We start from the raw sequence: 72,089 nt of genomic DNA on the forward strand, positions 1-72,089 counted from the left end.
TCCCACTTGAGGGAGGGGTGGAGCAACAGTCACCTACTGCACCTGGCCATTCCCTTTTCAAAGCTTCCTACATACCTTCTCCTTGCAGGGGCGGCTTTAGGCCTATTCCACCAATTCCCCCGAATTGGGCCCCGCGCCTAAGAGGGCCCCGCGCCCAGTGAGAATCCCTTCCCTGGCTAGAGGTGCCTTTTTAATTTGTATTCACCTGAAGGTGCTTCGGGTCTTCAGCTTCAGCGGCGGGTCCTTCGCTTGCTCTGGGTCTTCGGCGGCGGGTCCTTCAGTGCCGCCAAAGACCTGAAGCGAGTGAAGGACCCACCGCCGAAGTGCCACTGAAGACCCAGAGCACTGCCCAGTGAGTACAAGCCCCACATGTTTTTTTTAACATTTGGGGTTTTTTTGGGTTTTTTTAAGTCATCCCTGCCGGGGCCCCGTCAAAACTGTTCGAATTGGGCCCTGCACTTCCTAAAGCCGGCCCTGACCCCTTGTGCTCCCCAGGAATCTCAGGGCCCACTTGCCTCTCAGCTGCTGCATCTAACTCCTACCACTTTACATCCTTCCTGCTCATCTTCCCCATGATCCCAGCTCTGCTGCCCACCTGATTTCCCTACTCTTCCTGAATACTCAAAACCAATAGATCCAGGAGGGAAAGGGTTAAGGTGGCTGGAGCACGCTCCCCTCCTCCTGTAGGATAATGGGGCCCCTTCCTTTTCCCTGGAGTAGGTTTCTTGACGTCAAGCCCATGAATATTGTACGAAGCTTCAGGATTGTAAGTGCAGCGAATCCTCCTCGGGCAGAGAAAGCCAGGGCTCTGTGCTGGGGGTGGAAGCCATTGCAGCAGCTTTGGGGAAGGAAGGAAGGAAGGAAGGAAGATCTCTCGCAGAGAAGAGGCTCTGGGCTGCCTGCGTGTGGCACAAGGGATTGCTGCAAGGGGGGAAGCTTCACGCTGTGCTTTCCAGAGGTGCCTCTGGGGCATGTGACAGCCACACAAGGCACCGGAGCGGGAGGAGAGGAAGCCTGCTTCGAAGCACTCATCCCCATCCCTAAAAGAAGAGCCCAGCCCCTTAGCCAGCATGTCTGCAAAGGAGAGGCAAAAAGGCAAAGTGACCAAGGACAGCGTCACTCTATTGCCCTGCTTTTATTTTGTGGAGGTGAGTGAAGAACCTGAGCTTGTGTTCTTTCAGCTTTAGCATAATGCAGATCGTTAGAGGCATTTTAGGAACAACTTTGTTCTCTGCCAGCATGCTCCTTTCACTGGCGTTTGCTCTGGTTAGTGCCTTCCTCACTGCCTAGGTGAATATATAGAGAATAGCACTACAGAGAGCTTTACACGTTGTTCTATTTGTGTATTGTGCATGTGAGAGTATGTCAGTGTATCTCATTCCTCTGTGAGTGTGTGTTATGTCAACCTGTGTCTGTGTTCTGGGTCTGATTTGTATGTGGCTGTGGATTTCAGTAGGGGTAAAATTAAGCTTTGCCTGTAATATATTTGCATGGAGTTCACGTCTGGTTCTGAAACTGGGTCTACATCATCTGAGCTGTTATCCACGGTGGGGTGGGGAGAGGGATGTTCTTTACATCTCGGGAAAGAGGGAGTTCATTTTGATAATCTTTCAGAACCATTTCATGTAAAATATGTAGGTGATGCTTTGCATAATAAAATCAGTACCAGAAATCCATCAGTATTCTGAAGAGCTGGTTTGAGATTAAACTCTTCCTTGCAAAATACAGGCTGGTGCTTTTATGGGAATTATTTCTGAGAGTGTCATTTTGCAAATGGACTGGCAGCTAAATGAAACCATGTCACAGACATAGGATCATCTCAACAGGAAGACATGTTTCAGAGAGGAGGTTATATGCAAACACATATTGCATGTATTATGTCCAGGAAAGAAAAGTCATGCCATAGAAGGAATGTCTAAAAAATGAATATGGTTTAAAGTTTTTAATAATCAGTATTGTGTTTTTATCAGGCCCCAGTAACATGCCTGGACTGTAAGAGAGAGCTAGGTAACGACACACGCTTTGTATCTTGAAACAGTGAAAGAGTTTCTCAGTAAATTTTGTAATGAAAGATTGAAACATGTCGTGGCTGCTCTGTTGATGCCAGGTGAAGTTACACTTCCACAGGCACTCACTGCTCCAGAACTGGTCTATTGCTTAGAGGATTTTAGCCTCTTTTCACAGCACTCCATTCATTAGTAAGTACAAGAGCAAACATGGTTTCAGCTTCAGGAAATGAGTTTGTCATTTCTCTGTTTGTTAACCGAATAGTAAGCGAACACAGCTTGCTTCTGCCCTAACAGTAGGGCAGTTACTGAGTCACTCCACCTCTGTGCCTTAGTTTCCCCATCTGTACCACAAGGATGGTGGTACTTGCCTCATGGAGGTGTGCTGAAGATAATGCACTAAAAGAACTTTGAAGGTTTTGCTTAAATATACTGGGAGATAGGAGGATACAGTGTGAGAGGGGCTTGTAAATGGTAGCAGGCTGTCTCTTTTCCACCTAAATTCCCTATTAGTTGCCTAGGACAAGGAAGATGAATCATATTAAAAATAATATTGGACAGGTGCAACAGTGGGGCACCTCCTGCTGGTCGTCTCAGGAATTAGCTCTCCAGCCTCCAGAGCACCCTCTCCAGGCCGATGTCCCACTGCCGCCTGGCCCCCCATGTGCCTCTTGGACACCAGATGACCCTTCCTTTCTCTGGGAGCAGCCTCCAGGCAGTACCCCCACAGTTCCTGTGGGTCTCCCCACTCAAGGGAACCCCTACCCACACCTCAGTATTTGGCTACTGCCAGTCACCATCAAGCTCCCACTCATTGGGGCAGACTACAGCATCTCAGCCATTCATCACAGGCAAGGGGAGTTTGGACCTGCTGCCTCGGCCTACCCATGGGCTGCCCTCTGCAACCCCAGTACCCAATTGGCTTTAGACTAGGCCACAGCCTGGGGTTTTCCAGGCCAGAGCTCCCCAGCTCCCCCCCAGGTACCTTCTCAACTCCCTAGCAGCCAGGCCCATCTCCCTCTACAAACAGAGAGAATATATCTGTGTGCCTGGCTCAAAGCCTTTTTATAGGGGCCGGCTGTGGTCTGTTTGGGGCGTGGCTCCCAGCTGTGCCTACTTCCCCAATCAGCCTGGGAGCTGCTTGCCCCAGCCACAGTCCTCTGCTGGACTGTTCTAAGCCCCTCAGGGCAGGAGCCGTTAATTACCCCGCTACAATGGGATACTTTTAAGAGAATGTTAGATACTAACTATTGTGGAAGTGAACCCATTGATGGAAGGCTCCTTCTGGGCCACATAATTCCTCTGGTATTCTTGTCAGAGGAAAGAGGTCATGGGTAGAGAAGCCACACAGGTGGGGGCCTCTCTATCCTCCTCACACTGGAGCAGAGGGCTCTATGCTATCTGAGGCCATCCCATCACTGAGAAGGGCTTAGGGGGCAGACAAGGGAAGGAGCCACTTCTATACTGATGCATATCTAGTAACCAGCCCCCCCCCCCCCATGCACACAGGGAGAGTAGCAGCCACTCTATGGTTTGCCCCCACATTGTGGTGGGATGATTTATTTGAAAGTAGTGCTTAGCCCAAGAACAGTGGTCACACTTAAAATCAGTTTTGCCTGAGATAACAGTACCTCAGGATTTAGTATAGACTCAAGGAGCTCAGTCTATTTAGCTTAACAAAGAGAAGGCGACTTGATCACAGTCTATAAATACCAACATGGGGAATACACATTTGACAATGGGCTCTTCAAACTAGCAGATGAAGGTTTAACACAATCCAATGGCTGGAAATTGAAGCTAGAGACACATTCAGAGTGGAAATAAGGTGTACATTTTTAATGGTGAGAGTAATTAACCATTAGAACAATTTACCAATTATTCATCACTGGCAGTTTTAAAATCAGGATTGGATGTTTTTCTAAAAGATCTGCTCTAGGAATTATTTTGTGGAAGTTCCTTGCCCTGTATTATACAAGACATCAGAGTAGATATTCACAATGGTCTCTTCTGGCCTTGGAATCTATTTGCAGTATTCCTTAGAAACTCCCTGCACTTTGTATAGTGAATACTGCAAACCACACTAAAGAGGCTGCAGCTCTTATGACTAAGTCACTGGACTGGAACTCAGGAGATAAGGGTCCAGTTCCCAGCTCTACTGCTCACTCTTTGTAAGACTTTGGGTAAGTCACTTAATCTCCCTGAATCTCAGTTCCCCAGCTGCAAAGTGGGGATATCCCTTCTTCCAGCTGTCTGTCTGTCTTTTCTATTTAGGCTGCAATTCTCTGGGGCAAGACATGTTTTTCATTATGTGTCTATACAGCACCTAGCACAATGGAGATGTGATCTCAGTTGGGGCCTCTAATGTAGGCACTACTATAATACAAATAATAATCTATCCACTGACCTAGAGAAAATGGCTACTGCTGATGGTTATCCAAGACAACAGACAAGTTTTTAAGTATGACCATTGTGCTTGGGTTTTATGTAGGATTAGAAAATTTCACCCACTGTGCACAGACACTTTGGGAAATGCTGTCAGGTGACAAACTGCATTACTGCAGAATGTCACATGTCCTTAATAGTTAGAGCAGCAAAGAATCCTGTGGCACCTTATAGACTAACAGACGTTAATAGTTAGGATTTCTTTGTTGTAGTTGTTTTTAAACTCATTATTAAATTCCATTTTCTATTGATCCACCTCCATTGGGCCAAAGCAGGACTCTCTCCCCTTGTTATGTACATTCCATTAGTGTCAGTAGGAGTTACATATGTTTATAGAGAAGAGAGGAGACCCCACACTTTGCTTGTTTGTAGCAAAGGACAAGGCAAATAGATTTTGTATGTATTTCTGTGCACCAGCCTCATCAGTGGTGGGCCACAGGAATATGACCAGCTTGGGGATTGAGTTTAATAGTCACTGTAGAAAAGCAAGGGAATCTTGCATGCTCTACTATTGCTGTGGCAGAGGCAGAGTGGAGAGGTTTTTAAGCATATCCATGTTCTGCAGAAATTGGCTTTCTGTGTACCAAATGAAGTGGGCTTCAGCCCTCATCTGTTGTAAGGAAAGTTGTCAGGATACAGACCCTTACCCGTAGAGAGGGGAACTAAAAATGAAAGCCTTGGGATTCCAGGACAAGCTGTGAGGATCCTTCCACCTGCCCATGTCTAACACCTGGGAGCATTGAGGACGTTCACATCTAGATTTGAATTTTATGGTTGGCCCCAGTCCATATATTGTTCAAAACCAAAACTCCAAGTCTGAACAGATACAATATTTAGGGAAATTTGGATCCAAATCCAGAGATTCAAACTTTGCAACTGGGGCCCAACTCCAGTTCCCCTAAAGATTTAGGGATGAAGCTATTGTCCTCCTCTTCTATTTCTCTCCTTTTCTCCTGCAGCCATGACAGATATATTTGATGAGACAGTAGGCCAAATTCTGCTTTCAGTTACACTTGTGTAAATCAAGAGTAAATCCAGTAGACTTAATTTACACCTGTGAAAAAGTGGACTGAGTACAGAGTATCCAGTATTCAAATTAGAAAATTGTTATGGTTGCCCCCCTCTTCCAACTCTTCTGTTCAGTTTCTAGTGGTAAGACATATAGTTATGATTTACCGACATATACCCAGCTCTAATCTGACCCCTGAGACTCTGCTCCTGGAACTTTATAGTACAGAATAATACTGATATTAATGAAACAACCACCTGACAGTCCCTGCGGTGGCATTAGCAGGAGGAGGAAAATGGCTTAAACATTTTTGAATTGTGATTGGTTAAAGAAGAACTGTATGAGACTGGCTCACCTCTCATATAGATGTGTTTAAATCAGGAATAGCTCAATTGAAGTCAATAGAGTTACCAGTGTAAGGGACAAGAGAGACAGGCCCTGTGAGGTTAACTGGCATTAGTACACAATGTGGATGTTTTTTGCATACCATAGGCAACATCATCATCCAAATAAGCGTAAACATGAATATAGGAGACCAGATTTAAGTAAACCAGCCACCTCTGAAATGTACACAATTTGGGATTTTCCAAATGTGTTTAATAGCAAAAAGGTTTTAATTCAGTAGGTTAATGATGAAAAATGGGCTTTTTCAATCTCTCCCCTTTATACATCTGGCCTTTTTGTATAGTTCCTTCCCATTCCATTCTGCCCTACCCTCAGGTCAGGCTTACCCTCCCCCAGCCCGTTCTTAGTTGCAAGTCCCAATCCACTGCTCCTTGTGGCTAAGCAACAATTAGTTTAATTTTGTATTTTGAGAAAGAGACATGAGGAGCTGCCTTCTCACCTGTGCAATTCAATAACGAAATGTCAATCAGAAAATGCTGGAGGATCAGGGCCGCAGGGAGAAGGCAGATCTATCACTAATAATATCAGCAACATAATGGGAAACTGTAGACAGGCATTATTTCCCCAAACACTGGAGGAAAGGGAGGGGCCGAGAAAAGTATCCAGAGAACAGGAGAAAATGGAAAACCAAAATCATACAATATAGAAGCGTCCATAATACATAAGCTGGGAAGGAAAAGAGGTCTTATGGTCACTGATGTAACCTAAACATGCATAGCACTTTACAGAGCAAATTAAAACAAACAAACAGATTTTCTTCCTTCTAAGGGATTTATCCTGCAAACTCTCACTATGGGGAGCAGTACTTACTATCCTGAAGTCAAGTACTACTCAGCGGAATGAGCACTATTATGGCCAGTAGTATCTGTTTGCAGAATTGAGCCCTAAAATGAAACAAAAACAGGCAGAGACTACAATTAAGGGAGGGGATGAGGAAGTGGTAGAGAGAAGAAGAGGACAATGAATCCAATCCTGCAGATGCTTACTACTAGGCATAGTATTTACTACCATGATTCCAACAAGACTACTCATGTTAGTAACCGATACTCGTGATTATAAGGATTCGTAACAATGGACCAAATATGATTATATAGTAACTTAGTAAGCTAGGCTGCATTTCTATTGATAGTTCCAATCTAAAAAAAAATTGCAGGCCTGATTCTGATCTCATATACAGCAGTGTCAATCAATAGTAACTCAAGAAAACACAGTGAAGTTACATTCAACATAAAAACAATGTGAGATCAGGCCCTATCTAGCTTAATTTAGTAGAGCTACAGGGCCACATTGCCCTCTCACTTACACCAATTTTACATTAGTGGCTTCAGTGGAGTTATTCCTGATTTACAGAGATGTAGATAAATGGAGAAGCAGGCCCGTGGGTTAGAAGCTGTAGAAATGAGGAGAAGGAAATCAACAGACATACAGAAAAGAATTAGAGCAGCAGGCATGGTGGATGTGGCCTAGGCTGAAAGACTAGGGAAGTAGAAAACCTACAAAAAAATTAATGAAACTTTATTAAACACAGCATAAAACATTTCATGACTTTTTGCAGTTTTCACTATTTGTGAAATAGAGCCTTGATGGATTAGTATGTCTCTCATAAAAATGTTTAAAAACATATTATAATGACAGTAAGAGTCCTACACTTTGCAGAAGCACATATCACATGATCTGATCTGGAGATGTGCATCACTACTCACCTGAAGTGCATATTAATCAGTGCACTTCCACACAAACTGGTCTTTTTAAATTATGTTTGTACATTTCACAGTTGTATAGAATACGTAAATAATCTGAGCCTCTTTTTTAAAAACTAAGGGAGAGAGGACTACTCATGGAAGCTCAATTTGCATCTGTTTAAATAGAAGGCTATGTCCATAGTGAAAGATCTACCGGCATCAGGAAAATATTATGACTTGAAATATTGGGCTAGTCTACACTGGCAACAGCGCTTTAACGTGGCTTGTGTAGTCACGGCAGAGGGCTGGGAGAGAGCTCTCCCAATGCTCTAAAAAACCCACCTCCATGAGGGGCGTAGCTACCAGTGCTGCAAGCGCGGCTCCCAGTGCTGGTGCACTGTCTATACTGGTGTGTTACCGCACTGAAACTTGATGCGCTCAGGGGGGGTGTTTTTTCACACCCCTGAGCCAGAAAGTTGCAGTGCTGTAAAGTGCCAGACAAGCCCATTGTCTGTGACCATTCCTGGAAAGAGATCTGCCCTTTGCTTTGTTGATCTTCCCTCGTTAGCATATTCAGAGTACATCCTCGGTACATTCAAGGACAATAGCCAGAAGGGTTATTGCCTCACATTTTAAGTATGAATCTGGAAAACTTCCAGGGTTATATACCTCCTGTTCCCCAGAGGATGAGGATGTCTGCAGATGTAGCATGGACAAATACATTTATTCATAGTGACAGGAATACTCTGTTTCAAGGAAAAATCTGTGCATGATTTTTCTTCACTCATTAGCCAAACATCGAAAAATATCTGGGGTGAAATCCTGGAGCCTGGGAGTTTTACCATATACTTATATGAAGACAGGATTTTACCCCTGGCCTTTTGTCTGCAGGGTTAGCATGTACAAACAGAAAAGGCCTAATTTTCTCTCACTTACATATGTATAAATATAGAGTAACCCCACTGAAGTCAATGGAGTTACACCAATGTATAATGGGTATAAGGGATCAGAGAATCAGGTTCAGTAGATGAAATCCTGGCCCCGCTGAATTCAATGGAGTCAAGATTTCATCCATTTTCAGGTATGCTGAAATACAGAAGGCTAGCTCCTGAACTCCTGTAAGTAGACTTAAATGCCAGCTGAAGAATTGGCCTATAAACTTTGTGTTACTGTGGATTTATTGGCAGAATATCGCATACACCCAGTTACTTGTCTGTGGGTTTGCTGAGAAGTGAATGCTGCTCAGAGAGACTATCTACAGAGTTAAGTTTTGTTCCTTACCTTTTCATGTGATATGTAAGGTGGTAATGGGGTTTCTTTTGGCAGTATTTCCTCAAGCAGACAGCATGTGACCCAATCAATCACCCTTATAATGTGGATCACCTCTTTGAGAACTGATAATCCATCCACTTTTATTGGCTACCAGACAGGCTAGAAAGCCAGTGGTAGGAGGTACCTTAGAAAACACAAGAGATCTATTATATTATTGTCGCAGTCAGTTCTGTAAAGTGGTGGGTTTCCTCGGCTCCAGTTGAAATAAATGTGTGTTGAGGGTGTTCAGTGTATCTCAGGACCAGACACTTAGTTCCCATTTATTTCTAACTTATACTGACAAGGGTAGATTCGAAATGTCAGATGTGGACGCACATCACCAAGTATCTCAAAAATTCCACTTCTCAGTCATTTCTGGATTTTTTAGGTATGTAGACATGCATGACACACATCCACATTAAAATTATATGTTTAGGACTCTACAAGCTTTTTGGAGGCTTGCGTTCCAGGATATGCATTGCCTACGGGAATTTAGTGATTTGAATGGGAGTTTTACCTGTATAAGGAATTATAGGATAATCTCCTCAATTTCAGGGAAAGGGCAATTGCTGTATGCTAATTAAAGAGTTGAGAAAGAGTCAGAGACTACACCAACATCTGTTGGAGGCACAATGGAGGACTTTCCTCCCTAAACTTAAATGCAGTGAAAAAACATCTTTAATTTAAAAAATGAAAAATAAAATAAAATAAAAAAATTAAAAAGCAACCTGAAACACTGATGAGCTGCACACAATCATTTTGATGATTTGATCCTATGAAGGGGAATTTCCACTTTCATTACAATAAAGATCATATGTCTAGCCCTTTACCTTGTGAAGATAGCAGCATCAGTTTACTATTCCTAAGCTAACCATGTGAGCAACTGTGAGGGGTGAAATGGACAAGCACCTGGGCCATGCAGTAGCAGGAGGCTGGGGAGAGGCATCCTAATGACTCACTCTCCTCACACACATACCGTTTTATGTGAAAGGTGTCAGCTCAATCTGGTGTGTACCTGAAAGAAGTTCTAAGGTTACGTCTATACTACCCGCCCGGGTCGGCGGGTAGCGTTCGACTTCTCGGAGTTCGATATATTGTGTCTCATCTAGACGCGATATATCAAACTCCGAACGCGCTCCCGTCGACTCCAGAACTCCACCACTGCGAACGGCGGTAGCGGAGTCGACGGGGGAGCCGCGGACTTCGATCCCGCGGCATCTGGACGGGTGAGTAGTTCGAACTACGCATAGCTGAACTTGCGTACCTTAGTTCAACACCCCCCCCCCCCAGTGTAGACCAGGCCTAAGACCCACTGAAATCTTTTGGCTGGCCCTGAAGTGTGGTCATGGTGCACAGGAGTCAGTTTTGTTTGGGGGAATTATGTTCAAGACCTGGCCAAAGCATGCTAAGGAGAGCTCTGCTTATTAATAAAGGTGAGGAGGAGACCAAAAGCTAATAATACTTCTGTCCTTCTACATACCATGTGTTTAGAATAGCTGGCAATAAACCCACATGGAAAAATAGTATAGGAACACTTGTTTTCATCTTTAATTGACTATATTTTAAAAGTATGATCCTGCTCCCATAAAGAGCCAATCTTGCAATAATATCCATGTGGGTGGACCCCTGAGCCCACATGAAACAATGTTGCATGATCAGGGCCTAACTCAGTAATAAAACTTCCACTGGTTTTAAATGGGAGTAGAATCACCAGTAATTTGTGGTGGCTGCAGCTCTTACATCAGTCAGAGGTCATGTGTCGTCCCCCCCACGAGGCACTCTCAGTTTGGGAGGAGACATCCCTGTGTATGATTTAAAATGACAGCTTATAATCAAAGCTGTCATTGTAAATGTATTCTGAGGAATGGATACTGCTCTCACTGTGTGAGTTCAGAATCAGGCCCCGTATCTGCAAGCAAGCACTCATGCATACAAGTATTAAAGAGAGTTGTTACATTGTATTCACAGGGTATTTTAAAAAGTATACAACATATCTGCCTTCATCGTGTGTCATTAACAATGGGCATAAAACAATAACAAATAAAACCCCACAAATCTCAAGACACCAAATGTAAATACTGTACTAGAATCAACACACATACAGTCTGCAATGTTTTCATTGACATCCTTTTTTAAAAAATGAATTTATGTTCATCTCAGGTTGTATAATGTTTTTAACATACATATTCAGGTATATTTAGAAGTACAGTAAAAACCTAGGGTGAAATCATGGCCCCACTGAGACCAATGGGAGTTTTGACATTGAGTTCAATGGAGCCAAGATTTCAGCTCTAGTCTTCACAATAAAATCACATGGCACATCATTCATAAATGATTGGGGGTGGGGGGTGGAATATTGTATTTCATTTTCATCCTAGGGAGAAGAATGAAAAAGGAATCAGACATGAAAGATGCTATTCACTTTGCTTAATGAATCACTGGAAGGCACTTGGACACCAGGGTGATGTCTCCCTATTGGAACTTGATAGGATAAAAGAGGATTGCCCTCCTCCAACTCTGTCCTCCTGTATTCCATAAAGCACAAACTACAACCTAATTACAGCTAGGCATGTGGAACACTGTGATCACTACTACTGACTAGCTCAGAACAATGCACTTCCTACTATGTTTGTTACCCAGTCTACCCAAATCCCCGCTGGTTTGCTTATTTGTCTGTCTCACCCATCTGTTATGTCTTGTCATTTAGATTGTAATCTCACCGGAGCTGTGGCCATCTGTCTGTTCTGTGTTTGTACAGCACCTAGCACAATGGAGTTCTGGTTCATGACTGGGGCTCCTAGACCTGTGATAAATACAAATAACTAAATATTTACAGAGCCTAGCACATTGTTGTGGCCTCTCGTGATGCTGCAATATATGGTATTAAATAAATTAATAAACAACATTGTCCTTTGGCCTAATCAGTTAGCCAGTATTCAGGGCCTTGCTGGATTGGTTCTACTAGTCAGATATTTCTTTGGTGCAAACTTGTTTCTTTGTGTAGAATGTACCCACAGTCCTGTTTCCCTGATCACAGTAAGAAGGAAAAGCAGGAGGCAGAGGAGGCAGTTTCTTTGCTCACAATTTCAAAGCCTGTCTTTTCCAGCCTGTACTCTGCACAAAAGAAAGCTCTCTGTTGGCTTCCTCCTAGGGCAATGCTCACATGGTTCCTCTTGCTATCTGCTCACTTTCCCATTCTTTTCACACACTCAGGGCAGGTTTACACTTAAAACTCTGCAGTAGCACAGCTGTAGCACTTCAGTGAAGCTATTACTATGCTGATGGCAGAGCTTCTCCCATCAGTGTAGTTAATCCATGTCCATGAAAAGTGGTAGCCATGTCAATGGGAGAAGCCCTCCTATCAACACAGCGTTCTCTGCACCAGGGGTGGGTCAGTATAACTGCATGGCTCAGGGATGTGGATTTTTCACACCTCTGAGAAATTTATACCTGTCAAGGTTTCCTCCCCCACTCTGAACTTTAGAGTACAAATGTGGGGACCTGCATGTACCCTTCTAAGCTTAATTTATAGCTTAGATCTGATAGCGCTGCCACCAACCAAAAATATAGTGTTTTGGTACACTTTCCCCCAAACCTTCCCTGTGGAACCCAAGACCCAAATCCCTTAGATCTTAGCACAAGGAGAAATTAACCATCCCCCCTCTTTCCCCCCCCCCCACCAACTCCTGGTGAGTCCAGACCCAACTCCTTGGATCTTAAAACAAAGAAAATCAATCAGGTTCTTAAAAAGAAAGCTTTTAATTAAAGAAAGAAAAAGTAAAATTTATCTCTGTAAAATCAGGATGGAAAAATGTATTACAGGGCACTTCAATTTATATAGCCGGAGAAATCCCCCCTAGCCTCAGGTTCAAAGTTACAGCAAACAGAGGTAAAAATCCTTCCAGCAAAAGAAACATTTACAGGTTGAGAAAACAAACATAAGACTAACACGCCTTCCTGGCTGGGTACTTACAAATTTAAAACATGAGACTGATTCAGAGAGGTTTGGAGAGCCTGGGTTGACGTCTGGTCCCTCTGAGTCCCTGAGAACAAACAAACCCCAAACAAAGAACACAAAACAAAAACTTCCCTCCACCAAGATTTGAAAGTATCTTGTCCCCTTATTGGTCCTCTGGTCAGGTGTTAGCCAGGTTTACTTAACCCTTTCTTAACCCTTTACGGGTAAAAGAGACATTAACCCTTAACTATCTGTTTATGACAATACCGATGTAAGTTTATATGTAAACTTGGCCTCAGACAGATGCAATCAAATCAATGCCCCAGCCCCTGCACTTGCAGTCAGGCTCCAGGCAAACCACTCTGGCCACATGGCTCAGCTTTTACTCAGGCATTGTCTTTGATGGTTTCTTCTGTGAAATGAAGAGGCTAACTGCTCCCTCATTTAGCCTTGATAGAAGGCGGCTAACACATCCACCAGCTTCATAGCCTATAGATCTAAGACATGCCTGCCGGCAGCCCCACACACGCTCCAGCACAACAACAATAATATAAATAAGATAATAGCAAATACTTTACGATCATGAAGAGAGGCATAGGTTACAAATAACAGGTGTAGAGTACAGCATGTTATGAAGGAGCACAAAGATTGCATAGATACATCATACAAAGTATTATTGATACATAGAGGATCAACTTTCTGCTGGGGTCTCTGGAACTACTGCACTGAAGCCAATGGAGCTGCACCCCTTTACACCAGCTGAGCCCACAGGGTTTACTATTTCATGCAGGTCTTTGCTAGGTGAGTTGTTGTAAAGACATGAACCAGAGTTGACCATCAAGGTGTTTAGTTGTTTAGTCAGGGAATTTATGATTTTTGTGTTCCCTGAGCATCAGCAAAATACTGCCATACTGGGGTGACCAGATTGCATTTTCTTTGGCAGAATAAAAGGCTTTTCCAACTGGAAACGTGTTTTTTATTTGTGTCTTTCCTTTTGTTTAAGAAAACATATTTTGGCCCTAAAGGTCTTGACAGTGTCATTTTATGAAACAGTCAATATTTGCTTGCTAGTGACTCAGAGCAAACATCACTTGCAGAGAAAATGAAGCTTTGATTTGGAAAATTCTCCAAGGGGAAGGTAAACCTTGTTTTTTTTCCTGAGGGCTGGACAGCATGGGTTATCATCTGGCAACGCTTCAGTTCTGTCACTTTGTTGATGTTTGGCCTCAGTGACTGAGAAGTTGTAACTTTCAGGATTGCAGCAAGGTGTGCATCAGATAGTTGTGTTCGGTATTTTGACTTGTTTATATTCATTGTGGAAAAAAGTGATGCTGCCTCCATGGTTGATTCTGCCCGGCAACTAGTGATGGTATCTCTGTCCCTCTCCCCTAGCCAATGGGAGCTGCGGTGGGCGATGCCTGCAGCCAACATTGCCGGCAGCATGTCTGCATGTGTCTCTCCTCCGTGGGCTGCAGTGGGGAGGTTCTCAGGCCACACATGGCCCGCGGGCTGGGACTTTGAGACCCCTGCTCTAAATCATTAATGAAAATATTGATTAGTACCAGATCCAGGACTGACCCCTGTGGGACTCCCACTTGACTAGACATTCCCCACCCCAGTTTGACAGCAAACCATTGATAACTGCTCTTTGAGTATGGCAACAAAGGCATATGCAGTACAGAGTGGCTGGTGCCTGGTTTTTCCCCCTCCCATGCACTTGAAACTATGAATGTATGAGTACAAAAATCTCTTGGAGGGGTTTCCACCAGATCTGGGACCCCTTCTGCAAGGTTTGGGTCTTGCTGACTAATTAGAGCTCCTTTGCTTTGACTACACCATGCAACACAAAGGAGCATTTGGTCTTTATTCTTCTCCTGAAAGTATTTGTATATATGTTTATTTCTTGTTAAGCTTTTTGGGGAATGGCATGATAGGGCTAGGCCCCCTGCAATATAAATAATAATAATCATAGTAATGAATAATACAACTCTTTGGCTTAAGAAAGCCTCTTAACTAGAGTGGGGAGAGGATGTTGTTTCTTTTTCATGAAAATTTGACAAAAAATGGGCAACATTTGAAGTTTTGTAACCAGCTCTTCTCCTAACTGGGCTGATTATGATCCTGATACAAAGTCCTTTGAAACCAATTGGAATCTTTCCATTGACTTCACTAGGTTTGGATCAGATATTCTATTTTCAGGCATAAATTATAATCCAGAGCGGAGGTTAAAAGTCAGAAATTTCTTAATCGACTGAGCATGTCAGAATATGAAGACTCATTAGCCCAGGTCTTTACTTTTTTTATTCCAATTAGAAATAAGAAAAAGAATTTCTATTTTGTAATTAAAACAATGCACATTATTACCAGCTAATTATGTCTGTCATGTTCAGGGTATCAAAAGCTAATGCCTGTAATTACAACGCTAATGCTGCCCTAAGCAGAATACTCAATAAATATTCATATTTTTAAACAGCCAGTTAGAATTATTTAGAATATTGAACAAACACTTATATTGTCTTTGCCTTTTTGAAGATGCATTTTATATTTAGGTTGATAAAAAAGATATGAGAACAAGACGTCCTATGGGACCTGACATACAGTATATTGCAAACTGTCTATAAAGTATTTGTTAGTATTGCTGAGGAATTATTGTAGGGGTTATTAGGCCTTTGTAGTTATTGTTTTCTTTTGGGGGGTGGGGATGGTTATGTTCTGAAAGAATATGGTAATTCTAGAAGTGAAAAGCACAATGGAGTCCTATCCTTTGTTGGGATTCCTAAGCACCACCGTTAAATGTGGGTGTTTCCTGGATTTTGTAATTAGCAATAATAAAATTGCAGTTAGCATATGCAGATCCCTTTGAAAATGATCTGTATGCACATTAACGCATTATACTACATCACTATATCAAATATGACATATTTAATAATAGCTGAATCTCACTATATAAATGCAATTATATAGGTGGGAAACAGTCAGATAGGAAATATGGACTTGTGGGTAACATACTGCCTTAAAACTCAAGAAATCTGAGTCCACTCCAGTGTGACCTGGAACAAATCACAATCTCTTTGTGCCTCAGCTCCCCATCTGTAAGAAGTAGGATAATTATTCCTTTGCCTGCCTTGTTGATTTAGCTCTTGGAGGCCACTGTCTCTAATTATGTGATTTGTACAGCACCTAGCACAATGCGGCCCTGATCTCGGTTGATGCCCCTAGGTACTACTGTAATGCATATTAAATAATGATTTTGGTGTCAGATTTTACAATTGCCTAAACCATGATGCGTGGTGTCAGTGAAATCACACTGTGTGGGGGCATAGGTGTTGGTATTTTGCCCTGATGGATTGGTGCAGAGCTGCACTGGCCCGGTGGAGCTAAGGTAGGATTGTGCCACTCTCCCTCTCTGAGTTTTCCAGTGGTCGGGGACAACACGTACGCTGTACCCTTCCATTGAATGGACCTCTCCCAACCTCCCCCAAGCTGAGGCACAAAAAGGACTATGTGACTTGCTCCAGGTCACACAGGAGTGGAACCCACCTGAACAGCTCTGGGTGAGTGCATTGGGGAGGATAAGGGGATACACCACTATAAGCCTTCCTCCTCCCATGGCATCTGGAGATATTTGTGCACCGAGAAGCAGTCTCAATAATCCCCTGAGCACAGGGCCTGTGACTGTCCCTTACAGCTGCTGGGGGAGAAAAAAGGGTGAAAGCTCCTTGTTCCTTGCACATCCATGCAATCATACTGAGTTACTACAAATGCAGGACTGCCACTGAAAACAAAGGGAGTTCTCTGGAGTGCCCAGTGTGAGATGGGAATTAAACAATTCAGCTAACTAAAAAACTTTGCTACTTCCAATGATGGCAGAAATGACAAAATTCAGTTTGCATGCATTTATTCTTTATTTAAGTAAATCTAATGGATTTCTTGTGTTATTTTCAAGACACTCTTGGGAATGCCACTCTTTGCTTTATTCAGGATGTCAATTCACATTCCTTTCCTATGCAATCACAATCAGCCTAAAAAATGAAATTATAACACAATCAACCCGACCACTGAGAACAGGGCATTCCTTAGACTACCTTCAGTGCATTTTTCATAGCAATACTTTTGAAGACAAGCTAAACTCTGCAGCTCTTTGTACTGTGTAGCACTTCAAAGCAAAGCTGCTATTTTCAAAAACCAAGCCCCATTATAAACCCTGTTTCAGTGGAGTCCAGATAACAACCACCCTACACCTAAAATTACATTTTATTTTTAAAAAACCTGGACTAAAAAACACATTTTAAAGTTTGGAAATGGCCAATTAATGGATCCAGCCAGTTCCCCACTGCCCTTTACAAACATTATCATTCATTATCTTGTCACCTGACATACATTGCGCTCCCAGTCTTCACTCTGTTTTACTCTAGAATGGAAATAAGTAGAATGTATCATTTTGATTTTATCTGTTTTTATGAAATGTGCAAGGAAGATTTCAAAAGCAGCATAATCCAGTGGAACATTAAGTTCTGAAGGAAAACTGTACATTTTCTCAGTGTGATGTGTTGGCATAGAAGAATATTTCCTGCAAGGGAAATAGAATAATTCATGTTTGGTGTTATGAAATACCTTTACTGTATGGTGCTGTAGGTATATGCAAGTCTATGTGGACCTTGTAAGTTTGTATTTTTAGCTATATTAAGAAGTGGAGAAAAAGCAAACATAACAGCCATCTTCGAAATAAGAAGGAAGAGTAATGCTAGCAATTACTGTTCCATCAGTCATATTTACCTTCACTGTCTCAGGATATATCACCTCCCTGTGTCACCAAGGTTCATTACATCCCAAGGGGTTTCAGCCTAAGGGAAGGCAGGCAGCATGCTTCTACTGTGGCCCTTCTCACTGGGTGATGCTGGGGAAATGCAGATTTAAGTTCTGTTGAGCACTCAGTGAGGACCTCATCAATGGAAACTGACAAGCAAGGGGATGCACTGCAGTGAGTCATCATATGCTGCTGTGCCCCAGCCAAGCTGCATCCCCCACCCACCACTGGTCACTTTGTGGACTGTACTGGCCCTTGCATGCACTGTCGTAGAAAGGTGCTTTTGCCTGCTTGTCATTCCCACAGCTTCCCTGGTACACTGTCTGCCAAAGAGGGCCCTCTGATAGAACCGGTGCTTTCAGAAGCTCATGGAGAGCCTGGGTGAAGTTTCCCCCTTAAGTCTAACTTTTATCACTAATAAATTAATGGAACTAATCTCTAAAAGATAAAAATCACTAAACATCTAGATAAAGGAACCATGACCCATAATCATCTGTTTTCTACAGGAGTAAATCCTGCCAGGCAAAGTTAATTGTTTTTTTTTAATAGAAAAAAGCCTTCACCCATAATGAATAGGTGAAGGCAATTCTCTCTCTCTCTGTATATATAAAAGAAAAGCATTGGATACAATTTCTCACTAAATCTTCCTTAGAAATTGAACTCAAATTGGCTGGGGTATATACACTGTCATGTGAACTGAAAACTCTTTGAAGTACCCTAAACAAAAAGCAATGATAAACAGCAAAGCATTGAGTAGGATAAAAGGTGGCTGTTGATGTACTTCTGGAGCAAGTGTAAAGTCTAATCTGATTGAACAGCTTATAAAACGTATGTGAAAGAACAAGGGTGTTTTAAACTTTTAATGACTACATCATTCAGGCAAGAAACAGAAACAAAACCATGTGATTTAGCTGCACAATCATTCACTATAAATAGCAGTTAGTCAGACTTCATTAACAACCCATATGTTGGCATATATTAGTATAATCTTTTTGACAAATAATTATAAATAGGAAATGAGGCCCCAATCCTGTAAGTTGACCACTGCACTTGTATGTAGTAATCCTTGGGGGTCCACACGTGTGAAGAGGTCATCCTGAATTCACTATGTTGCAGGATTGGAGCCTATTTTTGAAAAATCAGAGTCTGTTCAGGAATGTCTCACAGATGAAAAGGCTAAATTGTTCGGGAAATAAGATTCCAACAAATAGTTTGACCAGCTCAATTGACTATGGCAGTGGTGGGAAACCTGTGGCCCGCTGGTGGGCTACAAGACAGTTTGTTTACATTGACTGTCCACAGGCATGGCTGTCCACAGCTCCCAGTGACCATGGTTCGCCGTTCCCGGCCAATGGGAGCTGTGAGAAGTGGCGTGGGCTGCAGGTTGTTGCTTTTGCAAAATTATTATAGGGTCATTTGAATGTTTAGGTTTATTATTACAAAGAAATAACAATGAATTGTTTTTCCTTCCTTCCTTCCCAGTTGCCCATACTGGCATCTTCTGTTGTTAGTCTCTATTTTCTTGAACTTACTGATGTCTTCAAGCCAGTTCACTCTGGATTCAGCTGCTATGACAGGAGTCTGAGTATGCCATACATTGAACCTACACAAGAGGCTGTTCCCTTCCTGATGTTGCTTAGTTTGACTTTTGCTGGACCTGCAATCACGGTAAGTTATGGGAATGTTCACCTGCCTCCCCTAAAAAAAGATTTAGGAGCAGATCTTCAGTTGGTGTAAAGCAACATGGCTCCATTGACCTCAGTGAATTACATGAACTGATGATCTGATTGTTAGGTTTTAATATGCAATTTTTATTCTTCTATAACAAGTGTTAATAGGGCCCTCAAACTTTACAACAGAAAAAGTGTTTTTTTTTTAAATCTTATTGACTTTTAATAGGGTTTAGGGTCCCCAAGTCACTTCGGCAATTTTGAAAATTCTACCCATTAATCCGTAGTAGTACAGTTATGAAATAAGAATAAAACATTCACTGTATTGAAATTAACAATGAAATCTCTCTCTCTCTCTCTCACACACACACACACACACACACACACACACACACACACACACACACACACACACAAAATGTTAAAGTATCTTAAAAGGCTGAGAGTAAATAAAGTTTCCTTCTTAACTGTTTATATTGAGATGCCAATCGGAATGCATAGTCAGGCAAAGGCTATCATGGAAGACACTCTTAAATGCAAATTAATTTTGTTCTCTCCTTTTCACTCAGATTTCAAATACCTTTTCACTTGTGCTAGCATTTTTGTCAAGTAAATACTTCTGTGGTTACAGAACCAGAGCCAAATTTTGCTCTGAGTTACTGTCCAGCAATCTGCAATTCCAATGAACACTCACTGTAGTTGTCTGGGTATAAAGACAACAAAATGGAGCCCAGTACATTTGTGTGTAGGCTGGGAACAGCAGAAAGTTTGGGGGGAAAAAAACAAACAACCTTAACACTGTCTTAAAATGACTCCTAGTAGCACACCAGTAAATTATGGTTGAGATTCACCCCTCCTTGAGCAACTTGGCTTTGTGCAGAGAACAAAGATGGGTGGGAGGGATAGAATTCATCTTTAACCGCCTGGGATGAAAAGCAGGCTGTGTAAGGTTGTTCATTCAGTGCATTTCCCAGCCTCCTCTGCAGTGGTTTTTGACCATTCATTTGCACAAACTGAGATCCTGCTGACTACCCACTGGCCTAATTAAACTAGCATAAAGATAATTCCATCTGAAGCCCACAGGAGAGACTGTGGAGTTCCACCCAGGCAATCTTTGCTATGGGCATGAACGTTCGTTAGAGGGCGTGCATGGATCTTCTGTCCCTTTGTGAAGATCACCCTATATAAATCACTGTTCTATATATTATGCTGAATGAAATAGTGTCTGTACAGGACCTTTCATAGTCTTGTTAATGAGCGAGATCACTAGAGCAGGATTTTTTTGGCAAATGGAGATGCCAGGATACACTCAGCAGTGGCTCACATGCAGTTTTAGATATAACAGCCCGGTTTCTTCAGTGAGCTAATATTGATCATGACGCTGTGGTTATTTATTATTCTTTCCAAAACTGCCCTGGAGTATCTAACTTGTAAGCTATAGGACGGGCAAGAAGGAAACTAGTTCAATGGCTCATCCAAAGGGAGAACAAATTGTTAATAGAACAGAATCTTCCCAATACAGCACTTAAATATCAGTGTATGAGCAATTCAACCCCTTTTGTATAGTAAATGAAATAAAATGTCTGATCTTTACTAGTATAATAACCCTGCTGGAATTACAATGTGAAGCTAAAATGAAATGTAAAGACTTTATTTTTATGTACACTTAGAGTGCTGTCTATACTGCTTTACTGGGGCACTCATTTGCTCATTTAACTGTGCACTTAGATGACACAATGCTATAGCTACCTCTAGTACACAAGGACAGGCAGGCCAACTGACAAATTCATCCCTATTCCTAACTGCATTGAGTTTAACCAGGGATTAATTCATTCCTTTGTGCTTTATCAGAGAATCTAAAATTGTGAAAACTCTAAAATGCGACCCTGCATATATAGAAATGAAGTGAAGGGGTGAAATCCTGCCCCCATTGAAGTCATTGCCCAATCTCCCATGGAGTTCAGTGGAGCCAGGATTTCACCCTATGAGTTTTTAAACAGAGGTTTGGCACTCTGGTTAACATCTGTGTCACTACTTCTGTTCAGATATCCCGCCTTTTTGAATGTGCAACTCAATGAATGACACATTTCCTTGAAAGTGGCCTTTGGGCCCTGTATATGCACTGGGAGAACTTTGCTAAGTACAACCATGTTCATAAACTGGTAGGAAGCTCACCTACATTCTTTATCATACTTGAACAGCTGCTCCTCTCTTGCCCATAGTCCCTTCCATCTCACCGAGGAATTCCTCCTCAGGATCATTCATGTCGGTGTGCACCTAATTTCAGTATTGCCAGCCCAAGCATTTCAAAATCATGAGTGGAACCCCAAAAGTCATGTGATTGACTTAAAAATCATGAGGGCTTTTTTTTTTGAATGGTTTCTTTTTATAGGTCTCATGTAAATAATATGGTTTCAGCAGCAGAGGTTTTAAGAAAATATGAAATATCATGACACTTGTGATAAAAACAAGAGATTGGCAATGTTGCAGTTTATGTGGCCATCCTGGACTTATTCACTGCTGCCTAAACTGGATCCAGAAGGTTTGCCCCTGGAAAACAGATTGGCTGGGTAACTAAGTTGTTTTTTCTTTTTAATTCTGTCAGAATGGATTTTCACACTGGCATCTACAGGGAACAACTGCAGGAGTCATACTGAAGTCATACAGGCTCAAGGACTATGAGATGGATGCAGTCTTGGCATAAGTGCACTGAACTTTATTGATTTCAGTGGATTTACACCAAAGCTGACTATTAACAGACACTTTCAATGGAGGTAATCTCTATTCTGGGAGCACTTCTAGCCTGAATGGAAGAACCATGCTAGATTAGGAGTTTTCAATGTCTTTTTTGACACTGGATCCATATGACTTATTGAGTCATGGCTCTGGGCCAGGCACCAGCAAACCAAGCACGTGCTTGGGGCGGCACATTTTCAGGGGCAGCATTCCGGCCATCTTTTTTTTTTTGCTTGGGGCAGCAAAAGCCTAGAGCCAGCCCTGGCAGCAGCAGCACGTCCTGCACAGGGGGTGCCCTGGGGCCACTGCGGTTCGCGTTGGGGAGCAGTGCCCGCACCTTATGGTCGGGTGGGCTCTGAGCAGGGATACTTGGGCTGGGGGATGCCCCACGGGGCGCACAGAGCCGCCTGTAGGTGCCGCAGGGTGGCTGCCCCCCAGCACCACAGCTGGGGCTGGGCGAAGTGGCCTGAACCACCCAGAGCCTGTGGCAGGGCAGCCAGGAGCAGCAGCAGGGCCATAGAGGGGACCGGTGCCAAGGGCACTGCTATAAGGGGCCTGCATCCCGCTCTCCGGGGCTCCACTAATTCTGGGGCTTCTCTGCCCCGGCTCTTCAGCCCTTTGCCAGGCAGTCCCCCCAGCTCTGCACTCCTGGGTCCCAGCCGGTCCTGTGGGATTACGGAATAAAAGAAAGGTGCATTGGACATGCCAGTTAGTTCATTGTGCGTTTTTTAAAACTATCTTGCTGACTTTAAACGTTCATATTGTTGAAACTCCTGAAGCCATTTTCTCCAAACTTGGCTTGTCTATAATTGTCTGACTATTTTTTAAAATCTTTTTGAGACTTAAATACTGAGCCAAATTTGAAGAAAATAAGTCCAGAAGCTTCAAAGTTGTAACCATTAATTATCAGCAAACTCTAGGAATGCCTTAATTCATGCATACTGATAAGGACATACACCAGTACATTTCCTTGTACCAAAATGCATACTTAGCTTGCATTAATAATAGAAACTAATGGCAGTGGTACTCACCAGTTGGCTGTTACTCACTGGTGCCTGTGAATTATGGAACTAGGGACTTACCTTTCTTCATTTTTTGGTTCTTTCCTTTAAGTAAAGATCCTAGGAAGTTAGATGCACAAAGAATATACTTATTCAAAATTCAAGTTGCACAGTTAAGTATTTTATATTTACATTTTCATTAATTTTCTGAGGAATCATAATTCATACAAAAGATGCAATATATAAAGTGAAGCACCGAGAACCATACCAGGAATTCCAATAATGTAACATACAATTTCCAGAAGCCTAAGATATCTGTACATGACTTACTATAGAAGCAGCAAAGAATCCTGTGGCACCTTATAGACTAACAGACGTTTTGCAGCATGAGCTTTTGTGGGTGAATACCCACTTCTTCGGATGTATTCACCCACGAAAGCTCATGCTGCAAAACGTCTGTTAGTCTATAAGGTGCCACAGGATTCTTTGCTGCTTCTACAGAACCAGACTAACACGGCTACCCCTCTGATACATGACTTACTCTGTTATGGGAGCAACAGGAACTCAATATCATGTAAAAAAACCCTCATATACAAAATCATGATGATGCAATATTTAATAATTTTTAAAGATCATGGCTAACAAAAAGGAAAAGGGAGAAGGAAAACAAATCCCTTCTGAAACCCCAACCTCAATCCCTACCCAGAGGCCTAGGAAGGTAAAAACAGTAAGAACAGGAATCAGTTTGTCTCTGTTATCTGGTGAGATATTCACTTGCTTTATCCCATGTTTAGAGTATGTTTTAGGTCTATTTCCTTTAGCGCAGTGGTTCTCAAACTAGGGCCGCCGCTTGTTCAGGGAAAGCCCCTGGCGGGCTGGGCTGGTTTGTTTTCTTGCCGCATCTGCAGGTTCGGCCAATCGCATCTCCCACTGGCCAATGGGGGCTGCACGCAGGGCCAGCTCTACCATTTTTGCCGCACCAAGCAAAAAAAAAAAAAGCTGCCCAAACTGCCAAAGCAAAGAAAAAAAGCCGCTCAGACTGCTGAAGCAATAAATAAATAAAATAAATAAAAGCCGCTTGGACTGTGCTGCCCCAAGAATAGATGGAATGCTGCCCCTTAGCACATGCCACCCCAGGCACGTGCTTCCTCTGCTGATGCCTGGAGCCAGCCCTGGCTACAGGGAGGGCGGCAGGCTCGTCCCTTGGCCCGCGCTGCTTCCTCCAGCCCCCATTGGCTTTCCCTGAACAAGCGGTGGCCCTAGTTTGAGAACCACTGCTTTAGAGTAAACAGTCTTTACCACAGTATCATCCAGTAACTTATTTTCCCAAACTATTATTTTAGGAGAATCTGTGTCATTCCATTTAAACCACATTAGTTTTTGCTCACTATCAGTTCCATAAAACAGTAGCAGTTTTTAACTGGACTTATTTGCAGCCCTGAGGTTCCTCCTAAAATGACTGTATTTGGTGTAGACATACGTACACACACACACACACAATTTTTTTCCCAGTAACTCCCAATGACAAGACCACTCTGAAACATACGTATTAAACTCTCAGAATGGGTACTTCATCTCCAGCATTTGCCGGAGTTTCAACCTGACCCCCATTCACTTCAATGGGCTTTGAATCAGGCCTCTAATATTTGTTCCTCTTATAAGGAAAATAAAAGCACTATAAAGCATACAAAATTCATATGGTGTGATTGATTTAGCCATGTCAATGTATGTTAGACAGCTAAAGACTGTTAGGTTGCACAAAGGGAGCAATCTGCTTTGTCACAGAGTACCAGAATGTTAGATCATATAGTTTATCAGATAGTTTGCAAGTTTGATTGACAGTACCAAAGCAGAAAGAATAGAGGAGCAGCCTTATATTGTCCCCTTCTCAGTCAACACAACTACCCAGTTAGGTAAAATAAAATAAAATAAAATAAAAAATCCCAGAAATATTTAGTAAAACAGCACAACTTTTGGCTTTGCCTGTAAGTTACCTAAGCAGGAGAGCAAATTCACAATCTGCTGAATTTGCCAGCCCTAATCTCTAACATGATTAATCCAGTTCTCAAGAAAGACATCAGCATGATCAGCTGAATCTACTACCCCATGTTGTCCGCTTTGTTTCCCTGGTTTCCCTTCTATAACATAAGATGGTCTATCTTTCCAGGTTTTTTCCCCATGCCAAATATCCCCTAATGCTTGCCAAAAGCTATTTAAGATTCTGTAAAATTTTAATTTAAAATCCCATTGCTTGCTCCTGGACAAAGACTTAGCATTATAATGGCGATACTGAGATGGATAATAATGTTATAGACCCTGTGAAATTAACTCTTAGCTAATAAAATTCTCTACATCTCCTCTACCATTGACTTTCCCATATACTGACGCAATTGTCACTGCATTTATTTTGCTCTAGGGGAAAAAAAGAAACTCAATTAAGACCAAGTGTGTGGTCAGCAGGGGGTTGATTGTCCAGAAACTGCTGTCCCATTTAATTTCCTCTCCCCCATGCACAGGGGTTTTCGCTGAGATAGTACAATGCGTCAGCACTTGTCTGATGGTTCCATAAGGTCCTGCATAGTTTAAGTCTTAATTTTATTTTATGTTTAAGTTTCTAGCATTCAGCAGCATTGCAAATCTTTTGAATCACACCTTACACAGTAGTGCTGTTTTATTGAATCTGCAGACAAACAATCAATCTGTTCTGAGGTCTCAACTGCCCATTCACATCAGAGCAGTGTTATCTCTGAAGTCTAACAACAATATACATACCAACATAAGAGCCGGACAAAATTTTTCAGCCAAAAGTTTTGGTGAAAAATGCAGATTCATTGACATTAAAACATTTAGCAGAGATGTGTCTGTTCTGCCAAATTGTTTATGTAAAAAAACAAAGAAAGAGTCTAAGCATTTTGTTTCAACATTTTCTGAAGGAAATATTTCACTTTTTAATTTAAAATTATTTTTGTTTTTAATTTTTTTCAATTTTATTAAAAATATATAAAAATGTTTAAAATACCCTTGAAAGTGAAACAAAACATTTTAGTTTTAGGTTGAACAAAATGTTTCATTTGACATTCCCCAACACATTTTTTCTTCTTTTCAATTCTCCAAAAATTTTGACCCAAAATTATTTTTTATAAAGATTTTTCAAAATTGCCAGCAAAGCAAAAAAATCACTTATTCACACAGCTCTGGTCAGCATTGCTGACATAACTGTTTCTGCTGAGAATTTTAGCAGAAACATCAAATAAATCTGAGGGCTTGACTACACTGGAGAGTTGCAGTGCTGGTGGTGGGTTTACAGCGCTGCAACTTACACACCGTCCACACTTGCAAGGCACATACAGCGCTGCATCTCCCTGGCTGCAGCACTGGTTGTACTCCTGCTCTGCCTCGGGTATAACTATTGCAGCGCTGGTGATGCAGCGCTGCTCCGCCAGTGTGGCCACCAAAAGCGCTGTAATTGGCCTCCAGAATTTTCCCATAATGCTTTTAACTAAAGAACTCTTTGTTTTGTTGTGAACTCGGGGCTCCCGGAGCTGCTTATCTAAAAAACAAATACAGCTCCTATTTGCTGTGAATGAGGCAGGCAGGGGGATGAATGTCTACAGCTAGTGTTTGCTTGAGGAGAGAAACAGCACGGTGGGCGGGGGGGGAAGGGAGTCCATCGGAGCAGCTGCTTATCTGTTCTGCAGGCTATTTGCATTTAAGAGTGAATGAGAGGGCAGGGAAATGGTCAGAATTTGCAAGGCAGGGAGCTGACACAGTGTCGGCTCCAAAAATCCACTCTCTCTCTCTCTCCCCCCCCCCACGCTCTGTCACACTCCACCCCACCCGCCTCTTTTGAAAAGCACGTTGCAGCCACTTGAACGCTGGGATAGCTGCCCATAATGCACCACTCCCAACACCGCTGCAAATGTGGCCACACTGCAGCGCTGGTAGCTGTCAGTGTGGCCACACTCCAGCGCATTCCCTACACAGCTGTACGAAGACAGCTGTAACTCCCAGCGCTGCACATCTGCAAGTGTAGCCAAGCCCTGAGTGTCTGGAATTTAGGATCATGGCCATGACTTCCATAGAGCAACATCACACTTTCCTCCTTGTAACAGGGTGACTTGCCCTGGGCAAGCCAACCCTGATTACAGAATGAGCCCTACTTGAGGGGAATCAGGGACTTTCCTATAAGGAGCCATAGTAAGGGAGAAGCTCAGAAAGCCCTAGTGAGATTGCAGTGAGTGAGAGAGGCTCCTGCAGGGAAGACCCGGAGACTAGGGGAATTGGTACAGCTAGGAAGGACTGGGAGTAGCCTGCCAAAACAAGAAGGACTCTGCCCAGATCAGGGGAGTTGGGCTGTACCTGGCTGGAGGGAAGACTTTTGTATTTAGTTTTGAACTTTAATTAATAAATCAGCCCCTAAAGAAGGCTGTTGTGATTGGACTGGAAACCCAGTGTGGATTTTATTTGGGAAACTGAGATGAGGGGTTGCATACAGGCAGGGTTGCCCTGAGGCCACCAGGGTGGAGTGAAGCAGCCACTCATCTGCACTTTACTCTCTCCTTCCTAGCGCAACTCTAACCCCTCAGTAGGCTTGCCATTTCTCTCATTCTCAATTTACATGGCCATATGGACAGAACCCCAGTCTCTGCAGTGGATCTGGTTAAAAACCAAGCCCATTACACAATAGGGAAGAACAAGCTGTCATGGAATTTTAGGCTGCCAGGGATTGCTAGGCAGGCAGCCAAAGGCTGAGTGCTAAATCCACCCCAGAAATGCTATGGGAGTTCTATGGCTTTTCACCATTTATGATGCAGCATTTTCTAATTATTAGTTTTTATATTATCATACCACGTAGAGGCCCCAAGCAGGGCCAGTGTTCCAGGCACTAGGCACTAGGCACTACACACACACACACACACACACACACACACACACACACACACACACACACACACACACACACACACACACACACACGATGGTCCCTGCCCTAAAGAGCTTAAAATTGCATATTGATGAAATTCTTTAAAAGGGAGTACACTTCTGTGAATGATATTTGTTCTATTATAATTATATTTCAGCCCTTAAAATCCAGTCACTAACTGCTGCATAACTGCTACCTATGCCATGAATACCTCCTTTGTCATTGCAGATAATGGTAGGAGAAGGAATTCTCTACTGTTGCCTGTCTAAAAGAAGAAATGGGATTGGAGCCGAGGCCAATATTAATGCGGGAGGCTGCAACTTCAACTCTTTCCTGAGAAGAGCTGTCAGATTCGTTGGTGGGTTTTGGGTGTTAGTTACCAAAAAATGCCTTTTGACATATTTTTTATTTTAATTACACAGGTTTCTTTATTCTTTAAAATAGCCTTTTAGCACAGTAAAGGGCTGTTATTGGCACAGCTCTCATCCTGCCAAAAAAAAAAAAGTGCAAGAGAAGCTGTTGAATGGTATTGCAAAGTAAAAACGCACATTCAATAATGTAACACATCTGTTGTCCATTTTTCACTTTCATCGATTGCGTTATCATCAGTGTTGCTAAATCAATAATTTGGCTTATCGTTATCCCACCAACCCCCTATCTCCTTTCAAAGTCCATTTAATTGTTAAGATATATGGGTTTTGTTTTATTTTGAATGCTTTTTCCCCTGTAAAAAGAATCAGTATTCATGAGAAACACAATAGAAAGCTGATGAGCTGATAGCCCTATCAGAAAACATCAGTGGAATTGATATTCCATGTGTGGATGGGGTGGGTCTCTCAGGCTGGATTCACAAAAGGACATAGGTGATATAGAAGACCTCCCTTATGCCCAATGGTTAGAGTACTCGTGGAATGTGGGGGATCAACAGTTCAAGTCCCCCTTCTGCCTGATGAGAAGAATGGATCTGAACAGGAATCTGCTACCTCTCAGGTGAGGGGCCTAACCACTAGGCCATAGCATTATTCTAACTCTCTGGCCCAAATAATATTTAATTATTCAGTTATTTTATTAAAGTGGAACAACTTCAATAGCAGAGATGAGAGACCTCCCCCACTGTCCCAGCACAATAACCTGTAGCCCAGTGGTTAAAGCACTCTCCTGAGAGGTGGTAGGTGCCTGTTCAAATCCCATCTCCTAATCAGGAAGAGGGAAGGCTTGAACCCGTGGGCTTCCATATCCCAGGTAAGTGCTCCAACCACTGGGCTAAAGGTTATAAAGGAGAGCCTGTTCCTTGGTTGCTCTGTGTGGAGGTAGGTGGCCTTGTATATGCTTGCCAGATTGTGTCTCCACACAAGTTATGTGGAAGAGCACCTATCTTCCACTGATTTGTGAATCACTCAGCAGTGGAGATAGGCATCTGGACACAGAGTGAGACAGTGGTGCGCATACTCAGAAACAGAAACATAGATGCCTAGGAAATTTTAACTGCAAACACTTAGGTACTGAGTTTGGGCACCTACAGTGTTAGGTGGCAGCTGAGCAGGAGTTTTGTGAATTGCAATGGCGCTTAAAAATGGAACTTAGTTGCCTATATCTGCAAGTTAAATGCCTAAATATCTCTATGAATCTACCCCTTATCTCCTGGAAAATGGATGAAGGCTGACACATTCATTTCACGTAAGCCATTCATAAGAAGGCAATTAGGTGGGTTTTTTTGCTTTTAATTACTGGGTTTGAACTGACAAGTTATTCTTTGCCCTTCATGTAGAATGAAGTGCACCTATGGGTGAAAGGCTCAAAACACAGTCTTCTGTGCTGCATAAACCTGCATGGGCAGAGCAGATGCACAGGAGGGCAATGTTTTGTGAGCAGAGGAGGGCTTCACCACAGCTCCAGATATGCTGGAATGGAGGAAAGTGCTAGAGTGGGAAAAGGAAGAGGTTACTGGACCCATATACAGCATAGATTCAGTGGCCAGAAACCCTCACATAGGAGCAGCAAGGATGGGGACTCTGGCAAGGCTAGAATAGCCACCAAGGAGGGCTGCAAAATTGCTCCATATTCTGCTCTATCCCACCTAAGGGGGTCCCTCTGCAACTCCATACAAACCAAGCTTTGGAGGTGTGTGGATTTCACCCTTAATTTATTCCCTGAATCTGATCTTTCATTTATGTGTCTTATTTAATCATCTCATGATAAAGCAATAACTTCAGCCTTCTTCCAGTTCTCCAATGCAAAAAAACCTACTTTCAACAGTACAAGTTGATCAGGAAAAAAATCTAAAACCCATCCAAAGCAGGAAAAAATGTACCGTAAAGCAACCACATTTACTTGAACTATGTATATTCAGTCTCAGGAATTTGGCATTCAAGATACTAGTGTTATTAGTCAGTAACAAAAAGAGAACATTTGGAGGAAGACTTCATTTTTCAATAGATAAACTCTTAACAGGAAGTGCAGTTTAACTAAACATGTTAGTTTGTTGTAATGTAATGAAAAAGAGTGACACTGTGATTCAAGGGTTAAACCACTGCATGGACACAGACAAGGTCCTCAATGCCCAAAAGTCATTACCATCTGACCGGTGTTTGGTGGTCTGTGGGATGGTGCTCTCAAATCCCTTACTAATAGACAGATGTCCATACTGAAAAACAAAAGAACACCACACATCCCAATTGGCATTATTTGGCACCACAGACGGTCGTCTCATGAGAATGAACAAGTATTGAATGAACATGCATATTCTCATTTCTAGAGAGTAGCCCATCCTTGGGGCAGTGTGAGAAAGCTTGCACTGTCATCACTTCCATTTCCTCTACTGCCAGTTCAGTGTATAAACAGATTAATGAATTATTGAAAATATTAAATAAGATTGGTCCAGAGACGGATCCTTGAGGAATTCCACTGGTATCCTTCCTCTAGCCCAATAATTCTTCTTTTAGCACAACCAGTTGTTGTGTCTCCTTTAGCCAGTTTCTTACACATCTCATAATTCTTGTAATAATCCCCATTTTATCCAGGTAAGATAATAATTTCCCAAATAGAACTGTATCAAATGCTTTACTGAAGTTCAGATAGATTAGATCTACCACATTTCCCTTGTCTGAAAGATCAGTTAGCTTAAAGAAAGATGGGGTCTGTGTGACACAACCAACTTTTGATAAACCTGTGTTGCATTTTATCCCATTTTCAGTTTATGTCAATGTCTTTCATTATTCTTTACTTTAATATTTGTTCTAAAACCTTGCATACTATTGAGGTCAGACAACTGGGACTGTAGTTACCTAGATCACTTTTCCACTCTTTCTTAAATATAGGTACTAGGTTTGATATTTTCCAGTTATACGGTACCTCAGTTTGATAGATTTATTAAAAATCCTTGTAACAAGATGGTTGGTTATTAAAGTTAAAGACAAAAAATTGGGAGAGAAAAAAAGAAATCAGTGGAGAGTACATATTCCAAAGTACAGAATCTCCATTTCTTATATTCATAACATCATATATATTTTCCAATCTGATACTGGAACATTGTACAATTTATTACAGCTGATAAGCCAAATTTACCCCTGCACAAAGGGCCGACAAAAGGCTTATTATTAATTATCATCATTATTATTATTATCAGATGCCTAAGAACCCCAATAATGGGCTGGGATGTTATTAGGTGTAGTACAAACACAGAACAAAAAAGATAGACTCTGCCCCAAAAAGCTTACAGACTAAATATTGCACTTAAATCCTACCTAAACCCTGGCATAAGCAAGCTTAATACCACTGAATGCAATGGAGCTGTGGTTACTTATGTTGCTGTGAATTTGATCCAATGATCTTAACTAAGGGCTGGTCCACACTAAGAAGCGGGGTCGAACTAGGGTACGCAAATTCAGCTACATGAATAGCATAGCTGAATTCGAAGTACCCTAGTTCGAACTACTTACCCATCCAGACGCCGCGGAATCGAAGTCCGCGGCTCCAAGGTCAACTCCGCCACCGCCATTTGCAGTGGTGGAGTACCGGAGTCGACCGCGGCGCTTCCGGAGTTCGAACTATCGCGTCCAGATTAGACACGATAGTTCGAACTCCGAGAAGTCGAACTCACCGCGTCGACCCGGCTGGTAAGTGTAGACTAGCCCTAAGTTTAACCAGCTGATTTGTTTTACTTTCTAGGTGTTCATGTCTTTGGCCTTTGTTCTACTGCCCTCATTACTGACATCATACAGCTGTCAACAGGGTATCAGACACCATATTTCCTGACTGTATGCAAACCTAACTACACATCCCTAAATGTATCCTGCTCAGAAAATTCTTATATTGTGGAGGACATTTGTTCAGGGTCTGATCCCATAATCATCAATGGCGGAAGGTTAGTTCCATCTTTCATTGTGTAATAATCTTTCCTCACATACTTGCTTTTAAAGGATGTAGGTATTCACTCTTATTTTTAATTATCAGTCCCACCTACCGGACTTAATCAGTAACTATCATCAAGTCTGAGTGAGTTTTGACAGTTTTTATAACAAAACTCAGTGAATAAGTTGATCTTTAGTTAAGTTTACTGTCGACATATCTAAGGCCTGAGGGAGACTTCGGAGAGTATTCAGACAGACTTGGGTGCCTAACAGTGTGGTGGTATCCACTATTAACTAACAATTTTCTTCCCTTTCAAGTCGGCACAGTATCTAATTCATTTTTCAACATGGGTTGCTTCTACTGTTACTCTTGATAGGGTCTTCGTAAGTTCTACATGCCGAGTAGGGAAAGATCATGCCTAAATACCCACATTTCCTTAGGTCTCCCTATACCTTAGTTCATGAAGTCCACCACATTTTTGTTCTTTTATTACTTTTTTGTGCATTTTCTGCTTGTTTAAAGTCAGGACATTGACAGACATTGAGACTGAAGTCCCTTATTTAAGAAAAGATTGCAGCATTGCAAACTTCTCCACAGTCGTCAACCGATATGAGCCTAAATCCTGACCTGTCTAGGGACAAGAGGATAGTTCATTCCCCCAGGTCACTCAGGGAGATCACTCCCTTTGAGATGGCCGACAAGCATGGAAGTTAATGCTATTTGTGGTAGTTTATGTATGCTGGACACCACTGGGAACTTAGAAACCACAAACGGTCTCTAAGACAGGCCAGCAGTCATTGCTAGAGATCGGGGGCTCTGTATCCTATTGCTCTGATGCACCTGGTCCTCACCATGAGTCTTAATATTTGACATTTAATTCAAGAAACTATCTTGAATTATCTATACTACCCTAATTATACTTGTTAGGCTCTTGAAAAATGCAGTCACATCTCCTCTTAAAACTCTTTACCTCCATTGAACACACCACCAGTTTTTCCTAGGTCTCCCACACTAGGTTAGCTCTCCTTTCTTATTTCTCATTCCTGTTGCACTCCCTTGCATGTTCTATATTATGGTTTTCTAATTTACACATAGCTATCTAAAAGAGATCCCACAAAATTATAGAATAGGAAGAGAGGAGCATGTGAGCTGCTTGCACACACTAGTGTAACCAGGGACAACTGCCGGTGAGCCTGGTGCCCACCCCAGTGAGCAGGGCTGGGGGCAGTACAGCCATGCTGGAGGAGCTGCTTGGGCTGGGCAGTGGCTCCTGCAAGTGGCGGCCCAACATGATGCTGCTGCTTTCACTGCTGTGGTTCCTGGCCCAGGTACTGACCATGGCCCTGCTGGTCTCGCTCGCTGTTACGAGAGCCCTGCAGCTCTGCGGATATCTGCTTTATGTCCACAGATATAAATTGTGTGTCCATGCAGGGCTCTAACTATAATGATAATTAAGTACTGGAATAGACTTCCAAGGGAGGTTGTAGAATCACCATCACTGGAGGATTTTAAGAACATGTTAGACAAACACTTGTCAGAGTGGATCTAGGTATACTTGGTCCTGCCTCAGCACAGGTGGCTGGACTAGATGACTTCTCAAAGTCCCTTCCAGCCCTACATTTCTATCATTCTACAGTGGCTAATTCTTCACTCTGTTATTTCCTGCCCCATGAGCCTTTACTCTCACCTAAGCTCTGATTCTGCAAGGTGACTGGTGCAGGTAATACCTTGCATCTACATGGAATCCCACTGAGTTCAGTGGGGCTCCATATGGGTCCACCCTTGCAGGACCAAGCTCCAAGTAATTTGTTTATCCTTTCAAGTAGGGCATCTACTGTTCTGTGTTTGCTGCACTTATTAGTCCACTGTGTCAAATGCCTCTTAGAAATTTCAGAAGAGTACTTCACCCTTCACTTTGCATGTCATCACTTCTAAAACATCAATCACAGATGAATATTTTATGAAGCCAGTGGCCAATTTTAATCAGCTCATATTTCTTCAGAAATGTTATGATCTCATCTTATATTAATATCTCTATGTTATTCCTGACACTGAGATTGCATTTGATGAGCTACAATTTTCTGGCTTCTCCTTAATTATTATTTTTGCTTCCTTCAAGTCCTTCTCCACTCATGCTGGAGTGATCAGATATCTATTATTGATTCAACAGACTCTTCAGTCATCCCTGTCGGGGATTTATGGTGTAATCTCTCCAACCTTGGAGATTAATCTGACTTTAGTGATTTTAACTTATACAAGTCTTGTTTTTGTATGATTGCTAATGGCCTTCATTTTCAATTTATAATCCACCAAAAACTTTGTTTCCATTTGTGGTAACTAGCCTCCAGACTCCCCTGTGAACAGTAAAGAGAAGAATTTGTGTAATTATTCAGCTGATAGAGAAAATTAATTTTCTCTATGATCCTTTAGTGGTCCAGTGGCTTTTCCTCATCAATCTCTTCCCCTGTTTATAGTCAAAGTGCCTTTCCATAATTTTATTCATATGATAGGTGAGTTCTGTCTCCTTTTGTTAGTTCTAGTTTTCTTAATCAGTTTTATACCCTCACAGTTTTGTTTCATAATCCTCTATATCCCCTTTGCATTGTGTGTTGTTACACTCTGCATGTTATATGAACTATTTTTCCTCTCATAGCTTCCTTAGTTTTATACTCCATGTTTATATTTCATACCTCTGAGTGGTAGCTTATTTCTTGTTCTCAGAGTAGGTTTTCTTTCAGAACTCTGAATGTATCTACCACATTAATACTAGATGTCATGCTTTCTATACACAAAGAAGAGCCATAAATTTTCAGCCAAATTTTCTCATTTTAAAATTAAAAGATAACAAAACAAGAAAGAACAAAAGTAAAGTCTCCCTGGGAGAGCTGTGTATGTATGTCTCTGTAACAGCCTGCATTTTCACTGAATGCAAAGAAACTAAAAGTTTCAGTAAACAGAAAATAAATCATAACACAGCTACACATCAATCAAAGTCATGAAATTAAAATCCAGATCTGAACATTGTCAAAGTTCAGAGAGCTGGATCCAGTGCTGTGCTCAGGCCTCTCTTTCTGTTCATTGGCACAGCTGACTCTTTGTCAAAGATGTGGAGACCATAAATATATGGTTTCATTCACCCAAATTGGGGGAGAAACTGAGTGGCTTCTACCATAGCCTATAGAGGCTCCATGTCCTGGGGAGGGAAGATTTTTGTCTCTCTTCCCCATGCCACTCTTAATATTCACAGATATTCCTTGTGAAAGGCTCTCAGAATTTACAAAGGAGTCAAAGATCTAGATCTCTGACCTTACTAATAAGTAATTCATACTTTTCTATTTAGCCAGAGTCAAAACTGAGGAATTGTTAGACACAAAGTTCAGATCAGTGGAGTTGCATTCACACTAGTTCTGAATTTGGCCCACAGAGTTCATTTACATAGAATTATTTAGAGAAGACAAAGCAAAATGCAGAATTCCTCTCAAAGGAGAACCAATTCTTTAATTCACCAGGACATACTGTAGACAAAGGCTTCTTAGCATTGCTCTAACATTCTAAGGGGGGCATATATATGACAGCAAACTGACATACATTTTCTATTTATAGTGCCCCTTTTTAAAGGTCAAAGTCATTCTGTTCATCTTCCACAGACCTTTAACTAGGATTCTGGTTGAGAACCCTGGCTGTCCAACAGACTTTTTTTTTTCCCCCAACTGAATCTAGCCCTGTATTTTTTTCCTCTCATGCCCTTGTGACTTTTTTATTCTTCTTTTCAGAGAAAAGAAGGTATTGAAATGCAACCATAAAGGGCAAATGTGAAGAGCTAGAATATCTGATGTGACAGTTTTATTTAGCTATGGCTGTTATGGTCCTGGCTGTGAATGCTCTAAAATAATAGAAGCTAAGCTGCACATTGTAACTTTCATCCTCGTCATAGCTCCTTATTTGGGACCTAATCCTGCAATGTGCTGACAGCACTCAACTCTGTCATCACTTGGAGCTGAGGAGCCCCAGCAAGTTGCAGAATCAGGCCAAAAATCAGGAGTCCCCCACAATCTTGACTTCTAAAAGAAATCATCTATTTTTTTTTGTCCTGCTGGTCTGCTCCTTTAGCTGTTGGGCGGAGGGGCTGGATTAGTTTATCCTGAAATGCCTTCTCCAAAGTCCTTTGCCATACGTGATCCTGTCACGTCAGGAACTACTGGGAACTGAATCTGAGGAACCAGGAGACAGAGCAAATGAAGGTTCAATAAGCCTGTCTCCCTAAGACAAGAAAGCTCCATTGTTATTCCTCCCTTTTCACAACAGTAATATGAGGAGGAAGGAGGAGAAAGAAAGCACAGAGGATGCAGGTTCTCCATGCAGTCAGAGGGAGATATTTAGGGGGATGTCAGAGCATTGCAGAAATCAAGCCTTCACCCTGCTCCTCCAGACCACCTACAACATTTCAGGAAGCTTTCTGGTTTCCACAGTATCAGTCTTACTTATGGGCCCCCATTTCTCATATACAGTGAGGCAACTTTGTACTATTCAGACCGTGGATCCTGGCATCAGAGGAGCTCTTCTGCTTAGGGTGATCCTTGGTTGGTGTAGAAACACTATAGCAACTGCTATTCTAATCACCATCCTGACTGCCTGTACAGGGGGCATAGCAAGGGAAAACAGGGTGTGACCACAACTCCCTCATGCCCCAACCACCCCCAGTTACTATAACAGCACGTTGGCAGCAGTCACAAATTAGAGCAGCCCCCAGGAGTGGCATTCAGATGGCCCAACATTTGGAGAAGCAGACTGCTTCCTGACCTGTGCTGCGCATCTGAGCCATAAACTTCATTGATTAAGATTATGGAGATATATATTATGTAATTAATTATTTGCAAATATTATTTGACTAGATGTAGAGTAATATTGCTGATGAATAAATTATTCACAAATAATAAAGCTCCATTATTTGACTAGCTCTATAGATGGCTAAACAATGTTCCTCAAACAAATTATTCACTTTTTTCCCCTCGATCAGAAGTAACTATATTGATAGAAAAGAAAAAATAAGGTAGATAATGTGTAGCAGTCCTCCTTTAATAATCATTCCAGTCACTAGCCACTTAAAGAAAGAATTAAAGAAATCCCAATCTGTTTACTGTGTGAGATTTTTTTTTTAAATGAGATTTTTGAGCGTATCTATTCGGGCTCTGATCCTGAGAGGTGCCACGTATCTGCAACATGGTCATTGCTGGTGCTCAGCACCTCTCAGGACTAAGTTCTTTGGGCCCAATCATCCAAACACCTACTATTAGTTCTTAGTCAAAAAGGAAGGCCCTCTGAAGTCAATGGAATAATGAATTACATGACTCATATGAACAGACTTTTGCAGGATTGAGCCCACCATGAAAAAATATCCAGAAATGTAATTATATATATTTGCCCATTTAAAAAAAATCAAATATATCAGAGTTCCATGCATCTAATTAGTTTTTTTAATATCAGAAAATGACTTGATGTTGAATATTTAAAACAAAATGTGATTATTTTATTAACTCAGTTCTTAGCTGATCCTTTCCCCAGAATACAGAATAGGGACTTAGGAAAAAATATAAAAGATAAATTATTTGCTTGTGATTTGTAAGTTAAAAAAGATTGTACCACCCCATGTGTTTTTAAATGAGCAGTAGCAGAGTGTATTTGAACTGAGAAGCATAATTTGAGTGTCCTTCTTTGGCAGAAAATCATTCCCTTCTCAACATGCTACTCTGGCAGCCTTTGCAGCTGTATATATTTCGGTAAGTAATCAACTCTGTTCATTATTCATTTGTACTAGAGAAAAGTCAGAATGTCATTTACTGTCTAGCGTAAAGTGACTTGACTTAGATTGTAATGTAGTAAGAAAATAAATAAGCTCTTGTCCTCCGAGCCAGACAGCAAAATGAAATTACAAATATTACTATAAAAGATACAGTAGGGACACAGTAGTTCCACACAGTTTGTTATCTAGCAACAATATCCTCTGTAGTGGAGTGTAACATTAAAACATATTTAATGCTTCATATTATTCACATACAAAATATGATACTTGTCTTATAAAGTGATATTTTAGTTTGCCATTCAAATAATGCTCAACATATCCTGCCTCTTTTCTTCCTCCCATCATACTTCAAACACTGCATCCAAACTCTAGACTCTAAGGGACAAATTCTCCCTAGATATTGCTGCATTGACTTCAGTGGAGTTACATCAGGAATGTGTTTGTTTGATGTGAATAGCTCCACTGATATTTACCAATAGGATTGACTGGCTAATTTATAGTTAATTGTGCCTTTGTTGAATGTTTAATTTTTAAACTCTAGGAGGAGCACAGGTCAGAGGCTAGGAACTCAGCAAGATTCAAAGAGCAAGTGTCTGTTTATGTGAACAAGAAGAATATCTAGAGTTAATGCTAACAGAGGACTGGAAGCAATGTGAAACCTTATGTTTCTGGGCTTAAATCAATTACTGCAGACTGTGTTTGTACAGTGCCTAGCACAATGGGGTCCTGTGACTGGGGCTTCTAAGCACTTTTGCAATGCAAATAAATAACAAACCATCACCACCATTACTGATTAAATTGAAACCTTCCTGGGGGTGGGAGTAGGGAATGATTACCCCACATCTGCCTACTGTGGGATCTCTTGCACCTTCCTCTAAACCAGTGTTTCTCAACCTTTTTAGGTTAGTGATTCCTTATTCAAAGTCAAAACATTTCACCATCCCCGTACACTTACTATCCTAATAAGAGTAAAAAAATATATTAAGGCTAACCATGATAAGTCTACGTAATTTAATTGTGTTCATGGTTACATATTCAACAGACAATATGTGACCATGAAGGTTAAGAGAAGTGGAGGAGCAAGATTTTCTTTGCTTTAGATTATAACAACATTTTCAGCACATCGTGATTGCTTTTTGTGACATACACCCAGGGATCATGACCCACTGGCTGAGAAACACTGCTCTAAAGTATCTGGTACTAACTGCTCTCAGAAACACTGTATTAGCTGGACGATGGGTCTCATCTGGTAGGGCAATTCCTATGTTCCAGAAGCACTAGCTTCTTAGCTAGTTATATTTGCAACACACCAAATCCTTACTCAGGTCTGAGTTGCACTGTCTTCAGTGAGAGTTTGGCTTAGGAAAGGAATAAGGACTTCAGAAGTGGTCCCATTGTGACTAAAGATTTTTCTACAGCAGTTGAATGGGTTTTACCAAGAATTAAAAATAAAATCAACAAAATCGATGCAATAAGAATATACCAGGCATTCCTTTGTATTCAGTTGAAGAAACAGTACATGAAATAAAGTCATGTCCTCTTAGGTCAATCTGAAATTTCATAAATCACTTTTTCTTTTCTTTTCAAGATGTACTTCAATTCTACTTTAACCGACTCCTCCAAACTCCTGAAGCCTCTTCTCGTCTTTGCATTTATCATCTGTGGAATTATATGTGGCCTGACTCGAATCACCCAGTACAAGAGCCATCCAGTTGATGTCTATTGTGGTTTTCTAATAGGAGGAGGAATTGCTCTCTATTTGGTAAATACAGTATGAATGTGTTCTAAGTTTTAGAAAAAAAAGTCATTCAGATTGCAGTGGGCTAACGAATTCTACACAAGTGTCATTTCTGGAGATAAACTGATAAAGGGGGAACAGGAAGCAGGTCTCTCCATTTAAAATGGATGCCTGTCATAGGGATGACACCCCACCTGGGATGCCCCCATGCAGCAGGCTGCAGCACAACAGGTGTGCCAGCATCACTTTCTTTTTTCCACCCATGAAAGGAACATCATTTCTCAGTGTCCAACACAAAGCCCCATTTCTAGGCATAAATTTATTCACAAACAGCAATTTCCCCATAAGAAGTGTGACAAAGCTCCGAGCCTGTATTGGTGGGTCCCACACTTCCTGGTGGATACAGTGGCCTCAGAAACTCGCTAAGGCCCTCAATATGACCTCCCTTTCCCAGTATGGCGGCAAAGGTTACACTATTAAGCTATTTTCATCACAGGCCAGTATGGGAGGTGGGAAGGTGGAATACCCACAGTCTCTTGCTCCTTAGAGCTCCGTAGGCACAGTTTGGTCTCCTGCCTGCTCCACAGTCTGTTTCTCCTTTCAAAGGGATCTCTGTAGATCATGCAGAGGGGGGTTGGGGGGAACTTGGGCCAGCCCTCTACTCCGGGTTCCAGCCCAGGGACCCTAATGATAGCAGCTGTTAGCAGCTTCCCTCCTCCACGGACGCTGCTTTGATTCCCTGAGCTACTTCCCTGTGCTCCCCTTTTCCAAGCTTCACCCTTATCTCAGGGTTCAGTAACGCTTCCTCTCCTCCAGCTCCTTTCACCTGGGCTCCTCTTGAGAGAGCTGGCAAGGAGAGCTTTTAAAGCAGTATCAGTGGGACCTTAATTGGTTCCAGCTGTCTCCATTAGCCTAACAGCCTTAACTGACTAAACTGGCATCAAGTGTCTTGATTGGCCTGGAGTAGCCCTTGTTTGGCTATCCAGGGAACAGGGACCTGCTCATTCTGAGGCTGATCTACCTGCCTTCCACTACCCTCTTATATCCTTCTGGCCTGAGTCCATCACAGAAGGTACAATAAATTGCCAAGTTGGTAACAAGCTAAGGGCAATGTAGTACCCTTGTACATCATTGGAACATGTGGGGGAGGTTGTGCAGAACTGTGCTGTCTGAGCAGGGATCCTCTGAGGCACTCCACATGTACAGGGTAGACGCAGCTGGAAGGATTCAAGAAGGGCTTAGCTCTCCTTACATCCCATTGGTGAAAAGCATAACAAATATTCCTCCAGTGCTTGGTGTTGTGTGTGCTAGGAAGTGGGGCTCTGGACACATCCCCAGTCTGACTGGTTTGTGTCTTCTTAAGTCTGCAGACAGCGGCGACTCCAGGCACCAGCGCTCCAAGCGCGTGCCTGGGGCGGCAAGCCGTAGGTGGCGCCCTGCCGGTCCCTGCGAGGGCGGCAGTCAGGCTGCCTTCAGTGGCGTGCCTGCGGGAGAGCCGCCGGTCCTGCAGATTTGGCGGCAATTTGGCAGTGGGTATGCCGAAGCCGCGGGACCAGCGGACCTCCCGCAGGCAAGCCGCCAAATCCGTGGGACCGGGGACCTCCTGCAGGCAAGCCGCTGAAGGTTGCCTGACTGCAAGAAAAGCTAGAGCCGCCCCTGTCTGGAGAACGCTACCAGGCTAGCTACCCCCTAGCCTCCCCAGTGCTCAAGGAATTCTACTGACAGCATTTTGCCTGGGTCCTGTGTGGGTGAGGAGAAGATGTTTCCCTGCATCCAGTTATGAACCAAAATGAGTCAAATTCTTTTCAATATAATATTAAAATAGATGATGTTCAGTCACATGATAATCCACGGATAGGCAACCTATGGCATGTGTGCCAAAGACGGCACATGAGCTGATTTTCAGTGGCACTCACACTGCCCAGGAACTGGTCACCAGTCCAGGGGGCTCTGCATTTTAATTTAATTTTAAATGAAGCTTCTTAAACATTTTAAAAGCCTTATTTACTTTACATACAACAAACATTTAGTTATATATTATAGACTTATAGAAAGAGACCTTCTAAAAACGTTAAAATGTATTACTGGCATGTAAAATTAGAGTGAATAAATGAAGACTTGGCACACCACTTCTGAAAGGTTGCCGACCCCTGTGATAATCACATGACAGTACAGGCTGTATGCCAGGGGTTCTTAAACTGGGGGTTGTGACTCCTCAGGGGGTTGTGAGGTTATTACATGGGGGGTTGCGAGCTGTCAGCCTCCACCCCAAACCCTGTTTTACCTCCAACATTTATAATAGCATTAAATATTTTTTAAAAGTGTTTTTAATTTATAAGGAAGGTCACACTCAGAGGCTTGCTGTATGAAAGGGGTCACCAGTACAAAAGTTTGAGAACCTCTGCTGTATGCAATGCCCTCACCAGAGGACGATTTTAGAGGCAATAGCTTTTAGAGTGGAAGATGGAACACCAACATGAATAGACTATTGAAATCACACTGTATATGAAAATGGTCAGTTCCTGTGTATTGCAACCTGATCCGGAATTGTTTTTTTACTACTGAATGCCACCTAAAATGACAAGTGCATGTAAAGATTTACAAAATTCACAAAAAAAATTGAGTTGTTCCTATGTTTGAAACACAGACTCAAGCACGTTCTTGACTCAGCATGGCGATAGGCTGTTCAGAGACTCGTGGTTCTAAATACCCTGCAGCCAGCAAATCTGCCCAGAAAAGTAAAAAAATCAATGGGGAGGGGGAGGAGGGTAAATTAATACTGTGTAATTACAAACAGATCTGGGAGTAGCGCAAAGAATTAACCTGAGTGATTAGCTCAAGTATTTGGACTGTTTTAAAGAAATTCTAGTGAGAGAGTTTTTTAATAATGATATTGTTTTACAAACTGGCCCACTGAATGGATTAAACGTCGTGAAGCTAAACCTTGCTGAAGTTCTGGATACCTTGGAAGCCAATTGTTTCAAAGCTGATAAATTGTTCTATCGTGTAGATATTGTATTATGTGGTCATTATGCAGTAGAAAGGGCAGAACCATTGAGCAGAGAACTAATCAGGCTAGAACAAGATTCAATAAATCAGAGCAGACAGTTGTGTAGCTGTAAACATTACTTAAGCAAAGGCCAGGAATTGTGAAAACATTATTTTAAAAACAAAAACAAACAAACACTCTCCCTTGTACTATATCTGCTGCTTTGTAGGAGGGGGAACACAGGAGAGGGGGAAATAATCCTCCACTTTTCCCAGGGATTCTCTTAGACTACATGGGTGTAACCAAGGATCACAATGGTACCACTTTATACATACCTGCATGTACAGAACTGAGGGCAAAAATTGGAACAATGAATAAGATTTGTATTGGTGCTAAGTAGTAATGGAAAGAAAGCAAACTGAACAAATCATGTCCATTTAGCTGTATTAATATTATGAGTTTTCTATTTATTTAAAGCCATGAAAGTATCATTAAAGTGTCTGAAAATATTTGTTTTTCCATAATTGTCTAATGCTTCTATCCAAATGTCAGGGTCTGTATGCTGTGGGGAACTTCCTACCAAGTGAAGAGAATGTATTTCACCAGAATCTGCAAAGAGAACCATTAAGATCTTTGACAGACCTTAGTCAAGATGCCAACAGAATTTTACCAGGTAAAAATGGAGGCAATAGTGACGGGCGTTCCTCTCACCATTCTGAGAGTATTCTGAATCGAAACCATAGAGATTCTGGATCCTTGACTAACATCAAGAGAGCAAATGCTGATGTAGAGATTATAACTCCACGGAGCCCCATGGGAAAGGAAAACATGGTTACTTTCAGCAACACTTTGCCAAGAGTCAACACGCCATCGCTAGAAGATCCAGCTAGACGAAACGCAACAATTCATGCATCAATGGATTCTGCCCGTTCCAAGCAACTTCTTTCTCAATGGAAGAACAAGAATGAAAGTCGAAAATTGTCTTTGCAAGTAATAGAGACTGAAACCGGCCATTCACCACCAAGGGCTATTGAAATGAGATCAAGCTCTGAGCCATCCAGAGTTGGCGTCAATGGTGATCATCATGGCCCCAGCAATCAGTACCTGAAAATTCAGCCTGGCAGCATTCCAGGTTGTAATAATGCTAGTCTTTCTGGTGGGCCAAGAGTTTCTATTCAGTCACGTCCTGGGTCTTCACAGCTAGTCCATATTCCTGAAGAGACCCAGGAAAATATAAACACATCTCCCAAAAGTAGTTCAGCTAGGGCCAAATGGCTGAAAGCTGCAGAGAAAAGCGTTGCATGTAGAAGCAACAGTCAGCCAAGAATCATGCAAGTAATAGCCATGTCAAAGCAGCAAGGAGTGCTTCAGAGCAGTCCTAAGAATTCAGAGGGCAGCACAGTCACCTGTACTGGAGCCATCCGATATAAAACCTTGACAGATCATGAACCCAGTGGCATTGTAAGAGTTGAGGCCCATCCAGAAAACAACAGACCCATAATTCAGGTGCCATCAGAAGGTGAAGGGAGTGGATCTTGGAAATGGAAAGCTCCTGAGAAAGGTAGCCTTCGTCAAATTTATGAGCTAAATGATCTCAATAGAGACTCTGAGAGCTGTGAATCCTTGAAAGACAGTTATGGGTCTGGTGACAGGAAAAGAAGTAACATAGATAACAGTGAGCATCACCATCATGGGATTACCACTATAAGAGTTACACCAGTGGAGGGAAGTGAGATTGGCTCAGAAACTCTGTCCATCTCTTCGAGCCGTGACTCCACACTTCGAAGAAAAGGTAACATTATTTTAATCCCTGAAAGAGGGAGCAGCCCAGAGAACACCAGAAACATCTTCTATAAAGGAACATCCCCCACAAGAGCTTACAAAGAATGAAAGGAGACATGTCACCTGATCCATATTACCAAGAATTAACACGTTTTGATAAAGCTTGGGCTCTATTTCTTTTTGAGCGGATTCAGAAATATTCTTGATGTGCCAAATTTACTGACCATCGGCCTGACTATTGTTGAACATTGCTGATGTATGGTGTGCATGAGCTTGTGGGTTTCATGCGACTGGGGGAGGGAGGGAAGCACAATGCAAGAACCTAATGTGAAGAGTTTTCTTACAACTTGTTTCACCAGACTAAAAACATTTCTCTGAGGGTGACGATATGATACAAAATGATGGTCTTGAACACAGACACTTTATTTCCTGAATGTGCCAACTTTTTTATTTTATTTATATTTATGTCTGAGGACAAATGAATTTTTCACAGCAAAGGCTGTATCAGTGTTGTATATTCACCTTTGCAGATTTTGCACCAAAACTTTAATACAGGATGGTGCTGATTATAACTTTACATATTTTGAAAATTTACATACCCGTTAAACTCAGACACATGACATATTGATGTGCAGTTACTTTAAAAGTAATATTGCTAATACTATGACGATGCTGGCTGCATTCATGTAGAGTAGGAAATATTTACAGCTTTGTTATAGTGGATTTGCCACACTAAAAGATTGCAAAGATTTTGTGTAGTTCTTTGAAATAATGTTTACTGCAACAAAAATATGTGGGTGACGTTCCATTAGAGTGGAATAATTATCTAGTTTGAATAGTTTTGCTGCTGCTGCTCAACTTTTGTTTTAAGTACAGGTGCTACTAATGAAGAGGCTTCTTCTTAGTGGGCTAACTTGTAGAACTGTTTTAAATATTGTTTTTAAAGGGATCTTTTAAAGTACATAAAATACAGATTTAGCATTTTTACAAGTGCTCATTTTGTCTCTCTGCAGACTTTATCTTTTTCTATTAATTTTTAACTAGATAATGCTTGACACTGATAACTGTAAAGAAATTTGCGGTGAAAGAAGGTGAGCCATGAAAACTGAAATTGCTACTGCCTGATCAGTCACTAGCTATTGATTAATAAGCCTTTTAGCTCACACTTGGATATACTCACTTCACTTGCTTAGCTTAGCACAAAATGACCATAAGCTTCACTCTTATCATAGTGGATCCTTATTTATAATGCTTTGCTTTAAATGTGGAATGTCTTAGTATGCAGAATCAATACACGAGTGTTGCATAGTGCCTCAGGTGCTATTGGGGTCCCTGGGACAGACTCAATAAGAGCCTCCTTAAACATGACTTTTTTTCAGTTAGGAATCAAGAGGGTTGTGTCCTGGCACTGGAGAGAATATGGTGTGATCCTTCTTATAACGCTTTTATAATATGAGGAAATAACTTGCCTTCTTGGAATCTGTGTTGCCAGGAATTGCTAAACTAGACTCTAAAGGGAACTAAAATGGCTTTGTCCTGGACATACAGGAGGACAGTCAAGATGCAAGGGATTTGGTGTAATTAGGCTGCAACTTTATTAATTTAGCTCATCTGGGAACTACCAGGCAATACCTTGTACAGTTCAGGTCCTGATTCCTTCCTTAATTATTTCCACCTAGTGGATCAGTCCCCCAACTCTCAGGACCCCACTGGGAGCCCCCATAGGAGGGCTAAAGGGCTGATGATAGGGGGTTGTCTTCCTGCTGAACCAGACATTAGGAGCCGTAGCCCCATTCCTCCTGAGCTGCTTTAGGGGAAGGCACCCCCTAAGTCAACTTCCAATTCTGGTTCATGAGGGAGCTGTGCCCCTATGGAATGAGTACCTGTATTAGACACCTTCCACCTGCTAAATTGCAACAGCTTGAACCTACTCCACCAGGTCACTGAGCTGCTGTGGAGGAGGCACAAAAACCCAATCTGGCAGTAAGGGAAAAAATCCTTCCTAGTCCCAAATAAGGTGTCTAGTGCAATGCTCACAGCTGACCAAACAATCCCAGGACCTACTTTCATCCCAGGGGCTGGAGGCATGGAAGGCGATTCCAGCCAGAGGCCTAGATACCCTCTTCCCACAGCCCTGCCCGCTCCAGTGTACAGGGACCAATGACTGACCTGAGCCCTGCTGGCCAGCCCACCACCTCAGGTGATACTTCCCCCTTCCCTAACTCCCTGAAGGAAGGGGGCAGGGAGACCCTTAATGGAGCCAGTATCTGTTTTCCCCACCAGTCTGAACAAAGATGCCCCCACCCCACCTCTGAGATTCCAAGGGTGAATTCTGCAGATTATGTTTAAGGAAATGTCCTGCTACTAATGGTGAGTGTTACTACTGGGCACTATAGCTGGTGAACGTAACCACAGAAACTAGGGATCGGTGAGAAAAGAAAAGTAATTTTTAGAATATGCATTTTCAGATTATAATATTTACAAGGTTTGTTTTGTTTTGTTTTTGTTTCTCTCTCTATATATATATATAAAATTGAGTCTTCAGTCCTTGGTATTTAATATCAAACCTTTTTTACACATTTCCTATGGATTGCAAACACATGGATTGTCTTGGATAAAAATTTGTTGGCTTTAGCTTAGTTTGGGTACACAGTTGAGCAGGTCGGATTAGCTTTAATGGAATGGGTATGACGCAGTCTTGCTGGCCTATAAATTCAAGAGGGGGGACATACGTAGATTAACCTGAAAAAAGAAATGGAAAACTGCAACTGAAAATACTGGCAATAAACCAAGGATTATACAATACGCTCTCTGGCAATATAACTGTTTTGGAGATGACAGGGTTTCAGGTGGGAGTGGTTGCTCTTTATTCCTTGGTTTTAGTTGGGCCATTTATGGGCATCTAGCATATGTTGCTTTTACTATTCTGAAATTTGCTGCATTATTTCAAGTGCAGTGCGATATTTTTCCTATCAAGGTTTCCTATTTCTTAACAAAAGATTTTAAAGCACTTGTGTAATCACTGAAATTGTGTTCTTTACATAATATTGATATACGGTATTCTTTTTTTACTCAAAGTGCCAAAGGCTACTCTTTTTAATAATGGCTTATCAAATTATATTACATTAGAAAACAAATGTAATAAGATATACATTGGAACTCAGACCTCTGCATGTATATCTGATAAGGAGCCTTTTGTAAAATTAGCCTGTGTTTACATTCCACTAATACCTTAATTTAAAAATGGATGAAATGAATTGACAAGTGGCATCTTCTTAGTGTTCTAATTTTTCTTACTTGCAAAAAGGGGGAACCAATTTCTTTGTTAGGCTGTGCTTTACTGAGAAAAAAAATACTGGAAATATAAAATTAAATATGTTTTTCAATGAAAATTCTATATATATAAAAATATTGTGTTTAATAAACTGTTATGCAGTGTTTTCAAATGGAAAAATTTGTAAATTGCTAGAATGTATTTTGTTAAATAAGTACAGATCAATGCTACTGTGTGAGTTTATTGTGCTATCATAAAAATAAAGATTAAATTCCTCATTGAAGTTCAGTCATTTCATCTGTAGCACTATAGAAGTCAAGTTCCCATTTCTCCTCTCCTTCCCCGCTCCAGGCCCCCTTCTTTTTTTTATCATTAATGTGTAGCTTAAGAAATGTAAAATCTGGCAGCACTGGCAGCTAATCCCAGCCATTAGCCGTGCCATCTAAGATATACAGGAAGGCATAAGGGACTTCTTAAAGACAGAAAGTCTTAGATCTATGTGAAAAAGTCCACATGAAAATGTGAAGCCAGTGAATCTAGACATGAAGGGCCTGATCCTAAGCCTGTTAAAGTCAATGGAAAGATAGCCTTTGATGTCAATGTGCTTTCGATTGGACATGCCATTTCCACAAAAGGGGACAGTGCAGTTTTTCATTAGTTCTCACCAGTAAAAGGCAAAGGGGTTTATCCGCGTCTTGTCATGCAATTTTAGAGGCTGAATTTTACTCACACAATCATGCTCAAAATGCAAAAAAATGGCGAGGAGAGGGGGTCAAGTCGGCATAGAAGGAAACTGAGAAATGTCATAAATTAATTGTTGCGGGACATAAGAAAATTAACTTCTTGTGGAGGGAGAATCAGAAAGACAGGACTTAACACGTATGTACAATGGAAGGAAAAGAAAAACGGGGAGGGTAGAAGAAAAGCAGCAGATGAGAATTCCTCTTCTACCCGCACCAGCAAAGTTAAGCATTTTCCTAGAGAAACATGTAACAAAGGCAGGGCAGAGACAAAATCAGCAGTTAGAAAGTGTGTGAATGATTGAGAGAGACAGAGATAGATTCATCAGGTAAATTAGAAAAGAGAAGAGAAGTGTGGTGTAGAAAGAGATTATTGGGATGGGAAAGAAGGGAAAGACAGGAAATACAGTGAGAGAGAGCGAGCGAGAGAAAGAAAAACAGTCATGGCTGAAGAAAACTCAGGAGAAGATAGCCCATGTCCTATTCTAGGTAATAAAAAGTTTCATGAAACCAGGAAGGAAAAGAAAGGAAAATTAATGCATGAGATGGAGTCATATTATATATATATATATTATATATATACACACACACACACACACACACACACGGGACAACGTTACCATTAAATAAAGTACGTAGCATAGACCATGCAAGTGTGTTAGTGTTTTAAACTGCATGGACATGCCTTTAGGTTTTGTAGTCTTGCAAGGAATGGTGGCCCAGGTCTCTTACGCTGTGGTTATTGGGGATTAGAAAAGGTTGTTAAGCCCTGACCCTAAGTGAATTCAGTTGAGTTTACATTATCATTCACCGTGCCTCTCTCATGTATGTTACCACCAGGCCGAGCTGGGACATTATAGCTCTATGCAAGTGTGTATGTGTGGATGCCAAAGGCCAGGGAATTAAAGAAAAGCAAAAGGCTGTGCAGGTGGTATTTGCAGGTGCTGCATCTTAAGGTGACTAGACCTCTGAGTACTAAGGGTCTGTTAATATGTAGCCAATATGTAGCCAGTGAACGAGACTCTCCATTGCCCTGCATCTCTTGTAGTCCTTAACACCAGCACAAAGTGGGTGTAATTCATAACTATTCTGATTCACCAGTGTTTTGTGTCCACTTTGCACTGGTATAAATAACTACATGAGGTGCAGAGCCATGGAGAATTGGGTCCAGTATGTCTCTCTCTACATTTCCAGTTTTACTGAGTCTACATACTTGGCTCAGAAGTCAATCTTTCATAAATTGTTCCTGTATCTGGTTTTTAATACAGAAACCATTGATTGCCTCAAATTAAATATGCCAAGAGGTCTGTTCAAGGCATTTGCAGGCATGAGTGAATAAAGTGAATCTATTAAACATATTTTGTTCTGGATTTAAAGCAAGCCACAGAGGTCCTGGAAGTGAGAAGTCAGATGAGGCCAGATTGTACTGTAATCACTTAACTATAAATCTAAAGACCTTTTATGTGACATAACTGCACATCTGATTTGGCAGGAATATTTTAAAGGCCTTTACAACCAAGGATTCATAAATAGCTTGAGGTTCTGAGTAAATTCAAGGTTGACAAAAATATAGATAAGATATCTAACAAATCCTATAGCTCAGCATGAATCAGGCATCAAAACTCAAGCATTAACAAGTGGCTTAAAACCATACATAGACAAGGAAAATATGACAGCTTTCCACCCCAACCCATATGCGCATACACACAGGTACATTACCCACTATTGCCTTCAGCTCATGCTTTAAAGAGTGGAATCAAAATAACTAGTTTACATTTAGGGAAGTATTGTCTCTAACCTTCAGCTGTTCTATATAAACATCCTTAGTCCAGTAGACCTTCACCTGTCCTGTGGTAAATTCTTCAAGCACTTTAGATGCTCAGAGACAGAGTCCTGTGGCACCTTATAGACTAACAGAAGTATTGGAGTATAAGCTTTCATGGATGAATACCCACTTCGTCAGACACTTTAGATGCTCAGTAATACATTCAGTTATGCCTCTCATAAAAGAAATTCATTCCTCCATCTGTGAGCCATGTTGTGAAAGCATGGGAGAATAGGAACCTTGCATACTTTGTGGCTTTAATAGAGCATTGATCTCTGGTATGCTATAGGAAAAAGGAGGCCCTCAGATGCCAGGAATTGGGGAGAGAGAGAAGTAGTTTAGAACTCAACCAGATCGGCTGGGCCTTATGAATCTAAAGCAGTAAGATAAAAGGAGCAGCTTTGGAAAAACTCAGATTGGACCTGAGGTGAGGATGTCAGGCAGTTGTAGCACTGAACGTATGGAGTTAATGGGAGGTGAAAGATTGAGGATCTGATGTGAACCCATCAAAGTCAATGGAGAAGCTCCCACGGACTTCTCTGGGCCTGAATGTGGTGGAGTCTGAAGTAGGAATGATAATCAGCTACTTCTCAAATACTTGGGTATCTCCTACTGTAGACTGAGGAAATGGGACAGAAAGAACAAGTGGAAGTAATGGGGGAGGGAATACTTATACATATGGATCCAAACCTTGAAAATTATTCAAAGTCATTCTTACTTTGCCTCCAATTGGTTTACTTGTACCAACTTACTAGAGCTTGACAAATAAAACTAAACAGTTTTTTCTGCAATTATTTCCTTGAATTGAATAATTAATTCACTCCACCCATGTTCAAACCTCTTTTGTGTTCATTTTCTGAGGGCATTTGAGACCTCAAAGGAATTAAGCTCATGGCACTTGAATACTGCAGAGAGTGAACCTTAAACTCATGCATGAGTATTCACACTGAATGTTTTATGTGGGATGAAACACTGATTGACATAGCAGAGGGACAAAATATCTGGGACTCATACCTGATCCCTGCAAATTATCCAACAATAAATAACCTTTGGAATCAGAACTGTGCACATAAATGCAATTACTTTGTATCTGACAAGAAAAAATTACATTTAAAATTTTCATACAGCCAATTAATTTTACAGTATCCTAACTTGTATAGAAATAATGCTTCTAATTAGGCATGTGATAGTCAGAAAGGAAAAAAGTTTAACATTTCTCTAAGTGGGAGAGGAGTGGGCACAAAAGGTGGCTTTAGGCCAGTTTAGGATTGAGGTAATAGTTTTCTGTACTTCTGATTTCCAAGAGAAACCAAGGATTATCCACTGTCAACTAGTGCTACTGTCATCCAGCTGTTTCCAAACCGCATTATGGCTTCATGTGGTGGGCATGAACACTAAGAAGAATCTGAAACATGTCAAATATCTGCCCTTTCTAAATACAACATAATTGAAAGCACCATTCTCATCACATCAAAGCATTCAGAGCTGAAATTAGCATGTGTGTATTGTATCCAATAGGTGTTGGGTTTTTTTTTTCCTGTTCTTGTAACTGGTGTGGAAGTAGAGAAAGAACTGACAGGGATGTGAAGAGCATTTAGCTTGGTAATTCTGTTTTGCTTCACCACTCTTCAGGTGTTTAGAAATCTAAATCAATGATCATTGCAAAGAGGATAATGTTACACATTCGAGGGCAATAGATTAGTTTACTGTTTCTCTAGGGAGAAAACGACAGCACAATGAGTATTAGAAACAAATAGTTTTCTTTTTTCCTGTAGGATTTTTTTGTATTTTTTTTTCTCTTCTCCCCCTCCCCCTTGGCTTTCTGCTTAGCTGCAGAAGACAGCAGCAGTCTTTTGGCCTTAAAGATGATAATTTTACTGCAATAAATAACAGCTCAACAATAGCTCATATTACAGATTAATGTTAAACTCTTGCTTCTCTAGCAGCACAAGCATATACAGAGCACAGCTGAAAAGACTTCTTGACAATATCAACTCTTAGTATGTGCTTTATGTGCCAATAACTGGTTGGTGCTTTCATTTGTAAAATAGTGGACCACATACCAGTATGGGTAGATGATGTTTTCGTAAAGAAGTGAAGTATCCTAGAGTGGCAATAAATCCAGGTACATACGAGTTTACAATACATTAGGGTTATCAAGATTTCAGTGGCATGTATAAAATGGAAAATTCCTCTACTTAAAATGGCAGGGTTTTATAAGTTGTTTGAAAACCTGGCACAATCTCCTCTAATGCAACACAGACAGCCTATTTCCTACATTGGTATGTCACCCTCTAGCTCTTATATATTTGCAAAGCACTGTGACAACATTGACTAATTAATCGTTAAAAGTCACTATGCCCCGTGAGGTAGAAAAAAATATTTATCTGCATTTTGCACATGGGGATGCTGACACGCAAAGAAAACTTATGTGTAGAGATCACTGAGTCATAGTAGACAAATATTTATTAAGCAAGTAGAGCCATTTTCCAAATTCCATCTAATAATGTAGTGAGGTAATATTTTGGGGATATCCAACCAGCTCTATTGCTGGTGAATATTACTATCCCTTTTCAATGAATACCAGCTATATTTGTCAAACAAATTATTCAACATATATATTTCTGGTATTCCATCAGGCTGAGTTATGTGACTTACCCACAATCACATACTGAGACACATTTGCAGAACTGGGACTAGAACTCAGGAGTTTCTGCATCTCAAGCCTGCATGGAATTCCAGCCTGGACCATGCGATCACTCCCAGCTATGCTTTGCTCTGCAATATGCCAGCTGTGCTTTAAATATGCAGAGATGTTATCAGTGGCTGAAAGTGCTATTCCCTAGCACATCAATAAGAGTAGCTGGGACCTACTGAAGGCATCAGTGGCTATCCTCGCTTGTATTTTTACTCACCAATGTTATTTAATAGAATAGATCATCCTCTCTGTCCCAACAGAGAAGAGAGTTTTCAAATAATTAGATCATTCCAACATGGAGGTCTCCATCTACTGCTACTAACATCCCTGGGTTTTCTCCCCATTTGCATAGATGCTGGCTGCGTTTCCGGTAGGAATCTGAATGCTCATGTTGTTGAAAGCCAATAATGGGACTGTTACATGCCTTGATCATTCAATAGGCTCAGTTCCTGTGAGCTGCCATGGTTCAGATGCCAGGTTTAATTGCCCTGCTTTATCAGCAGTGATAATTGGATCTACGGCCTGTAGTACTTCAGTGATCAGATCTGTATAATTCAGAAAGTAAATAAAAGAGAAGGGGCTAATCCCACATTTGTCAACAAGGTGCTCCAATGATCAATGAGCCTGTTGCACAACCAAATGCCTCTCATGGCTTGAGGATGCCCTACAGCATGTTGCCTCTGTTTTCCCCCTCTTCAGGGCCCTTTAAGAACTCATTTTCCACAGGTAGTTCAAAAAAATATCCCATCTTGGGGGGCCACTTTATTCAGTCCTGTGTTACACTTCAGCCCTCTCAGCCTCAAGCCCAGTTCAACATTTTTCTTCTGATTAACCCCCCACCAAAAAAATAATATGCATACTCACACATTTTTCAGCCCAGTTGGCCTTTATAGTCTCATCCCTGCTTGGCAGAGATCTCTCCCAGGCCTCCCTAGCTGGAAAGCTTTCTCCTACTCTTTGCTTCAGGTTTACCCCTATTGATTCAAGGCCCTGCAGCAGCCTTCTTACTTCCTGTAGTGTCTCCAAGCATAGCTCATTCTCCTCAGCTTCCTCCCTCAACTACAGCTTCCTGCCTTTATATATAGCAGGGGTTGGCAACCTTGCAGAAGTGGTGTGCCGAATCTTCATTTATTCACTTTAATTTAAGGTTTCGCATGCCAGTAATACATTTTAACGTTCTAAGAAGGTCTCTTTCTAGAAGTCTAAAATATAACTAAACTATTGTTGTATGTAAAGTAAATAAGGTTTTTAAAATGTTTAAGAAACTTGATTTAAAATTAAAATGCAGAGCCCCCCCGGACCAGTGGCCAGGACCCGGGCAGTATGAGTGCCACTGAAAATCAGCTCACGTGCCGCCTTTGGCACGCATGTTATAGGTTGCATACTCCTGATATATAGTGTAGCATAACAGGAGGTCACCTGATTTCCCTAAAGTAATCAGGGTTGGCTTAGCATCATTCTTTCTAGTCCCTGGGCAAGCCACTCTGTTACAGGAACTAAGAGGTAAAAACACCACAATCTGTTTGGTGAGCCTGATATGACAACTGATACACTGAGTAAAATACAGCACTTGGCTGAAAGGGATAATATGTGCAGATACTAAGGCCTGGTCTACACTACGCGTTTAAACCGGTTTTAGGAGCATTAAACCGATTTAACGCCACACCTGTCCACACTAAGAGGCCCTTTATATCGGTATAAAGGGCTCTTTAAACAGGTTTCTGTACTCCTCCCTAACGAGAGGAGTAGCGCTAATATCGGTATTACCATATCGGATTAGGGTTAGTGTGGCCGCAGATCGACGGTATTGGCCTCCGGGCAGTATCCCACAGTGCACCACTGACCGCTCTGGACAGCAATCTGAACTCGGATGCAGTGGCCAGGTAGACAGGAAAAGCCCCGCGAACTTTTGAATATTTCCTGTTTGCCCAGCGTGGAGCTCTGATCAGCACGTGTGGAGATGCAGTTAAAAATCAAAATAAAGAAAGAGCTCCCGCATGGACCATGCGGACGTGATCGCTGTAAGGGCAGGCAAATCTGTTCTATCAGCGCTCCGTTACAGAAGACGAATTAAAAAACATTTTAAAAAAATCTCCAGACAGACGCCATAGCAGGGACTCAGCGCACTGCTGCGTGACAAGCGTAACGGAAAGCCAAGGAATCAAATGGACGCTCATGGACTGGAGGACTCAAGCTATCCCACAGTTCCTGCAGTCTCTCTGAAAAGCATTTGCATTCTTGGCTGAGCTCCAAATGCTTCTAGGGTCAAACACAGTGTCCGGGGTGGGTCAGGGCATAGCTCGGCAATTTACGCACCCCCCCACCCACCCCCAGAAGTGAAAGGGAAAACAATCCTCTCTTGACTTTTTTACGTCACCCTATCTTTACTGAATGCTGCAGATAGACGCGATGCTGCAGCACTGAACACCAACATCCTTGCTCGCCCCCTGCCATGGGTGGCTGATGGTGCAAAATGACTGGTACCTGTCCTCATCATCAGCCTATTGGCACATGGGGCAGTGCAAAAGGGCTGGTAACCATGCTGACTAGCATCCGTCAGGTCGATCAAGGGCGCCTGGCCCTAATTTTTCCTGGTAGATGGTACAGTATGGCTGATAACCATCGTCATCATAGCAACAGGGGGCTGAGCTCCGTCAGCCCCCACCCTTCATGTGTAAAAAAAAGATTCAATTGCCCCTGGACTAGCAGAGGGATGCTGGGCTCCTCTCCTCCACACTCCTTACTGTCCTGTCTGGACTACCATAGCAGCTGGAAGCTGCCTTCCACTCATTTCTCACTAACAAGTCAGTGTGTCTTATTCCTGCATTCTTTATTACTTCATCACACAAGTGGGGGGACAATGCTACGGTAGCCCAGGAAGGCTGGGGGAAGAACGGAATCAACAGGTGGGGTTGTTGCAGGAGCATCTCCTGTGAAAAGCATACAGCTCATAATTTCTGCAGGATCTGACACAGAGCAGCTGTGCTCTCTGATACAGTGGTTCTCTAGTACACTTGCCCATATTCTAGGCAGGACTGATTCTATTTTTAGACACCAAAAAGGAGGGATTGACTCAGGGAGTCATTCCCAATTTTGGCTTTTGCGCCCCTGGCTAAGGGCAGCCAGGGGCACTTATGACAGCAGCAAATGGTGCAAAACGACTGGTAGCCATGATCATCTTTTTACCAATTTATGGATTGGTAGATGGTGCAGTATGGCTGGTAACCATCTCTGCTGTCATGCAAAAGCAAAAGCATGCTGCTGTGTAGCGCTGCTGAATCGCCTCTGTCAGCGACATCTAGTACACATATGGTGACAGTCACAAAAGGCAAAACAGGCTCCATGATTGCCATGCTATGGCATCTGCCAGGGCAATCCAGGGAAAAAAGGCGCAAAATGCTTGTCTGCTGTTGCTTTCCCAGAGGAAGGAGTGACTGACGACATTTACCCAGAACCACCCGCGAAAATGACAATGATTTTTGCCCCATCAGACACTGGGATCTCAACCCGGAAATTCCAAGGGGCGGGGGAGGCTGCGGGAAAAGACGGTTACTCACCTGTAGTAACTGTTGTTCTTCGAGATGTGTTGCTCCAATCCATTCCAGTTAGGTGTGCGCGCCGCGCGTGCACGGTTCTTCGGAAGATTTTTACCCTAGCAACTCCGGCGGGGGAGTGGCACCGCTACAGCGCTGAATATATACCCCAGCCGGCCCGGCTCCTCAGTTCCTTCTTGCCGGCTACTCCGACAGTGGGGAAGGAGGGCGGGTCTGGAATGGATTGGAGCAACACATCTCGAAGAACAACAGTTACTACAGGTGAGTAACCGTCTTTTCTTCTTCGAGTGATTGCTCCAATGCATTCCAGTTAGGTGATTCCCAAGCCTTACCTAGGCGGTGGGGTCGGAGTGAGACGTGGCAGAGTGTAAAACTGCTGAGCCGAAGGCTGCGTCGTCTCGAGACTGCTGCACCAACGCATAGTGGGAGGCGAAGGTGTGGACCGAAGACCATGTGGCCGCTCGACAGATGTCCTGGATGGGGACCTGGCTCAGGAAGGCGGCAGACGAGGCTTGCGCCCTCGTGGAATGAGCGGTGAAGCGGCCCGGGGGCACGCGAGCCAGCTCGTAGCATGCTCTGATGCACTGAGTTACCCAGGAGGAGATGCGCTGGGAAGAGACCGGCTCGCCTTTCATGCGATCAGCGACTGCTATGAAGAGTTGTGTAGAACGCCGAAAAGGTTTCGTCCGCTCGATGTAAAAAGCGAGCGCTCTACGGACGTCGAGGGTGTGGAGCTGTTGTTCCCTAGGCGAAGCACGGGGCTTCGGGAAGAAGACCGGGAGAAAGATGTCCTGATTGAGGTGGAAAGCCGAGACCACTTTTGGCAGGAAGGCCGGATGCGGACGAAGCTGCACCTTGTCTGTGTGGAAGACAGTGTACGGCGGACCTACCGTCAGCGCCCGGAGCTCCGAGACTCGTCTGGCCGATGTTATGGCGACGAGAAAGGCTGTCTTCCAGGAGAGGTAAAGAAGAGAACACGTGGCCATCGGTTCGAATGGCGGACCCATGAGTTTGGACAGGACGAGGTTCAAATCCCAGGTTGGGGCCGGACGCCGCACCGGCGGGTACAATCGGTCCAGGCCTTTAAGGAAGCGGGAGACCATCGGATTGGAAAAGATGGAGCGCCCTTCCAGAGAAGGACGAAAGGCGGACACCGCTGCCAGGTGTACCCGCAAGGAGGAGACCGCCAGACCTTGCTCCTTAAGGTACCAAAGGTAGTCCAAGATGGTAGGGACGGGTACCACGAAAGGGTTGAGCCCTCGTTGGTCACACCAGAGCGCGAACCTCTTCCATTTCGCCAGGTAGGTGGAGCGAGTGGAAGGCTTTCTGCTCTCAAGCAGGACTTGCTGCACGGCCACCGAACAGTCCCTCTCTGCGTGGGTCAACCACGCAGGTACCAGGCTGTAAGATGGAGGGACTGCAGGTTCGGATGGTGGAGTCTGCCGAAGTCCTGCGTGATGAGGTCCGGCCATAACGGGAGGGAGATGGGATCCCGAACGGAGAGCTCGAGCAGCAGGGTGTACCAATGCTGTCTCGGCCAGGCCGGAGCGACGAGTATGACGGTGGCTCGATCCCTCCTCAGCTTCTGGAGCACTCTGTGCACGAGAGAAAAGGGAGGGAAGGCATAGAGGAGGTGAGTCTGCCAGGGATACAGGAACGCATCCGACAGAGAGCCCGGCGAGTGACCTCGGAACGAGCAAAACTGGAGACACTTCCTGTTTGCCTTGGAGGTGAAGAGGTCGACCCGGGGAAACCCCCACCTCTGGAAAATCGTATGTGCAACGTCGGGACGAAGGGACCACTCGTGGGAGAGAAACGACCTGCTGAGATGGTCGGCCAGCGTGTTCTGCACTCCCGGAAGAAAAGACGCTTCTAGGTGAATGGAGTGGGTCACGCAGAAGTCCCACAGGAGGATCGCTTCCTCGCAGAGGGGAGAAGAGCGGGCTCTGCCCTGCTTGTTTACATAGTACATTGCAGCGGTATTGTCCGTGAGAACTGTTACACAACGGCGTTGTAGGTGGGAGCAGAAGGTCCGGCAGGCGAGGCGGATGGCACGGAGCTCACGGACATTGATGTGTAGCGCTAGTTCCTGGGGCGACCAAAGGCCTTGGGTGTGAAGCTCGCCCAGGTGGGCCCCCCAACCGAGCGCTGAGGCATCCGTCGTCAGCGTAACGGATGGGCGAGGAGGATGGAATGGGACCCCCGCACACACGACCTCCGGGGTGAGCCACCAGCGGAGGGAGTCGAGGGCCGTCCTGTTGACCGTGACCACCATGTCGATGGGGTCTCGATGAGGCCGGTACACCGTCGCGAGCCAGGACTGGAAGGGGCGAAGATGGAGCCGCGCATAGGCGGTGACATATGTGCAGGAGGCCATGTGACCCAGAAGGCGTAGGCAGGAGCGCACGGTTGTGGTCGGGAAGGCGACGAGATCCCGGATGATGGAGGTCATCGTCTGGTGCCGGGCGCGGGGAAGAGAGGCCCTGCCAACCGTGGAGTCGAGAACCGCTCCGATGAACTCCAGCCGCTGCGTTGGGAGCAAAGTGGACTTCTCGGTGTTGATGAGAAGACCAAGCCGCTGAAAGAGAGACAGAATTTCTGCCATCTGTTCTATCACGAGCTGACGGGACTGAGCTCGGACCAGCCAGTCGTCGAGATACGGGTAGACGTGCATCTGACGACGGCGGAGGGCTGCTGCTACGACTGCCATGCATTTTGTGAACACCCTCGGTGCCGTGGAGAGTCCGAATGGCAACACGGCGAACTGGTAGTGGGCGTTGTTGACCACAAACCGAAGGTAACGCCGATGAGGAGGATAGATCGTGACATGGAAGTAGGCGTCCTTCATGTCGAGGGCGGCAAACCAGTCTCCCGGATCCAGGGAAGGAATAATGGTCCCCAGGGTGACCATACGAAACTTGGGCTTGAGCAGATATTTGTTCAGCTCGCGAAGGTCCAGGATAGGACGTAGCCCGCCTTTCGCCTTGGGGATGAGAAAATAACGGGAGTAGAATCCCCTGCCCCGCCTGTCTTGAGGCACTGCTTCTATGGCACCCACGCTCAACAGAGTCCGAACCTCTTGCAAGAGGACTTGCTCGTGAGAGGGGTCCCTGAAGAGGGACAGGGAGGGTGGGTGGGAAGGCGGGGGCGAAACAAATTGAAGGCGGTATCCCGACTGGACTGTCTGAAGCACCCAGTTGTCCGATGTTAAGCGGGACCATCCCGAAAAGAAATGGGAAAGGCGGTTGGAAAATAAAGGGGAAGGATCCGGTAGGGAGAGTGATGGGCCGTCCTCGATCGTCCCATCAAAAGGCCTGCTTAGCCCCCTGAGGGGTCTTGGAAGCGGCCTGGCCCTGGTTGCGGCGGTTGCCGGACGGACGACGGCGATTTTGGGTCGGACGTCTGCTGGTGTAGGGGCGATAGCGCTGTTGATAGCGGGAGGGCTGCGGCCGGAAGGGCCTGCGCTGCGTCGCCGGCGTGTGCATTCCGAGCGTGCGGATGGCAACACGCCCGTCCTTCAGGGTCTGGATCCGAGCATCCGTCTTCTCGGAAAACAGACCCTGGGTGTCGAAGGGGAGGTCCTGGAGTGTATATTGCACCTCCGGCGGCAGGGTGGAGGACTGCAGCCAGGAGATGCGCCTCATTGTCACGCCGGATGCCAAGGTCCGAGCCCCGGAGTCCGCGGCGTCGAGGGCGGCCGTAATAGATGACCGAGAGGACTTCTTCCCCTCGTCCAGCAAGGCGGAGAACTCCTGGTGTGATGTGGAAGGCAGGAGCTCCGAGAACTTCGCCAGGGACGTCAGAATGTCAAAGACGTACCTGGCGAGGAGGACCATGATGTTTGCGATCCTCAGCTGCAAACCCCCGGCGGAGTAGATCTTACGGCCGAGCAAGTCCATGCGCTTGGCGTCCTTGGACTTAGGCGCAGCAGCAGGTTGGCCGCGCCTCTCCCGGTCGTTAACGGATTGGACCACGAGGGAGTCCGGGGTTGGGTGAGAGTAAAGGTACTCATAGCCTGATGGTGGGGCTGAGTACTTCCGCTCGACCCCGCGTGCTGTGGGAGGAATGGAAGCGGGGGTCTGCCATAGCGTAGTGGCGTTCTTTTGGATGGTCCGGACGAAAGGCAACGCCACGTGGACGGGCGCATCCGTACCCACCACATTGGTGATGGGGTCCTCATCCTCCTGGACCTCCTCTACGGGAAGATTCATGGACGCCGCCACCCTGCGAAGCAGGTCTTGGAAGGCCCGGAGGTCAATGGGCGGGGGTTCGCTGGTCGCAGCCCCTGCCACCGCCTCGTCCGGTGAGGATGACGAAGATGCACCCTGCAGAACCGGCTCCGGCTCTACGTCCGGTGGGTGAGCCTCCTCCGAACCGTGAAGCGTGGGCGATTGGCGGACCGGATGAGCAGATGGCTCATGCGGAGGAGAGGGAGGCGGCCGGCTAACCGTCGCTTCAGGGACCCTGGTGCTGGTGGTCACATCTCTCCTGGGAAACGGGATACCTTGACCTTCATGCTGTCCCCACGGGACCCAGTAGCCCCACTGCTCATGCGGAAGTCCTTGTGGGGTAGGCCACCGGTGGGTAGTATCATCGGCACCGGAGGCTACGGAAGCCGTGCGGGATGGCCAAGGCGGTGCTGTAGTGCCGACGGACTGAACCGCTGACGGCGGGAGGCCATGCACCGACGGCACCGAGGGTCGATACGCAGAGCGCCGACGGGACGGTGACCGTGAGCGTGGACTCCGACGGTGCCGGGAGCTCGACCGGCGCCGGGAGCTCGACCGGGACCGGGATCCGCGGTGCCGGGAGTGACTCCGGGAGTCGCGGTGCCGAGGAGACCTCCGACGGTACCGACGGTACGGGACCTGGATCGGTGCCGAACTATGGGATAGCTACGGAATAGCTACCCACAGTGCAATGCTCCAGAAATCGACACTAGCTTCGGACCGTGGACGCACACCACCAATTTAATGTGTTTAGTGTGGCCGCGCGCACTCGATTTTATACAATCTGTTTTACAAAACCGGTTTATGTAAATTCGGAATAGTCCCGTAGTGTAGACGTACCCTAAGGGACAAGTACTTTCAAATGGCCCCTCATTTCTCCTGTAACATTATCACTGTGTATGGGAAATCATCATTCCCTTTGTTTCTATTGGTCTTTTTGATGCACAGATAGTAAAAGATTTAATAAACAGACAGTTCATGACATAAATAAGAAAAGAAACATGTAAAGCTAGTAAAAGCAGCAAAGAGTCCTGTGGCACCTTATAGACTAACAGATGTTTTGGAGCATGAGCTTTCGTGGGTGAATGCCCACTTTGTCGGATGCAACTGAATCCGACAAAGTGGGTATTCACTCACGAAAGCTCATGCTCCAAAACGTCTGTTAGTCTATAAGGTGCCACAGGACTCTTTGCTGCTTTTACAGATCCAGACTAACACGGCTACCCCTCTGATACATGTAAAGCTAGGATTTTCAAAGGAACTCAAGAGAAAAGTTAAGTGCTTTCCTAGAGAAAAGATTGAGCACCTGTAGCAAAAAACGAAAGGATAATTTTTAGTAAATTTATACCTGAGATTTAACAAGCCTCATGAACAGATAATTAATATGTTCAGATTTTTCTTAATTCCTCTGACAATGCTCATAACACTTATTGAAGAATGAGCAAAGGAAAAAAGGAATCATATGAATCCAAGACTAAGATAAACAATATGCCTTGTTTACATAACCTCAGAGCTTTGACAGTGGAAGGCTTGGATACAGCTGAGAAATTGCTTTTAATCTAATAAGTGAAATAAAAAACAAGAACAAATAAGTCAGTAGAATATTTAAAACATGCAAGTGCCAATTATGAAAGAGTGTTAATTTGATTTGAGATTAACAGGAGATTAACAAAAAGAGATGGATGCTTATAGTGAAAAGCTACTGGAGTTTTTATATGTACATTTGCATTGTACTTCCCTATAACTCAGGATAACTGTTAAATTTGCCTTTAAACAGTGAAACCAATACGGTGTTTAATTAATGCAGACATCCCAGCTTGGGCTGTGAGCTCTACCCACTTAAGGTAAGCAGAATCAAGCCAGTTTACAATTTGGATGGGAATATTACTAAATGCTGTGGAAAATGGTCTGGGTGATTCAATATGTGGTGCTTTTCCCACAAGGCCTGATTTTAGTCCCACTTGAGGTAGGTTTGCCATTGGCTTCAACAGGCATAGGATTGGGCCATAGTCAGTACAGAATCAGTGCTCCCCTGAAAAGAACAAAATATGGTGGTCCTGCCTTTCAGATGAGGTATAGAAAAAGAAGGTTATGATAAATGGTGGTAAATAGAAAATTCATGACCATTTTCACAAGGGAACTAATTTTGGTGACATGGCCAAAATGATCTTGCAGTAATTACATCCTGTCTTTCTAAATTCCCCCTGGAATCTTATTTGGTTTTCTGTTAGTAGTATTAAATCTTTAGACCTCAGTGAGGATCAAGCCCCCTTGTGGGAGGCACAGAAAAGACACAGTCCCTGCCTTGAAGACCTTAAAATTTAATGCCCCAATTGTGCAAGGAGTGATACATGGGAACAAGGACCCACCTGGATGGAGTTCTTTCCAGGCTTGGCACCCAAAAATAGTCTCTCTCGTAAACTGGATGGGTGTTATACATGTACATTCTTTTACACATTAGAATCTAGTGTCTTGTTTTGAATTCCATTGCAGAAATGCCCGCACCAAGCTGATTTGTCAAACAAAGCCCTGCACCATATAAATAACCTGAAAGATTGCACTGCATTGATATTAATAGAAAATGTAAAAAATCATTATATAAGCAAATGCAGCAGAGCGCTCTGTACCGACTGAGGATATAGAAGGGATGCACAAGTAAAATAATATTTTAAAACCTATATTAAAGGGCTATTTTATATGTTGGTTCTTTGAAATCATTATTTTTAAAACAATTTTAAAATTATATATTTTTTTAAAAAAATCACTCTAATTATAGTATTATAACACTTCAGACCATTTGATGGTGCTGATAAATGCAATTCTGGTTCTTGGAAAGTCCGGGTCTTCTATTTGCATCTTACCCACACCCTGAGGTGTGCTTAGCTCAGAATTACTGTATGGCTTGTTCTGTCTCTCTGATTAAATACAAACAAATTTTCTTTGAGAACAGTCAGGCAATGATTGATGCCCTGATCTTACAAAGAAATCCATTAAGACTGATCCTTTCAGAATCCCACTGACCACGTTAGCAGATCCCATTCCATGATCAGGTATTAAAAAGTGGATTTGTTAGCAAGGATGGTGAGTGACTGATGTTAAACAGTAATAGCAGAAAATTACTAAGCAAGTTATGAATATCTCAATGGTTTGCTGGTACAAACAGTAACCTGTTGCTAGAGTGATGGAAAAGAGATCTGTTGCCATGGAAACAAATGGAGCCTAATGGAGAAACCTGATAGATGTACAGCACCATTACTTCATTTGAGACAAATACAGCTCAGCAGCCTCTTATACCTAGCACCCCTTGTTCAATGAGAATTTTTATTTTAAAATCTTAAACTGACATGTATCAGAGGGGTAGCCGTGTTAGTCTGGTTCTGTAGAAGCAGCAAAGAGTCCTGTGGCACCTTATAGGCTAACAGACGTTTTGCAGCATGAGCTTTCGTGGGTGAATACCCACTTCTTCAGATGCAAGTGGTGGAAATTTCCAGGGGCAGGTTTATATATGCAAGCAAGAAGCAAGCTAGAGATAACGAGGTTAGTTCAATCAGGGAGGATGAGGCCCTGTTCTAGCAGTTGAGTGAAAACCAAGAGAGGAGAAACTGGTTCTGTAGTTGGCAAGCCATTCACAGTCTTTGTTTAATCCTGAGCTGATGGTGTCAAATTTGCAGATGAACTGGAGCTCAGCAGTTTCTCTTTGAAGTCTGGTCCTGAAGTTTTTTTGCTGCAGGATGGCCACCTTAAGATCTGCTATTGTGTGGCCAGGGAGGTTGAAGTGTTCTCCTACAGGTTTTTGTATATTGCCATTCCTAATATCTGATTTGTGTCCATTTATCCTTTTCCTTAGAGACTGTCCAGTTTGGCCGATGTACATAGCAGAGGGGCATTGCTGGCATATGATGGCGTATATTACATTGGTGGACGTGCAGGTGAATGAACCGGTGATGGTGTGGCTGATCTGGTTAGGTCCTGTGATGGTGTCGCTGGTGTAGATATGTGGGCAGAGTTGGCATCGAGGTTTGTTGCATGGATTGGTTCCTGAGCTAGAGTTACTATGGTGCGGTGTGCAGTTACTGGTGAGAATATGCTTCAGGTTGGCAGGTTGTCTGTGGGCGAGGACTGGCCTGCCACCCAAGGTCTGTGAAAGTGTGGGATCATTCTCCAGGATGGGTTGTAGATCCCTGATGATGCGCTGGAGGGGTTTTAGCTGGGGACTGTATGTGATGGCCAGTGGAGTCCTGTTGGTTTCTTTCTTGGGTTTGTCTTGCAGTAGGAGGCTTCTGGGTACACGTCTGGCTCTGTTGATCTGTCTCCTTATTTCCTCGTGCGGGTACTGTAGTTTTGAGAATGCTTGGTGGAGATTTTGTAGGTGTTGGTCTCTGTCTGTGGGGTTAGAGCAGATGCGGTTGTACCTCAGTGCTTGGCTGTAGACAATGGATCTTGTGGTGTGCCCGGGATGGAAGCTGGAGGCATGAAGGTAGGCATAGCGGTCGGTAGGTTTTTGGTATAGGGTGGTGTTAATGTGACCATCAATTATTTGCACCGTAGTGTCTAGGAAGTGGACCTCCCTTGTAGATTGGTCCAGGCTGAGGTTGATGGTGGGGTGGAAGCTGTTGAAATCATGGTGGAATTTTTCTAGAGTCTCCTTCCCATGGGTCCAGATGATGAAGATGTCATCAATGTAGCATAGGTAGAGAAGGGGCGTGAGTGGACGGGAGCTGAGGAAGCGTTGTTCCAGGTCAGCCATAAAAATATTGGCATATTGTGGGGCCATGCGGGTGCCCATAGCGGTGCCACTGATCTGGAGATATATGTTGTCATCAAATTTGAAATAGTTGTGTCTGAGGATAAAGGCACAGAGCTCAGCAACCAGTTGTGCTGTGGCATCATCAGGGATACTGTTCCTGACAGCTTGTATTCCATCAGCGTGTGGGATGTTGGTGTAGAGGGCCTCCACATCCATGGTGGCCAGGATGGTGTTTTCTGGAAGGTCACCAATGCATTGTAGTTTCCTCAGGAAATCAGTGGTGTCACGGAGATAGCTGGGAGTGCTGGTGGCATAGGGTCTGAGTAGAGAGTCCACATATCCAGACAGTCCTTCAGTGAGAGTTCCAATGCCGGAGATGATGGGGCGTCCAGGATTTCCAGGTTTGTGGATTTTGGGCAGTAGATAGAATAGCCCTGGTCGGGGCTCTAAGGGTATGTTTATTTGTTCCAGTGTAAGTGTAGGGAGTGTCCTGAGTAGATTGTCCTCAGTCTCTAAGGAAAAGGATAAATGGACACAAATCAGATATTAGGAATGGCAATATACAAAAACCTGTAGGAGAACACTTCAACCTCCCTGGCCACACAATAGCAGATCTTAAGGTGGCCATCCTGCAGCAAAAAAACTTCAGGACCAGACTTCAAAGAGAAACTGCTGAGCTCCAGTTCATCTGCAAATTTGACACCATCAGCTCAGGATTAAACAAAGACTGTGAATGGCTTGCCAACTACAGAACCAGTTTCTCCTCTCTTGGTTTTCACTCAACTGCTAGAACAGGGCCTCATCCTCCCTGATTGAACTAACCTCGTTATCTCTAGCTTGCTTCTTGCTTGCATATATAAACCTGCCCCTGGAAATTTCCACCACTTGCATCTGAAGAAGTGGGTATTCACCCACGAAAGCTCATGCTGCAAAACGTCTGTTAGTCTATAAGGTGCCACAGGACTCTTTGCTGCTTAAACTGACATGTAACAGTTACTTATAATTTAAGGAAGTTGTACCTACTTCACACTAGGGATAACAAAATGTAATCTATTGAAAACTCAATATGAAATGAAATAACTAAGCTTTAAATAAGCATTAAGACAATTAAATCTTGTGTGTAAATTCTTTAAGTTTCTAATGAAATAAAAATATGACTATAGGGTTTAATCCTGCACTTCTTACACAGACAAAACTCATACTGAAGGTAACAGAGTTTTGCTTATGTGGGGACTATGTGAAACACAGAATAATGCCCTTATTCCATAGTCCTAATGCAAGAAAATCTTCCATTGAAGTCAACAATATTTTTTCATATGTAAAAAGCAGGCAGCTGAAGCCCCATATAGTTGTGATTCATCTCTTCACCAATGCTGGGCCCTGTGCAGGGCCCTAGAAGACAACATTCCTCCTCAGGGCTGTTAGGGCCCTGGTTTGACCCCTCTGACAGATTAGAGAACAGCAAACAGTCTGGCACCCAAACACTGGAGACTCCATTTTTTCATCTTGAGTTGAGGAGTTTGCCTTGATTCAAGACAGCTGAACAAATTTAGTCATTGGTATAATAATGTCAAACTTTAAGAAAACCATAACAGTGTGAAGTCAATGGGTGAGCTCGTTGTATTCTCATTAACATCTAATTGTATACTTTAAAAAAAATGTTCTTCTCTCTCTATTTAAAAAGCTTTATTGGATTTTACAAAATGCAAAGATACAAAAACATAGCCAAAGTCACATAGGGAACCAAGAACTCTTGTTCCTTTGCAGCATTACAAATGAGTTGGGAAATACATGGTGTCACTTTCTTATCAGAGGAGGAAAGGATTAAAAATGGCAGGATGCTTCCCCAATCAGGAAGTGCCCCACACAAAAGCAGTGGGATCTGGAAGACTGTGTTTACAGGATTGCTTTTTTTTATTTTTCCCCTCAAAAAACTAAGTGGGACTTGTTTTATCCTCCACAGAAGAGTCTGGGATTCCTGCACACCCTAAACTTATGTATTGCCAGGGATCAACACAAGTCAGGGGTGGGGGAGGAGAATAGCAGGGGAAAGAAGGAAATTTCAGCGGAGACAACATGACCCTTTTACATCTAGCTTGTCCTCTAAGCCTATATCGGCAAATACTGGCCCCATTCTTCAGGTATATACAGAAGGGTGCTGAGTGGCCTATATTTCTAGGGTCCCATCACCACCACCACCAGTGAAGTAGAAAGTTTCTTGTTTTAATTTTTTAAGCTTTTGTCTCCTGAGCCAAAGTTCTCTGGTTACCAATTGATTCCCACCACTGTACTTTGTTTCTATGGTAACTATGCCAGTTGTCTGCTTAGCCTTTTATAAAGCATCTTTTCCATTTTTAATCACTCTTCTGCACTAACAGGGAGAGAATGCCTGAAAGTCACATATGAATTCAAGGAGATAGGTATTTTATTTGCAAGTCTTGGTGCATTTGTAGACAAATAGAGGAGGATAGAATGATATTCTTTGGAGACTCTTACTGGCATGAACCTGATGTAAAGCAAGAATGAGCTTGCATGCTAAAATGGATATGGGAAAGCACTTATCTTTTTGATCACCAGTAAAATATACATGGGGGCTTATTTAATAAAGAATATATAAGCATTACTTTGCAGTAATCAGGAACAAGAGTGAGGTAGAAAAGAGTTGTTCCATTATCTCTCTCTCTCTCACACACACACACACGAAAATTTGACTCACAAATCTCATCTTTGCCTCATATAATCACTCATCTCTTGTGACTTACCTAAGACACTTTATTAAACCAATCTGCCTCCCATTAAAACAAACAATGGAAATAGTAACATTGACTTCAGTGGAAGGTGGATCATTCCCTACTATTTTACATGAAAGACTAAACACATTGATGTATTCCTGGGGTACTCAATGGCGCATTGTATGTTCAGCCCAGTGTTTGCATCAAAGTAAACAAATTTGGGGAAATATTTCATAGAATCTCAGGGTTGGTCCTCAGGAGGTCATCTAGTCCAATCCCCTCCTCAAAGCAGGACCAATCCCCAATTTTATTTTGCCCTAGATCTCTAAATGGTCCCTTCAAGGATTGAACTCATAACCCCTGGGTTTAACAGGCCAATGCTCAAACCACTGAGCTATCTCTCCCTCCCATATTCAATGTACTGTAATTTTTTAACCATATTATTTTACAGTTACCATAAATTACTAGAGGATATAGCAGCTGTTGGTACACTAAGGTCTGGTCTTCACTATGGGGAGATCAATGCTGCTGCAATTGATGCAGCGGGGATCAATGTAGCGGGTCTAGTGAAGATGCTCTAAATCGATGGCAGAGTGCTCTCCGGTCAACCCCAGTATTCCACCTCTCCAAGAAGAATAAGGGGAGTCAGCCAGAGAGCATCTCCCATCAACGCAGTACAGTGAAACCACCAGTGTAAGTCGACCTAAGCTACATTGACTCCAGCTACGTTATTCATGTAGCTGGAGTAGTGTAACTTAGGTCAACTTACCCAATAGTTAAGACAAGCCCTGTGTCTACCCTTTTACTTTTATTGAGTGAAAAGTATAAATACATTCAAAGTTGTAGCACTATTACATTTAATGTAGCCTAGAGAAGCATTATTTATTGCATATTTTTTGGTTTTGGTGACTGCTGTCTACAATTTTTTGAAGCACATGAATATTATACAGTCATTCAAAGATATGTCTGTTTGCTTAATGCTGGAGTCGTTATAAGTTGGGATCCTTCTTCCCGTTCTTGCAAAGACAACAACAGACCCAGAAAATGGTCAAAGTTCATAGGGAAACAAGAAAATTAAGAATTACAACATCAAAAAGAAAACAATCGGTTTTTAAAGGGACATAGACAACTTGATTCTTTTTTAAATTAACTAATTAACAAAAAATGCCTATTTGAGCATATCCTTTATGTAGCATTCCCTGATTTTTTAAAATATTCTTTTAAAACAATTTTATAATGATTATCTCCTCCCATGCTAAGATTCAGGAGGGGCAGATCTACGAGTACCACCAAAATGTTTATGCCCACTCCACCTTCTCAGACCTCCCTTTACTTACATTTGCCTGCATACTGCCTGTTATCACTACAGTCTTCTGCTTTGCTGCTGCTGCTACAGGTAAATGCCCTCTTGTAGGACCTGGAGCAAAATGTGCCTCCCCCCAGAGGAGTGCATGAGAGGGTACGTCTACACTACGGGATTATTCCGAATTTACATAAACCGGTTTAGTAAAACAGATTGTATAAAATCGAGTGCACGCGGCCACACTAAGCACATTAAATCGGTGGTGTGCGTCCATGGTCCGAGGCTAGCGTCGATTTCTGGAGCGTTGCACTTTGGGTAGCTATTCCGTAGCTATCCCATAGTTCCCGCAGTCTCCCCCGCCCCTTGGAATTCTGGGTTGAGATCCCAGTGCCTGATGGGGCAAAAATCATTGTCATTTTCGTGGGTGGTTCTGGGTAAATGTTGTCAATCATTCCTTCCTCCGGGAAAGCAACGGCAGACAATCATTTCGCGCCCTTTTTCCCTGGATTGCCCTGGCAGACGCCATAGCATGGCAACCATGGAGCCTGTTTTGCCTCTTGTCACTGTCACCGTATGTGTAATAGATGCCGCTGACAGAGGCAATTCAGCAGCACTACACAGCAGCATTCATTTGCTTTTGCATGATAGCAGAGATGGTTATCAGCCGTTCTGTACCATCTACCATACCCTTGTAAATTGGCTATGAGATGACGGTTACCAGTCCTTTTGTGCTGTATCCTCTGCTGCTGTCATAGGTGCCCCTGGCTGAGATCGGCCAGGGGCGCAAAAGACAAAAATGGGAATGACTCCCCGAGTCAATCCCTCCTTTATGGTATCTAAAAACAGAATCAGTCCTGCCTAGAATATGGGGCTAGTGTACTAGAGAAGCAGTGTATCAGAGAACCAGAGAGCACAGCCGCGCCGTGTCAGATCCCGCAGAAATGATGAACTGTATGCCATTCACAGGGGGTGCCCCTGCAACAACCCCACCCGTTGCTTTCCTCCTCCTCCCCCCCAGCCTTCCTGGGCTACCGTGGCAGTGTCCCCCCATTTGTGTGATGAAGTAATAAAGAATGCAGGAATAAGAAACAGTGACTTGTTAGTGAGATAAAATGAGGGGAAGGCAGCCTCCAGCTGCTATGATAGTCCAGACAGGACATTAAGCAGTGTTGGGGAGAGGAGCCCAGCATCCCACTGCTATGATAGTCCAGGCAGAACAGAATCTTTTCTTTACACATGTAAAGGGCAGGGGCTGATGGAGCTCAGCCCACTGTTGCTACGATGAAGATGGTTACCAGCCATTCTGTACCATCTACTGGGAATGACCAGGAGTTTTTTTACCCAGGTGCCCCCGGCTGACCTCACCTGAGGCCAGCCAGGAGCACTCACGGGCTGATGATGAGAACGGGTACCAGTCATATTGCACCATCTACCACCAGTGAGGGGGAAAGAGGATACTGCAATTGAGTGCCACAGCATCGCGTGTACCAGCAGCATTCAGTAGACATAGGGTGACATTTAGAAGAGTCAAGAGACAATTTTTTTCCCTTTTACTTCTGGGGGTGGGTGGGGGGTGTAAATTGACAAGCTATGCCCTGAACCACCGCGGACAATGTGTTTGACCCTACAGGCATTTGGAGCTCAGCCAAGAATGCAAATGCTTTTTGGAGACTGCAGGAATTGTGGGATAGCTTGAGTCCTCAGTCCCCCCTCCCTCCATGAGCGTCCATTTGATTCTTTGGCTTTCCGTTATGCTTGTCACGCAGCAGTGCGCTGAGTCCCTGCTATGGCATCTGTCTGGAGATTTTTTTTTAAATGCTTTGGAATTTCATCTTCTGTAACGGAGCTCTGATAGAACAGAATTGCCTGCCCCTACAGCGATCACGTACGCATGGTCCATGCGGGAGCTCTTTCTTTATTTTGATTTTTAACTGCATCACCACACGTGCTGATCGGAGCTCAACGCTGGACAAACAGGAAATGATATTCAAAAGTTCGCGGGGCTTTTCCTGTCTACCTGGCCACTGCATCCGAGTTCAGATTGCTGTCCAGAGTGGTCAGTGGTGCACTGTGGGATACCGCCTGGAGGCCAATACCATCGATTTGCGGCCACACTAACCCTAAACTGATATGGTAATACCGATATTAGCGCTACTCCTCTCGTTAGAGAGGAGTACAGAAACCGGTTTAAAGAGCCCTTTATATCGATATAAAGGGCCTCTTAGTGTGGATGGGTGTGGCGTTAAATCAGTTTAATGCTCCTAAAACCGGTTTAAACACGTAGTGATGTCATTATGCTAGTGCATGAGGCAGGAATTGCAATTGACTGTCAACAAACAGTGGAACTGATTATATTCAAAATGCTGTAAAATGAACA

General features: G+C 43.3%; 1 protein-coding gene across 2 annotated transcripts; it reads left to right on the forward strand.

Annotated features, from left to right (window-relative positions):
• Positions 1-1,057: 1,057 nt before the first annotated feature.
• On the forward strand, positions 1,058-44,718 carry PLPPR4 (phospholipid phosphatase related 4). 2 transcript variants are annotated; one of them, XM_045027133.1, is made up of 7 exons: positions 1,058-1,148; positions 19,103-19,288; positions 28,180-28,309; positions 32,119-32,314; positions 38,021-38,078; positions 39,690-39,863; positions 43,381-44,718. In XM_045027133.1, the coding sequence occupies exons 1-7, from the start codon at positions 1,071-1,073 to the stop codon at positions 44,716-44,718; spliced, it is 2,160 nt and encodes a 719-aa protein (XP_044883068.1). In that variant the 5' UTR covers positions 1,058-1,070. The 2 variants fall into 2 exon arrangements, with proteins under 2 accessions (XP_044883068.1, XP_044883069.1); XM_045027134.1 differs by lacking the exon at positions 39,690-39,863.
• Positions 44,719-72,089: the final 27,371 nt, after the last annotated feature.

Source organism: Mauremys mutica, chromosome 8 (genome assembly GCF_020497125.1).
Source record: "Mauremys mutica isolate MM-2020 ecotype Southern chromosome 8, ASM2049712v1, whole genome shotgun sequence".
In the NCBI taxonomy this organism is placed as follows: Eukaryota; Metazoa; Chordata; order Testudines; family Geoemydidae; genus Mauremys; species Mauremys mutica.

Coding starts and splice junctions, on each gene's coding strand:
- PLPPR4 (XM_045027133.1), top strand. CDS start 1,071: ATGTCTGCAAAGGAGAGGCAAAAAGGCAAAGTGACCAAGGACAGCGTC. Junction 38,079..39,689: donor TTGCAGCTGTATATATTTCG/GTAAGTAATCAA, acceptor TTTCTTTTCAAG/ATGTACTTCAATTCTACTTT. Junction 39,864..43,380: donor GAGGAATTGCTCTCTATTTG/GTAAATACAGTA, acceptor TCCAAATGTCAG/GGTCTGTATGCTGTGGGGAA.